Here is a 71,915-nt window from a genome sequence, read left to right on the forward strand (position 1 = left end):
GTACTGCAGAGGCTTCTTTATTTATGTATTTATTTTACAATATCATATTTTTTTAAATTGAAGTACAGATGCTGTACAATATTATAGGTTACGGGTATACAATGTAGTAATTCACAACTTTTCGTTTATGATATATTGGCTGTAGTCCCCATGCTGCACAGCACATCCTTGTAGCTCGTTTTATACCTGAGAGTTTGTACCTCTTAATCCTCCACCTCCATCCTGCCCCTCCCTCTTCACTGGAGATTTTTAGTATATGGTTTCTGGGCCAGCCCACTAAGACTCCTTCATGAAGATTACCCCAGTGGCAAGTGTCTCTCCTGCCTTTTTCCAGTTGCTGCTTCCACCTGTCTGAGGTCAAAGTAGCCTGGGTAGGACATGGCTTTCCACCCACTGACCCTCTCCCTGCTGAGCCCGCGCAGATGCTCTCAAGGGTCCTGGCCGCCCATAAGGTGCCCTCTGTAAATCTTACCTTAATCACATCCGCAAAGTCCCTTTCACCGCGTCATGCAACACTCACAGATTTCAGGGTTTGGGAGCTGGGTATCTCTGGGGGTCATTATTCTGCCACATAGATTGAGATAATGAGGAGTCAGGAATCGGGCCAGACAGCCTGGGCTCCACCTACTAATTGTGCAAGCTACTCACATTCTGTTTGCCTCAGTTTTCCTCATTTGTTGAATGAGGATGGTAATGGTACCTCCCTCGTAGAGTTGTGAGGATTAAGTGAGTTAATATATGTGAAAAATCTTAGGACTTGTACACCAAAAATGTCTTAGAACAGGGCCTCGAACATATCCTACTAAACACCTGTCTGTGTGTCCTCTTGGCAGGCGGGCAGGCAGGCAGACTGACACACACACACCAGCATCACTTTCTCTTGCCTTCAGAGCCTCACCTTAGTTCCAGGCTCAAAGCCAGTGGGCTCTGGCTCTGAGCCCACACCGGCTAAGGCACCACATCTAAGATGCTCAGGGTCCCTCACTTCTCCCCATGGCAACGCATCCACAGAGCGTCGGGGAACTTGGTTCAGCTCTCGTCACATTAAACAAAAGGTCCTGCTGCCCTGGCCGTGGGCAACTGAGAGTGAGATCTTGGCCTGATTCCCACCCCCGCTCGTACTCCTGTGTTTGGCTTCCGGCCCAGTAGGTTCATTCCTTCCTTCTCTGGCTGCCTCTTGTCTGATACTAAAATCACCCACCAGGGACACTCCCTGCTTCCTTCCGTCTCTCTCGGGGCAGAACCGGACCCACAGTCCCTGCCGGCTCCCCGGGTCGCTCACGCCTCCCGAGGAAGCTGACCTCACTGAATCTTTGTGTGACGTGACCCAGGGATAATTAAGCAGAAACCACAGAGCTGTTGACTCAAAGAAGCAAAAAAGCCTTTGCCTTTGTGTAAAACTTCCGAGGTTCTGGCACTTCTTAACACATTTAAAAATCTCTCTCCTCATCGCTTATTCCCGAGTGCCCCTCTCCTCACCCCACTTGAGCGAGGGTCCTCAGCCCCCTGGTCACCACCGCAAGTGACAGCCAAAAGGATATTGGTTTATTTCACTGCATTCCCTTCCGTTTTCATCCAGCTCTGCAGGCTTTCTGCAAAAGTGACCTTACGAAACCTAACATTGATCTTCCTCATTTCAGCACAATACAGCACAGAACCAGGCCAGTCTGTGGTCTACCTGAATGATGACCAATATATTAAATTCAAGAGTTGGGGCGGGCATTTTTCAGACCTCATAAGGGATTCCCAGGGCACAGCTAGACCTTTGCCACTTTCCTAAACTATTCAAAAGGAAACAAAAAGAAACAGGAAACAAGAAGGGGGGGTAAGTTTCCTATAAATTTCAGCTGCTTCATTGGAATACCTCATTTTCATAGGCAACTTGCAAATTGTCCCAAAGTCAAATTTCACACTAAATTACTCAGCCTCGCCAAGACTTTCATGGGTGTGACTGAAAGCAAACTCTGGCCCCCATCAGTGCGGTAAAACCCAGCGCGAAGCCGTGTAAGGAGGTGATCGGCTCACTATGAGTCTCCGGGATGTGCTCTCAGTCTGCTTTTCTTTCCGCAGGAGGCCTGTGTTATGTTTTGTGGGGCACCACGTACAGCAAGACTGTTAGGCTTTTATGCTACTCCACTTGGGGAACATTTTTGCGGTGTCTGCAAGGCCCTTCAAAGCGTGCTCACCTAACCTGGCAACGTGCAAAGGAACTGAAACCCGGTTCTCTGCTGTACACTGACTGCTTTCCTCAAAAATGTGAGAACTTCTCTCTCAGGAGAAAACTGCAAGAAATCCCTTAAATCTCTCCGGTCCCAAACCAGGCAAATATTTCCTCAGTATCTATCCCTGGGCTGCTTGGTGGGGGGTGCTCAAGAAAGAATTGTTGGGTTGGAAACCCTCCAGGTACACATGGTGGTCACATGCCAAGCTGAGAGCTTGGGGCACCGTGACTACGACTTCATCATCTTTGTGTCTGTGAAGCATCTCAATAGAAATCACTCCACGAAAATTTCTGCCCAGTAGGGGTTTCAGGCTGTTTAGGTGGCAGAGCATGTTAATTTTAATTTTCTAAAAAAATCATATGTAAGTCAGAAACAAGACTGAGCCTCCTGCTTTTCAACCTTTTAGAACCAGTTCAGAGTCCATCTGAAGCACCCTTTTCATGCCTCAATTGCTCATGGCCAAGTTAAGGAAATAAAAATTGAAGATGGTGACTGATTTGAAAAAGGAGAGTTAGACCAAAAACAAAAACAAAAAAAAAAACTTAAAGGCTCTGGGCACACATGGTCCATGACTGCTAAATTAATCTGTAATTTGAGGTGAGACAAATATTAGGAGAAGTGGGAAGCCAAAATTATTTTCAGCTGGACAGGCAATTATAATAAAACTAAACCTATGCAATATGTATTTTATGTGCCTTTATCTACTATTAATTCCTAAGGAGGCACGTAGCACATTAGTTGGCACATAAACTTCATTACTGTGAATTCAAGGGCAGAAGCGATTGCCCAGAATTATGAAAAACAGGCCTCAGCGAGAACATATTAAAATAGGGAACAGATTTACATACGCACCCAACACTGATACAATGGGCTAGGAGCTCACTAAATACATTGATGAAGTGCTAATGGGACACGATCCAAGAAAATTAACTCTTTCATTCTTTTCTTCAATCAGCTTATACTCACTGAGTGTCTACTGTGGTTCAGGCACTGTGTTAGGCCTTATGAATACAGTTATAAAGATGACAGGCAGGTCCTAACTCTGATGGAGGTTGTGTGTGTGTGTGTGTGTGTGTAAGAGATGGGGGCAGGGAGAGGGAAGGAGTAGGGTGGGCCAAGGGAGAGTGACAGGCAATACAAATAAACAACTAAACCAGAAAGTTACAAACCATATAATTATAAGGGCTCTGGGATGGATTGAATGTTCGTCCGCCATGTCCATATCCTAACTTCCAGAACCTGTGAATGTGACCTCATTTCGAAAAAGGGTCTTTGCTGATGTAATCAAGTTAAATATCTTGAGATGACATCTTCCTGAAATACTGGGGAGGCAGGGGAGAGCCTAAATCCAATATCAAGTGTCACCATAAGAGACAGAAAAGTAGAGAAGAAGGTGATGTGAAGGTGGAGGCAGAGATTCGAGTTTTGCATCCAAAGAATAGCTTGAGAGAATAACTTTGTTATGTTACATCATGGTGTTTACTGTCATTTGTTCCAACAGCTTTAGGAAACTAATACAGGTTTTAAAGAAAACAAAAGGGGCAGATGGTGGCCATGCTGGAAGATCTCACGTGTTAAAAAACCTGCTCTTTGCAAGGAAGAAGTGATCAGGATCCAGGGGCATGCTCACAGGGACCATGCAGAGGTGTTCTTCCTTGGTTACCAGCTACAGTTTTGGCCATAAGTGGACATCTGCTTTTGTCGCCTACTAATATCTCTTCTCACTTCTTCTGATTAATAAAAATAACCCCTTTCCTCTGTGGACCCACATGTTGTTCATGTGGCTGACTCCATCCAGGTGTCCCACCAAATCTCATTCACATAAATAGACACAGAGCCACAGCCTCACCAATCAGAGAACCCCACCATCCAGACACAGTGATTGGCCCAGGAAGGGTCATGTGACCCAGGCCAGGCCAATCAGAGCCCTGTCTGGGAATTTTCCTCTGGAACTCTGAGAAGAGACTCCCTCTCTCCACTAGGGGGCTACACTGGTGGGATGCGATACTGAGACGGTGGTTTCCTGAAGCTGGCTTTTATTGAAATGACCCAGTAGCTTTCCTTCTTTCCTCTTTCTGTATAAGTTAGTTCTCAGTCTCTCTTGCTTATCAATGAAAGAGCTCTAACTAATTCGGTCCTGATGACTAAACCAGACCACGTGTAGCACAGAGGGTTCTTTTGTCTTCCCTGGACAAGAGTCTAGAGGCAGACCTGCTTCTCAGAAGGGACCCTGCCCCCGCTCTGTGCCTCCTTAGCTGACTAAAGGGGCGGGGGTAGGTCTCCTGACTACTGTGAGGGAGAAGAAAGAAGCAATGAAAAGGAAAAGAGTCAAAAGAATCAAAGCCAAAAGAACTTCAAAGAGATATTGAACCCTCAAATGACTGATTTTCAACATCTTTGTTTACCCCTTTGAAAATGCAATTCCCTAACAATGTGCCCCAATTTTGTACTTGGCCCTAACCTCTATCAGTGTTTCACACTGTATCAATCTCGGTTATTTGGTGCAAAAACAGAATTGATTGTAGCTGATTCAAGTTGAGAATGAATTTATCAGAAGGCTGGAAAACTGGCTCAGAAAATGCCAAAGAACAAAAGGAGGATGACTCACCACCGACACCAGGCCCCTGCACCCGTGTGGGCTGAGGTCTCCGAAGCCAAAGACTGACGTCACTTGGCCCTGGGAGGGCAGCCCGCATCCCCGACCCTAAAGAAGTTTTCCCGCATCAAAACTCCAGGGGAGGACATATGATTGGTCAAGTCTAGGCCTTGTGACCACGTCAGGGGGACGCGGGGATGGAAGGTGTTTCCAGTGGGCTCTGCCTTCCACCGAGACTCCTATGGGGAAATTTCCTGGACAGAATTGAACAATATCTACTTTGTGTTCATGGGTTGAAGCAGAGGGGAAAAGCCTGGAGGTGGCCCCATAGTGAGTCGATTGTGTCACAACAGTGCCCTCTAGTGACACATTGACAGTAGGCTGAAAAACAAGGTATGCATTTACACAGCCCACTACAAAGTCCTGCTGAAACTGCCATGCTTAATTTCGTGATTTAGACCACGGCGCAAAGCAAGAGAAAATGCCAAGATGCAAATGCTATATTCAAATGTGGAAGCCCTAACCCCGGCGTGGTGGTAGCTGGAGGCGGGAACTTCAGCAGGTAATTAGGTCACGAGGGCGCAGTCCTTGTGGATGGGGTTAGTGCCCTCATAAGAGATGAGAAAGTGTAAGTGGAGGGGTGTTTTTGCACAGCGCGGTGACTATGCTTAATAATACTCGACTGCATGTTTGAAAGTTGCTGAGAGCACATCTTAAAAGCCCTCGTCCCAAGAAAAAATGATATCATCATGTATGGTGACAAATGTTAACTAGACTTATTGTGGTGATCATTTTGCAATACATACGAATTGGGAATCATTATGTTGCACGCCTGAAACTAATACAGTGTTATATGTCGTTATACCTCAGTTTTTTTAAAAAATCAGGTATGAGAAGGTTTTCTCTCTCTCTCTCTCTCTCTCTCTCTCTCTCTCTGCCACGTGAGGACACAGCAGGAAAGTGTCCTGCTACAAGACTGGGCGAGAGCTCACATCAGAACCCAGCCAAGCTGGCAGCTTGAGCTCGGGTTTCCCAGACTCCAGAGCTGTGGGAAATAAATGTGCACTGTTCAAGCCCCCCAAGGTATGGTATTTTGTAATGGCAGCCCCAGGTGACTGGGACAATCTCTTATCTCTGGCTTCTAGAGAACAGAAGCCTGATCTGTGTTCCTACCTCTTGCTGTGCATTTGCTGAAAATATATGTAACCGCATCTACTCCGGTCCTGGCACAGCCAGAGGGGCTGGCGCCCTCTGGTCAGGTCCCTCTTAACAAGAGATTTAATCTGAGATCTAAAGGGCAAGACGGAGCCCAGAAGGGCAGGTCCGGGCTGTGCTTGAGGAGCAGCAGGGAAGCCAGGTCGGGGCACACAGTGTGGAGTCTAGCGGTGCTGCGTGGAAGTGGAGATCTCCCTTCTTCTTGCACCCCCTTTTGAGGGTCAGGACAGTAACATAGTTATGTTAGAGTAGGCAGATAGCTAGATATGAGCAGAGAAAGGCGGGGCATGGGCCAAATGGCAGGAAACCATACATCTGTTGAACAACAGGGGTCCTTGGACCAGACAGAGGAAAGCAGGAACCTCAGGACTGATATGACATCACACGTTTTGGGGTGACAAGTGTTCTGGAGGCAGGCAAAGAAAGGTGGGAAAAGGCAGGAATCTCCAGTGTCTGAGTGTAACCTTTTGCTCATTATGCCCTCATTTCAATAAAATTAACCTTGCAGATTAGAAGTACCCATGATGCACTGACATCATGACACCTGAAACAGACTAAATAAGGGCAAACATCCCCCTTCCCTTCGGGAAGGTGGAGCCGGGATGAAAATCAGGGACAATGACCCCAAGCCCTTCCCTCCACCATGACTATTCCGCCCATTCATGTTTACATCCTGTGTAATCAACTTGCCAGAGAAACTCAGCACAGCTGCTCACCCGAGCCTGCCCGCTCTCCCCCTGAGAATGTACTATCCGTCCCTTAATAATTCCTCAGTTACTTTCTGGGCCTCTGTGTCTCTTCTCTGAATTCTTTCTGCAACAAGAACCTAATCTCCAGCAACAGGGGTGCAGACTCCAGCCTGACAACCAGAATTCGAATCCCAGTCCAGCCACTTAGTCATTGCTCCATTTCAGATTAGGCTTTTGACCTCTCTGTGCCTTGGTTCTTTCCTCTGTATTATGGGGATCATTGTCGCTCCTGCCTCCACAGGATTGGTGTAAAGATGGAAATCCTAAAGTGTGAACCTCCTGGAGAGGAGGTTCTCCGGTCAGCCATCATCAGTTTGGATTTAGTATTACTTTACCTCTTTAGAACTATTGTTCTTAAAAGAAACACCTCAAAAACATCTCCAGCGAAAGTGGAATTTGCAAATACAATACACAGCTCATGCTAAGCAGAGACCCTGTTGTGTCTTCAGTAGCTCAGATAGATTCTCTGGAGTAACTCAACTTTTGAAATGATAGATCTGAAACACAGTTTAGCGGGATCGGGTTCTTCATGACATCAATCCTAATTATCTGCTCCCTAGGGCCATAAGCGCCTTTTGTTTTCCTGTCACAGATTACAGACAATATCTTCCATTGCGTATTGTGCGAAATGCTCGAAAACTTCAGAGAAAGGTTGCAGCAGAGTGAAAGGAGAGCGCCGTGGGTGGAGAGACCAGCTTGTTTCTAAGTGATGTGGGGTTCATTGGCCCAGAGCGGAATCCCAAGGATGAATTGGAAAGTAGGAAGAATTTCCTCAGAGAAGGAGCAGATCTTCTTTCTGATGCTCTCAGAGCTTAGCCAGGGGGCTCATTAGAAGTTGCAGGGACGGGTCAAACCCTTGAGGAATCTTGGGAGATGCTGCAAAGACAATGTGTTTTAAACAAAGTAAAGAATGAAGAGGGGTTCAAAATCAGACACACACACACACACACACACACACACACACACACACACACACGAGGAAAAGGGAGAAGGAAGAGAAAGGAAAAGGGAGAGAAAACCCCAAACATTCTGGACAGGAGAAAGGCAGCTGGTGTTAAGTTATTCCAGGAATTTCTGACTAGGTTTTGTAACGTGGAGATGAAATTTAGGAGTTTCCAAAGAGAAAATGGGTGTGTACTTGTGGCCCCATTCTCTTTCCATCTTTCTCTGGGAGGAAAGGAAGGCGTTTTCACCTCCTCCCACTCTTTCTTCCATCTTTCTGTGCAGTCAGCACCTGCTGTGTGAAACCGGTTTGTTGGCGAAGGGGTGGAAGGAGCAGGGTCACCTCCACAAAGTCCCACTGTCATAGGGAAGAACCCATTGTAATAGAGAACAAATCTGACTCCATATTGGATCTGTTTCTTTTACTTTAGCCTTTGCATTCCATTGCTTTTGCTACAAATACTTCTGTTCAGCCCACAGAAACCATCTTAACCAGGCCTACAGTGAATGGCCGCAGGAAAGAAGGAATTAACACATCCCCTCTGGAGTCCCGCCACCACCAGGAAATATTTGCAACAACGTTGCTTTTTCAGTTTATCTCTTCACCTCCCCCTCTTTGTTCTACAAAAGAAACTAGTATCCAAAACTCAGGCAAGATGGTTCTTTGGGACACCAGTCCACCATTGTCTTGGTCTGCTGGCTTTTTTAATAAAGTGGCTATTCCTTGCCCCAACAACTCGTCTCTCGATTTATTGGCCTGTTGTGCGGCAAGCAGTACCAGCTGGGACTCAGTAACACCGCCACATCCGAGGACAGATGGGGTGCAGTGGAGGCACCTGCTCCACCTCCCTTCATAAACCACGGTGTGTCCCTCTGCTTCCCTGTCTCCACAAACCCCACAGATCCCCTGATCTACTTCACTTAAACACATTTGCGAGTTTCCAAATGTTACCATTTCTATTAAAGTTTAGCAATTCTAAATAATGCTTGCAAAAAAAAAATGTGAAATACTATTAACGTTAAAAACAGCTTAAAAAAAGTTTCTGCTGTATAGCACAGGGAACTATGTTCAGTATTTTGCAATAACCTTTAATGAAAAAAATGTGAAAACAAATAAGTGTATGTAGATGCATGACTGGGACGTTGTGCTGTACACCAGAAATTGACACATTGTAATTAATGGTACTTCAATTAAAAAACATATTTTAAAACATTTATAAACCTATGACATGTTAACAGAAAAAAAAATAGCCAAACAACTGAAATGCAACGTTTTTAATATATCTATAAACATATAAAATTTCTGATCATTGGGAGTCCCTTGTGATACATTTTACATTTCAGTATAATTAAGAGTCTGGATAATTTGATAAATTGGATTAAACTAGTTCATAGTTTATTCATTATATATAATCTCTTTTGAACTTTAGGATGTATCTGATCCTTTCTATCCATAATTTTCCTCCTAAATATATAAACATTAATGACACACAGAGTAAAAATCTTAGGATTGGGTTTCTTTTTTTTTTTTTAATGGTATCATTGTTTTTATTAAAGGTTGTTTCAAAAAATGGTCTTTGTTGTCAAGACATTTTAAAAATGTGGGTAAGAAGGGCCATTTGTAATTAGAATAGCTAACATATTTACGTGCTTAACAACATCCAAACGCCTTCATATACATAATCTTGATTTTCCAAACAACCTTGGTACAGAAGATAAAGTAACAGATCAAAGAGTTCAAGGTCACATATAAATAGTAAATTTTAAAACTGAGACCAAAATCTGGGCTTCTGCCACCTAGCCCACTGATATTTCCATCCATCCCACCACTTTGTAAATTGGATTCCTCTAGTGAATAGGATAGAGGAGGTGACATTTTAAGAGTATAAGTCATTTCTGTAAGTTACTCATTCAAATTCCTCAATAGTCTTTGCGATTTCCACGTAGTTATATTCTTACCCATGTATTACGTTACAGGAATTTAGATAACCTCAAAAAATTGGGAAAGAAATTTCAGGACTTCTTGCTGTGGTTTTCAAGGCAGCTCAATAGTTCAACTTACATAAGATTTTCATTTTTTAAAAAAAGAACTCTTATTACAGGAACCATACCAAAAGTAAGTTCTTCAGCCTGGTTTCTAAGATCTAACTTTAATCTGAGGGAAAGAAAGCAAATGAGGGTAAGAATATATTGATGATGTAAGGACCCAAGCAATACACTGAGAACTCGCGCCTTTGTCCATTTGTAGCTCTTCTCCATTTCTATTCTTTGAGGGGGACAGAGCACCCAAACTCAGCCCAGTCTACCTGCCATTTAAGATTCATCCTTAAGCCTGAACTCATTCTTCTCTCCAACTGGATGAATTAAGTACTGGGGGTCTCAAAAATTTTCAGCTAAACCAGCATTTATAGTCATGTAACATCTGTTCTGGAAAGTGAAGTTTGTGAAGTCAAATAATCTTACAAATTAGCTGAAACACACAGACGACAGATTTGTTTTTTAAATGTATGTATAGATCCAATCAGACAATATATCATATGAGCAACTGAGAATTTGTCCATTATGATTATAATTGTCATTCATAATATGCCCAGTCTCCATCCACAGGTTGTGAATTCTTACTGCAGCCTTGTGCGTCAAGTGTGGGAATCACTGGTGGAAAAGTTTCCCAGAGGAGTAAATTTGAACTTCAACATGTTCTTGAGAGTTGATAGAATGGATTCGTCATACAGTAAAACCATAAACAAATTTGGAGTTTGATGGCCACAGAATGTATATACCATATGTCAATGTCTTATTCAAACACAGATGTTCAGTACAATGTATTGCATGAATGAATGTATAAATGAGTGAATGAATGAGCATCGCAAAGGAATTTAAGAATTCGAACATGGCCAGAAAAACCCAAGTCCTGCTCCAGGGACCCAACCAGTGTACTCTTCCCGCCACACTCAGTGGAGATCTTGAATCGTCCACTCCTCTCTGCTTAATTACATGAACCACTGGCCCCACCGGAGTAGAGCAGAAACAAATGAAAAATGAGGAGTAAGAAAACCCTAGAGCCCAGCTTTCATTTTGAACCTGATTTTTCGGCTTCCAGAGTTGCTGCTCATTAAACAGGAAAAAAAAAAGGGGGGTTGTAATTTTCAAAACACTTTGCATGTTAACTCATTCCAGATGCAAACAACTTTTAAGGCAAAAGTCACTAGAGGGTAGGTGGTGAACAAGACCTAGTTACCAAATGAGGTCACATAAAAATTAAAAAACACTAAACAGCCCATGCTGTCTGGAGGGATGAGCTACGCAACCCAAGAAAAAATTAAAACCAAATTACAGACACCAATCAGCATTGCGTAATGCACCTGACTCATTTGCATACAATGCAATTATCCTGAGAGGTGCTGAACTCAACACACCCAGCTGGGTTAGTGTGTCTCCAAGGACGTGAGGCGCTGGGCTTTTCCTCTGTGCGTTGGCTGTGTTCCCTCACGACCATGACGACAAATAAACAACTCATCACCAGCTCGCTAGACTTTGAACACTGGAAATAAAAATGATCTAGATCTGTGTGTGGCTAGCATTCAGGCCCTCTTTGATGAACAAGAAACAGGCTGATTCTGAGTCAGAGCTCCCTTTCTAGCTCCATTCTGGGTCAGTCCTCCGGAACATTATATTTGAGCCTGTGTTTTAGAAAACCACTGTTGTTTTATGCTATATAAAGAATTCTTCTTCTGCTGCTTTGTCTTCACCCTGGGCTGGCAGAGGAAGGGCACATTTTGAGATTATCTTCCTTGCACCAAGATCCCTCTGGCCAGCAAGTGACAAAGGATGGATCCTTTCCTTAAAGATTCTGCTGGTTTTGGAAGCAGCTGCCCCTGAGGAAGGGGCTGACGGGCAGGTCGGTGGTGGGCGGGTCTGCAGATCCCTGGGAAATCTACCCAGAAAAGATCGCCTGGGTTCAGAACTGACCACGGTGAATCCTGTGTCAACATTTGTCTCTGCCTCCAGGTTCTCAAAGGTGTTCTCCCAGCTGACAACCTTCATTCTGGCCGTGGGTTCGAGGTGGGGAGGAGGCAGGTGCAGCTGGGAGTCCATGGCTGGGCTGCTGGGTGGGGATGAACAGCCAGGGTTTTTCCACGACGTGTCCCTGGAGCTGTCGGATGCTGGTCTCCCACCAGGCTCAGGGAGATCCGCAGAGCCCACCTTCAACCTCCTACCCCGGCTCCTTCGGCTTCTCGGCTCAAGGGTCCCAACTGCATTGACAGGGGTCAACCTGGAGCCCTGGGCGAGCGTGTCTGCTTCCGAGGTGCCACTCAGAAAGGAACGCTCGCCATTCTTTACACCAAGTCCTGGATTCAATGGGACCTATGAGACAAGGAAAAGAGGAACAAATGTAACCAATATTCTCCATTTACTAAGTGCCAAGAACAGACCACGTCCTATTCACCCTCTGCTAGACAGTGCCCAAAGCAGACTTCCACTAAAGTCAGTTGAATTGAATGGAAGTTATAAGTACAGTCTTCAAAGGGATGAGCTTCCATCTTGCTTCCGGGAGAGTCATTTGACATTACATTCTACCTTTTGTATTTGAACCAATGGAGTCTTTTTCTTCTGGAAATGGAAACTGGCATGATTATTTCTATGTTTAGAAATCACTCAGGGTGGGTATGAGACTATCCAATATGGAGGAGGAAACCTGTAAGTTTTTTATTTTAATTCCTTTGGGTAAATACCAACAAGCACAATGGCTAGATCTTATGGTAAGAGTATGTTTACTTTTGTACAGAAGTGCCAAACTATCTCCTAAAGTGGCTGGACCATTTTGCATTCTGGCCTGCAATGAGTGAGTCCCTGTTGCTCTGTATCTTCACCAGCATTTGGTGTTGATGGCTAATTTTTAAGGTTCATTTTCTTGTTAATTATACTTAAATGTATGGTATGAAACATTAAAAACCCATGAACTTCTGAGACCTAATTTTCAACAACAAAGCAGTAATTATGTTCGAGAGATATAAAGAAAAACTACTCAGTCCTCTCATTTTTTTGTTTTTATTTTTCAGAAGTAAAAATGGGGAAATCCGTAAGTTGGAATCCTGGGGCCCTTATTTAATTTTCTAGCAACCATGAATGGAAAGAGAAGCCAGAATAGATTCTCCTCACCCCTTAAAGCTGTCTCAGATCTGAACAAAATTGGTCCCAAAGCCACAGCCAGAGCCGAGACGTCTCAGGGCAGTCAGGAGGTGCCTTCGCAAGCCAGGTCTACAGTCACTGGGCCCTGCTGAGCCAGCCCAGAGCCCCCCTCGACTCAACTCCACTCACCCAGTCCCAGGGCCCCTCCATTGGGCCATGTCCCCTTACAAAGCTCCATCTCTGAAACCAAGGGCATTTAAATCAAGCCCTCTCGGGCCCCCACCCACTCCTTCCAGCGCCAGCAGTCAGTTCTCTCACTACATCTGCTCTTCAGCATCAACACCTCCTTCCCTGCTTTCTCCTCGTCAGCCCCTCTGTCTTCACTGCCTTCCACAGTCACGGTCTTGAGTCCAAAGACCATCACTTCCACCATCTCCTCATACCTCCTATAGCTCCAGCTCCCCTGTACTATCCCCATTCTATCATCGCCTCCCTCAAAAATCTCCCAACCCTGGATCCATCTACCTATGCGTGTTTCCTGAACTCATACCCAGGCTGCTGAAGAAAGCACACGACTGTTGGGATTGGCACCACCATGAAGGTGTGGTTTCCCGTTTCGCGAGGCTACCTGCGGTCCTCCTGCTTTCCTTAGTCATCTCTCTCCATTCACAACAGGTGTCTCAGACCTTTCTGAACTGTCCTCAATGCTTCAGTGGCACAAATTCTCATTCAATCTCTCATCAGATGGCCTCACCAGTGACATTACAGAGAAAACAAAAGCCATTACTGGTTAGCAGCTCTCTTGGTGTCCGATCACCAAACTTACCTGCAACTTCAAACATTCTTTCCACAACAAAAGTGACCAGTCTCCATCAAGACTGTGAATTCCACCACCTTCTGCCTTCCTGGGGACCTCACCCTATCAGTTATAGATTTTCTCCCACTTTATTACCTCATTTCTTCAATCTCTCTCTCTCTCTTTCCCCCTCTACTCTTTTCTATCAGCAATTACACCTGCTTAAGTCTACATTGAAAAACATATTCCCCTCTGCCCCTCCAGCTCTCTCTCCTCTTTCACAGGCAAACCTCTTTACAGAATTTGTCCACACTCACCTTCCTACTAACCTTCCCTTACTTCCTGTACGCACGAGGTTGACTTTGCCTCCTGCCGCTCCACTGAAATTGCTTTTGCCGAGATCACCTGCAGTCAGCCTCCTTGTCATTTCTTTCTAGTTGAACTGCAGTAGAATTTTACAAGGTTGACCTTTCCCCTTTACATTTGAAGCCTTCTCCTTAAACTTCTATGTCAGCACTTTTTTTTTTCAATTTTCTCCTTCCTTTCCAGCCACCATCTCTCAGTTTCCACTGAAGGAGCCTCTCCCCACTTCAGTTCATTATAGGTCACATTTCAGTGTTAGCCTCGGCCATCTTCCCTTCTGACTCTACACATGCTCCCAGAGCAACCTTATCGAAGCCCATGCCTTCAATTATTATCTAAATGATGATGGCTTCTGAAAGTATAGTTACAGTTCAGATCTGTTTCTTAAGCATCATGCCTACCTATTCTACTGTCTCTTTTTTGGGGGGTGGGGGGTAATTAGATTTATTTATTTATTTATTTATTTATTTATTTATAAGAGGAGGTACTGGGGATTGAACCCAGGACCTCCTGCATGCTGAGCATGTGCTCTATACTGAGCTATCCCCCACCCCCCCGCCAATGCCTACTGTCTTCCAGGCACAAGCTCCTAAAACTCAACACGCCCAAAATCTGTCCCACTTACTCCCTTACTCTGGTGTCATTAGCCACATGTTCACCAAGCAAGAGTACCAGTTTCTCTTCTCCAGCCCCCATGTCATCCATTCGCTTGGATTCTGCTTCCCAAAGATCTCTCAGGTCGTCCTGTCTCTCCATGTCCACGGCCATTAATCCGAGGGCAGGCTGCTGTCATCTCTAGTCTGAATTACTGCAGCAGCCATCTGACGGGACTCCCTGTGAATCAGTTCTCCACTCCACTACCAGAGAAGCTTTGAAAACAGTTTTAATCAAGTCACCCTCCTGCTTCAGATGGCTTCCTACCCATCTTAGGGTGAATTCTAGGCCCTTTGACAGGGGCTAGCACCCCATTCAGTCTGACCCCTACTCCTTCCTGGTAACTCACCACTTCCCGTTCAACCCCCACTTACCAAAATCAAACTTCCTTCCGTGCCTTGGGCATCATCAGCTCTTCCCTAATACCAGGATTTGTGTCTATTATTTCCTCTGTCTGGGCTCTGTCATCTCTAACCCTTTTCCCTAAAAATGCCTACCTATTGTTAACTCCACGCTTACACACCATTTCCTCTCAGAAGCCTTCTCCATGTCACTGAATCGGAGTCAGGTGCCCCTAAATATTGGCCCTGCCACTTATTAGTTGTGGGACTGTAGACAAGTTACCTAATTTTTCTGTGCCTCGGTTTCCTCATCTATAAAAGGAGGTAATAATAAGTACCAAGGTCATAGAGTTGTTAGGACATAGAAGTGTTAAACATAGTTGGCTATTATCACCATCATTAATGTTACTCCCGGCTCTCCTAGCAACCTGCACTTGCCATATCGTACGTAGTAGTTACCACCCTCTTTTGCACTTGTTTGCTCAAATTCTCTGTATCTTCTCTAGACTTTGGCAGCTGGAAGAACAGGGGTTGTATACACTTTCTCCATCATTGTACCCCCGGCACCTAGCACAGTGCCTAACACACAGTAAGTGATCATTGGATGTTTGCTGGATACATAGATAAAGCTTAATGCCTAACAACATATAAGTTGTTTGCATGTAGACGTGTATGGATAAGTAGACTCTATAAATTAGGCCCCTAATTATTGGACGTTAGGTAAATATAAAGTCTTATCAAGAAACTGACAAATGGCTTCATATGGATGGCCATTTCTGCAATCTTTTTGAAGAGAGAGAATATCAACTTTTCTTTTTTTTAAGAGACGTCTAAGATCATTAGACCTTATGGCAAAAGCGAAAGATTATTAATGTAGAAATTCAGATGTGTGCAGTTGGAGTAAAGGATTTCCAGGAGAAACATAATGCTGAGTGACTGAGATAAATCACTTGAGAGAGGATAAAGTTCCTCTGGCCAAAAAAATCAATTGAAATGCATTTGTAGGAATTCTGATCGTTCAGAGCCCATCTTTCTAAGCAATATTTGTAAAATGTTACAAGTTGAGAGCTAGCTGTTTCCAAGCTTCAGGGAACATTGGCAACTATCTCTCAATGAACAGGAAGACCACTTGTCATTCATCTGAGTCTAAACACTCGAGAAACAAGAGAACATACATCGCTAAAAAAGAATCAAGCTATTAAGGGGCAGACTGACAGCATGAAGGGAAAATAACATTGTCCCTTACAAAAAGGGATTCCAAGAGACAACAAGAGAAGGTTTCTCCTACACTGGGGGGAAAAAGATTGCATGGGAGCAAATTATATAGACTATAAGAAAACCAAAAACAATGCCAAACTTGCTTCCTTAAGAGTTGAATCTAATCTCTTCCAATTAATTGATCTTCTGAAAGGTACTTATTGTATTTGATTAGCCAAAATAAATGATATTAACCTGCTATTTATAGCAGCAGCAACCTTCTGAGCAATAAAGGGCGGCATAAACCCAAGTATTGAGTGAGAGCGACAGTGTAGGGATGGAAGAGTGTGTGTGTGAGTGAGTGTGTGTGCAGGGTATGGAAAATGGGAAGGAAATAAGGAACAGAGAGAGAGTAATACATTCAGAGTCAGTACAGCTGAGAGACTCAGAAATGAGAAAGGAGCCCCCAAGAAATGGCTCAGAAGAAGCGCATGAGTTACTTGCTGCATGAGAGACTACCTTCTTCTATTTTTAAATGGCTAATAAAGAATATCAAGAGAACTCAGCTAAAGGTCTGTTGATAAAAAGAAAAGAGATATATGTTTGCCTATGCCCAACTAGCTTCTGGAATATTTACTTCTCTGAAGAGACAACTTATTTCCTGACAGCAAGCAATCAATCAACAAACATTTCAGAAGCAGCTGTCTGTCTGGTGCTCTGCTGGAAATAAACAGCTACGATAAAATACTGAAAAGATAGGGCGAGTCACATACTCCCAAATTACATGGTGCAAGAATGAGGAATTATGTCAAAAGTTATGTGTTACAAAATTTAGGTGTAAAATGTCCTAGTTAGGAATGAGCTTGCGGCAAGTTTCACAGAGGAGGTGCTGTTGGAGCAGAGCCTCAGAGGATGGACAAGTGAAGGGGAAGGGAAAGATGTCACCGGACAAGGGACAGCTCAGCCCATACACGGAGGCAGATATCTGTAAAGTGGAATATTATTCAACCTGTAAAATAATAAAATTCTGACACATGCTACGGATGAACCTTGAAAACATTATATGGAATGAAATAAGTCAGACACAGAAGGACAAATATTATATGATGTCACTTATTTGAGGTCCCTAGAAAAGACAACTTTACAGAATAGAGGTTACCAGGGACTGAGGGGAGGGCAGAATGGGGAGTTATTGTTTAATGGGTACAGTTCCTGTTTGCGGTGATAAACATTTCTGGAAATGGATAGTAGTGATGATGGCACAAGTGCAAATGTCCTTAATGGCACTGAATTCTACACTTAAAATGGTTAAAGTGATCAATTTTACGTTACATATATTTTACAACAATAAAAAAAAAAAGTACCTGAGTGCAAGAGTGAGCTTAGAGTTCTGAAAAGAAGGTTGGGATAACCAAAGAATGAGGCAGCAAAGGAAGCTAAGAAGTGGGACCCAATTATGAAGGCACCTCGATATTCAGACAAGTGAGTTTTAATTTTATTTGCTAACTTTTGCTCCTGAGCTAACAAGGAACGTAAATCCAGCCATTGTTTAAAAATGCTTTCAACGGTGCTGTGCAGATAAAGCAGAAGCCTGGAGCCAGAGTGAAGAGCTGGAATGTTGTAATAATAATGCACATTTGAAGTTATGTGGGTTTACAGAAGGAAAAGGCAAAAAAGAAATGCTGCAAAGGAGAGCAAGGACAGTGGGTGCTGACTGAATGTGGGGCTTCTGAAAAGAGAGGCGAGAATGACCGATGTTTCAAAACCTGTGCAGTAGGGGGATGCCCAGGGCCAGAGGAGTTGCAGGCAGGGCTGTGGATAATGGCTTTGGTTTTGTTTGGATTGAATTTGAGATGAGGGTGAGACATTGGGTTTAAATTGTCTTACAGGGAGTTCAAAAAGCCCCAAGCTCAAAAGACAGGGGAGATGCAATACAGGAGTAAGCTGAACAAAGATGATAACTAAATCCCCAGGGTGGACTTTATTTCTTAATCTTAGGGAGACCGTTAGCTTAGGACAGTGGTCCTCAACTGGGGGAAATTTCACCCCTCTACAGAGCATTTGGTAATGTCTGGAGACATTTTTGGTTGTCATAGCTGCAGGGAGGTGGGGTTGGTGCTACTAGCATCGAATTCTGGAGCCAGGAATGTGCTAAATATCCTACAATGCACAGGACATCTCCCCCACAGCAAAGCATCACCTAGTCTGAAATGTCAATAGTGCCGAGGTGGAGAAAACCTGATTTAGGGGCAAGAAGAGTTGAATCTTTGAAAAAAAATTGGCAAAATGATAGAGAGATAGAATAAACCCCTTAATTAAATGAACTGAGTTATTGAAGCCCACTGAAGAGAAAGTTTCAAGGCAGGAGTGGTCAGCATTTATCAACACTGCTGACCCTGACTTCAGACACCAGTGGACTTAGAGAGAGCAACCACTCTCCTAGCACCTGTATGACAGGTGAGGACACAGGGCAAACAGCAGCCCCCAAGGCGGGAGAGACAGATGGATGGATACAGGGAGTCACGGCTTCCCGGAGCAGATACTCAGGAGTGGAAACCACTGCAGGAACCAGCATGGGGCCAGGGAGACACAGGCTGTAACTGACAAATGGATGGAGGCTTCGTGTGAACAACCAGAGAGTCAAAAACTCCAGGGGACCCAGTCATGAGGGAGCCCCACAGTTTTGTGAGATTCACCTCTAGGAGATAGAACAGATTCTCTTAATAAATATCAGAGATATACCCCCTTGTGCTTCTGGAAGGGGAAGAAGAAAGGGACTATTGACTTAATTGAAGTTTAGTTAATTTATAATGTTGTGTTAGTTTCTGGTGTGCAGCATTGTGATTCAGATACATATATATACATGTATACGTGTGTGTGTGTGTATTCTTTTTCAGATTCTTTTCCATTATAGGTTATTACAAGATACTAAATATAGTTTCCTGTGCTATTCAGTATGTCCTTGTTGTTTACCTGTTTTATATATAATACTGTGTATCTGTTAATCCCAAACTCCTAATTTATCATTCCTCCCCTTTTCCCTTTGGTAACCATAAATTGTTTTTTATGTCTGTAAACCTGTTTCTGTTTTGTAAATAAGTTCATTTGTATCATTTTCTTAGGTTCCGCATTTAAGTGATATCATATGATATTTGTCTTTCTCTGTCTGACTTAATTCACCTAGCATGATAATTTCTAGGTGAAAAAGGACCATTTTTAAGTACGCCAAAGCACTCTGTTCTGAAAAGGCCTGCTCTCCTGGGAAACTTGATTAACCAGAGCCTAACCTGCTGGGGTATCATCAGAGCCAAACTGACCTGGGGGATGAGAAATACCTAACTCCAGCCTTCCACATGAGAGAAGGGAAGTACTCAGTCCCAGCCCCCTCCAGCCATTCTGTAAACACTTGTGACATTCACAGTTCAAGGTATAGACTCACTAAGACTGAGACCTAATTATGGAATGCTTCCCCTCCCCCAACTCCTTACCATCACATTGGTAAAGGCTTATTTACAGTGATTCCTTTACCTGCTACATTTTACCTGTCTATCAAGAAAAAATTACAAGGCATTGCAAAAGGTAAAAAACACAATTTGATAAGACAGCCAGCATCAGAGCCAGACGCGGCAGGGATGTTGGGATTATCTGAACAGTCATTTAAAACAACTCCGATTAATATGCTAAAGACTCTAATAGATAAAGTAGACAGCATGCAAGAACAGATGGCAATGTGAAAAGAGAGATGGTAATCCTAAAAAAAGAACCAAAAAGATAAAAATAATAACAATAATAACAGAAATAAAGAATGTCTTGGATGGGTTTATTGGTAGACAAAACACAGCTGAGAAAAGAATCGCTGAGCCAGAGAACATATCAATAGAATCCTTGAAAATGAAAAAGAAAGAGGGAAAAAAAAGACCAAAAAAAAAAAAAAAAACCCAAAAAACAAAACAGACTCTCCAATGACTGTGGGACAGTACACACAGAATGGGAATACCAGAAGAAGAAAGAGAGAAAGGAAGAGAAGAAACATCTGAAATCATAATGACTGAGAATTTCCCCCAATTCATGTCAGACACCAAGATGCATCCACCAAGGACTGAGACAGAATGATGAAAAAAGCCAAATGGAGAACAGGGTAGCCCAAGGTAGGCACTCAACAAATCCTTACTGAATTAATAAACATGGACATGATCGTGTATCCATACAGTCATTTATTGAATATCTACTACGTACCTTAAGATCACTCTCATCGAAACTACACATCCTAGGCTCTGAGAAGCATCAGACAGCCCGCACTGACAAGAGGGCAGGCGGGAAAAGGCACAGCAAGACAGAGACGATAATTGCACAGCTCTGCACGACCTCTACTGTTTCTACTTTACAAAGCACCTCCACGTATATTCTCTTTTGATCCTCATAATGCAAATTGTACATGTCAGTCCCATTCAGAGGCTCTACCAGTGACTGCTGACTACAGTCAAGTAAAATAGAACCTACTTGGCAAGGCTTTTGCTCATTCACACAGGAATGAATTTGCCTACCATGTGTCAGATGCTGTTCTAGATACTGGGAGTATATGGGTGGATCAGAAAAGGTCCCTGTCCTCATGGTGCTTACCTTCCACTGGCTGACCACGTCCCTGATGATGCGGCCTCTGCCCACCTGCCCACCCTCTTCCTCCAACCCCCTCCCTCCACTCCAGCCACATGGGACCACAGGCAGTTTTCTGAACATGCCTGCTAGGGAAATGCTACATCATACATTGTTACCCACCATCGCCTCTTTTTGGAATATCTTCTTCCCTTCTCCTTCTGGCTACTTCCTTCTGGGCCATCTAGCTCAAGCAGGTGCAGGCATCACCCTCCCCGGGTCTGGCATCCTCCCTCCCCTAGCCTGCGCACCACACATCCATCCCAGCCTTGAGGAAGGGCTCCATGTGGAGAGGCTAACTTGTGGTTATAGCTCTCCTTTCAATAGGCATTATTTCCTTTCTCTGGTGGACATCAGTCATTTGTGCCACCCAGTACTTGTCCCCCCTTCCCTGGGGACCCCTGCCTTCACCAGGAGAGTTTGAGTCCACAAAAAATCTAGGGGCACAGCATAGTAAAGAATTTACCTCACAACTAAGCTCATCCACACAAGCCCATTGCCCTGAATGCTGTTATTGGTTTAGAGGAGAATCTGACCCAAGGTGGTCCAACTGAAGTGAAGTCCAGTTTGTTGGACCATCATAGGGTGAGGAGCTCGCAAGGATGTGGTCCTCAGAGCTGCGAGCAGCCAGCCGGTGACCTCAGGGACCTGTCTGAGGAACTGGCAGAGCCATGAGTAGGATCCTAACTTAACTGCTTAGGACCCAGGCTACTTACTTACAAAAGTCAATGCAATTATAAACGCCCCTCCCTCTCCGCCCCAAGGGAGATAGGCTGGGTTTTCCTTCCTGACAAATTCACCCCACTATAGGAGGGAAGAGGCTGTCCTTCATGTGAATTGTAGCCAAGCCTTGCTATGCTTCCTTCAGGGACTTTTATATGACACCAGAAACAGAAGTTTCCAGAAGATAACCCCCCATTTGGTTTGCAAAAGCCTAGACACATTGACATTTTTCTCCAAAACACTATTCTGCACACCCCAAATTTGACTTCACTTTCCAAAATAATTAAGCTGTATAAGCCATGGTTCAGAATTGAAATGTCAGTTAGCCTTTAAAACCAAAATGATTAAAACTGTGTCCCCTGCTGCACACACATATTAAATTTTTGCTTGACAGTGAGGTTTAAATTCTGGAGATTAACTAAAGCTGAAGGGAAAAATTTAGATGCCTTGGAAATAAGTGAGTTACACAACAGATAACTAACAGGAACAGTGCTCGTCCACCTTATGTGAATAAGAAAGTAAATAATTTAGAGATCATTTGATATAGAATCAATAGGACTCATATTTTATTAATAACTCAAAGCTGATGACAACAGAATTAATCAAAGGAAAGGTAATTCATCTTCTAGCTTGTTTTTAGTTTATCCAATAGGCCTTAAAGGGGTTTCTGACAATTTCTCAAGGACAGAAGCCATCGAAATTTTGCTGTGAATATCACGTACACCTCCTGCCTACACACACTTCACACACACACACACACAAACACATACACACACACAGCACTGGACTGCAGGAGTTAAACAACATGGCTTTGGAGACAGGTGAACACTTCCTCTTGCGTCTTGGGCAAGTAACTGATCCCTCTACCCCTCAGTTCTCCCTTCTGCAAAACTGTCCAGGTTGTAAGAAGGACTAAATGAAGTAATCAATGTGAAATTCTTAATCTAGGGCATACTATGAACAATAACAGCTAAAACTGCCTTCTAGGCACTGTCTTAAGCACTTTGTAAGTGTTAGGTGATCTAGTAGAGATAACAACCTGTAGTCTAGGAAGATGCTAAGATTCCCCTCACCGTGTTAATGAAGAAACTGAGGCTCAAAATCACAGAGCTACTAAAGGGCAAGGCTCGGGTGTCGCATACGTCATAAAAAATGACGTGTGGTAGCGATCGTGACTGTGTTTGTTTTCAATAGGGTGCTTATAAAAGAAGGCTTTCATGCCAAGATTTTCTTTGGAAGGGTTCTAACCAGATACCTAACTTGGTTTGGGGTAAAATACGACAATGATGCAAGATGCTTAAAAATTAATGCTTAAAATTAATCAACAGGACCACAAACTTAACATCCCCAACCATTCATTACAGCTTCAATTTTCTTAGGAAGGAAAGATGGAAAGAACTGATATTTCTGAACCCAAAGGGTGGGCAAAGTATTTACATCCAGCTGGAGCGTGGGTAAAGGAAAATCTGAGAAATGAGGTGTTGTCTGATTCTGCAGCAAACAACCTGTGGAAGCTACCAGCTCACAGAGTCTGAAGTTCCTGATCTGTCAGATGAGAGGATTTTATTAAATCAGGGACTCTCAACCGCACTACAAGCTACGTATTAGAATCATCCAAGGAGCTTTTAAAAAATATCCAAACCTAGGTGCCCCCAAAGAATCTAATCTGCGGCCCTGGGATGCAGCCGCGGCATAAGAATGTTTGAAAACTCCCCCAGAGATTCTGATACACAACCAAGGTTGAAAACCACTGCCTTAAATCATCTCTCGGACATAAAACTACGCAGGTCCACGTGCATCTAAAGCTCACAGAGGCGGAAAGGAAATACCTGAAGCAGAATCGTGTTGCCATCGTAGTCCTGCGTTTGCCACCGGGTGCGGCTGATGGGGACGCACGGATGGGGCAGGAGAGGCACTAACTGGCCGATCTCTTGAACCTTGAACTGCAACACCGAAGCCTCTTTCGGGTCCACCGACGTCCCCAGGGGCAGCTGCTTCAGGGAGAGCTGCAGAGCAAAGCTCTCGGTGGCGTAGAGCACAAAGACACACACGTTGCTCTTCTGCGAGGTGGCTTCCCTCTGCAGAATCATCTCATAGAGCCTGACGGCGTCCTCGTAGTTATCAAAGCTGCAGTAGAGCGTCACTCTCAGGACCTCGGTGCCACCGTGCACCTGCCTCACACCCCACACGGGCATCTGGCTGTCCAGACTGTAGAACTCCTGGTTGGCAAGAAGGTAGGGGCACGGCCTTCCCTGCGCGCTCTGGGCGGAGTAGCACTGCCACGGCCAGTGCTGCAGGCAGTCAAGCACGCGAAGGAGCCGCTCCTCTCCGAGGCTTTCGTGCAGGAAGAGCAGAACAGACATCCCGGGGAAGCGTGACCGCTTGGAGTGGCACTTGGTGTAGTATTTCACCGGACTGACCCGCTCGGACACCAGAAAGAGACGGACCTCCGGGCAAATGCAGTCCAGGAGCTGGTCCAGAGTTTGCTGCAGAAGTGAGCCGTGCCCAGAGTTGGCCAGGAGGTGGACAGTCATGGCCAGCGTCTCCTGGGTCTCGCCCATCTTGTGGATGCTGAGGACCGCAGAGGATGCAAGCCGGGAGGGCTCGCTGGTCAAGCTTCTGAAATGACGGGAGGGGCGGGCAGTTCCCAAGCGCAGCCTTCAGCGACTTCAGAGCCAAGCCCTCCACGGGTGCTCCTGGCGGTCGCCGGCCACACGGTGAGAGAACCTCCCTCAGTGCGCACATCAGCCTCCACGACGCACGGCGGGCGCGGGGGCGAGGTCCCTCGGCGGGGGCACGATGTGACTGTGCGTGCAGGGCTGTTTCAGGCGCTCCCAGGGTTTCTGTTTGATCTAAAAGCCTATAATCCTGAGAAACACCCGAGTGGGTGGTTCTTACAGACACTCAGTAAAGGAAATGACCGGGCAAAAAGGAACAGGAGTCAGCTCTGTGAGGCTGATAACAATCTGTTTAGTTGAAAAGACATCCATTTTATGGACCACAGTGGGTTCTGATTTCCTCCCTACTTCCCTCTGCGTTTACAGTAGCCGCCAGGCCACCTGAACACAATGACTGCTTTAACAATTCTCAGAACTTGTCCTTTTGCCAGGATTTTCTTTCCCCTTTGTCTTTTTGTTTTATCTTTGAACAATTGATGCCAGGGCATGGAAGAGAAGATATTTTATTGAAATAATTTTGACTGCTTACGGATAATGGTTTGCTCAGCTGCCAAGTCAGAGGATACTTAAAAGACCATTAGTCGTGCCCATTCTTTAGAAACAGTGAGTGTTTTCCAACGTCAGTAATAATCATTGTTCACATCTATTGACGTCAGAAACTGTGCTAGAGCTTTACATTAATTGGTTTAATCCTCCAGTAAACCTCTGAAGAAGAGACAATTGTCCCCAAGCTACTGAGGAAGAAACTGAGTCACACAAAAGCCAAATCATTTGCCCAAGATCTTGCAGCCAAGAAGTGGCTGAGGGGAGATTTGAACCCAGAAACTGAATGGTCTCCCTGTGAGCCAGTTAGGAGGTGCCTCTCAGGGACCCAGATGTCCCAGACTGGATTTTCTTTCTAATTTTAAGGAAAGGGTGCCAAAGCCAGTTCTAGGTGGGGACATAAATTTCCCAGAGACTGTGTGCTGTTGTACTTTAAACTGAATAACCTTCAGTAAGAATATCCAAGCTCTAAACATATTCCGATAGCTGTGCTTCTAAACAGGTGTTGGCAAGCACGTATTTCTAAGCGTAATTCTTGAAATAAGTAGCTGATTAATGCTTATAATGGAACATGGTGTGGCTTGATTTTTTATAAAGTAAAAAGCACTTTTGTGACGAAAAACATAACTTACTCTAACTTTATTTTATATAGGTTGATGGCTTTTTTTTTTAACATTTTTATTGATTTATAATCATTTTACCATGTTGTGTCAAATTCCAGTGTCGAGCCCAATTTTTCAGTTATACATGAACATATATATATTCATTGTCACATTTTTTTTCTCTGTGAGCTACCACAAGATCTTGTGCTATACAGTATAATCTTGTTTATCTACTCTACAATTTTGAAATCCCATCTATCCCTTCCTACCCTCCGCCCCCTTGGCATATAGGTTGATGGCTTTGATAGTATAAGAACCAAATTTAACATCAAATATTGGTATCTGTGGAAGGGAACCATTTCTATTCAGACTTCCTTTCTAAATCTAACCTATGCTTCTCACCATTTGAGTTTCAGAAGTCCTCTACATTTTGCATTGGAAAAAAATCTATACATATAGTTTATAACAGATAAATTGTTTTTTAATTACCATCAGTGATTCAGTAATTACATTCATTTTATTTCAACTTTCCAAAAGTCATTATTTTTTTTTTTTAAGGCATTATCGTTCTGAAGCTGTTAATGTATGTTACACACTGGCATTTGCAGGCAGTAACTTTCTCATCCCTCGCTAAGACTTCCCTCTCCCTCCTCCTGTCCTTCCCTCACAGAGCTGACTTGAGCATCTTGGACTTCAGACATGGTTTTTGAAACACTCTTTGCTATTCTGGAAATAACTCTAAAGATTCGAGGAGAAAAATTATACCCCTGAGACAAAGATATTAATTCACAACATTTGTGCAAGGCAAGCATTTAAACCCTTACATAGAAAACACTTCGCTCCTTGATGTTTTAATCTTCCTTCCAGTGCGAAAACATTCTTTTTCCTTCGTGAGGTTGTCATTTCTGTCAAGACTGAAAAGATCTGGTTAATTTGATGGCCACTTAAGTGCAAAGAAACAGGGAGACGGGGGGAGGAGACAGGGGTACCACCAGTCTCCTTTCTGATGTGCTGTCTCCGCAATTATTTCTCCAGGGACAACCTGAAAGATTGACCCTCCGCACCGAGTAACTGGCCCCACTCCTCACACCCCCTTCCACCCACCACAATGGCCCAATTCTCAGTTGGGCTCCACACTCTGTTCATTTTTGCACACTGCTTCTGTTGAAAGCACGGATGAAAATATCAGGGGAAGCCATCAGCTTTGACGCTCAGTACCCGGACAGCTGACACTCTATTCTCTAGCTTCTTTTTCTTAAAATTGACAGAGGTGCCCAGGTGTCTGTCAGTCACCAGCTCCTGGACAGCCGCCAGCCGGTCAACCCCTTACAGCAAAGTGGGGAAGCTGGTGACAGGCAGTATCAGGAAATCTAAGAAATCAGCTAGTTAGGAGGCTCTGTTGGAACCTGTCCGTGTCCTTTGGGATTCGTCCCTGCGGCAAGCCTCATAAACACCCTGGGATACATTCAAATTCTGAGACCCCACCCTCCGCCCCAAGAAAACTTTGAGGAAGAGTTTCTTTCTCTCTTTACTGTATGAAATGAGCTTCTTTATCCCACATGTTGAGAGCCAGCCCCTGGGCCAGGGGCAGAGACTGGATCACCGCCACGTCCCACCTGGGAGCAGCACCTTCAGTTACATCTTCAGTGACAAAGGTCACTGCAGGATGCCATGGAAACCCCTAGGAGGCACCACCAACCTAGACCGGAGGGCCAGGGAAGCCTGGAGGAGGAGGAGGTGCTACTTGAAGTTCTGAAGAGTGAGGAGGAAGGAGCCAGGCAGGGAGGAGACTGGGTGTGGGGGAGGGGGAGGGACTCCAGGCAGAGGAAGCTGACGGGGATGAGCTCCACCCCGGGAAGAGGGCAGGAGCTGTGACCCACAGGCAGAAGTCAGCATGGCTGTGGGGTGAGGACAAAGAAGGGCGTGTGAGGCTGCAAAGGTTACCCTAGAGGCTTTGGGTTTTCTTCTAAAGGGAACCACAGAAGAGCTGGCTTGAAAAAGGAAGTTATGCTTACAGGAAAATGTGGACAGGAGTGAGATACGGAAAGTCAAAGCACACGGACAGGCGTGGTAGCCTGCTGGAGGAGGGCAGAAGCCTGCAGTGACAGGACCAGGGGTCTCCCAGCGTGTCACTTACAGGTGCCGAGGTGAGGCGACCAGTCACCCAGTAGGGGACACGGGAGAACGGAGGCAGCCGGGAGTGAGGCGGAGGCTTGCAGTTTAGACTTGGTGAGTGTGAATGCCTGTGGGACACCCAAGTCGATGTGTTCGGTGGCTGTTTAACGTGGAACTTAGAGAGAAGAATCTGGGTTGGGGAACAGTTGGTCGTTATGTGACCAGGGTTGCTCATGTGTTGATCCAGGTAGAGCATTCACAACAAAGATAGGAAAGGTGAGGAAGGGACAGGACCCTGGAGGACTCAGGTTAAGGGACATGGCATAAGTGGCATCTGGAGAGAAGTGAAGGGTGGGTGTGTCGCCCGAACCCAGCGTGGGTGTTTGTGTCTTAGGTCACGAAGATTTCAGGACTTGGCACTGGCTGGGCAGACGTCACTCTGCATATCAGAATAACATTTGTGACTCACTACCTTCTCAACTGAGCAAACTCAAAAGAAGCCCCAAGCAGCCCTCAGAGTCATTCAAGCCTATTTTCCTGGTTCCCCAATCTTAACTCTGATTCTTTGTCTGATACTTTAGGTGCTAACCAGGTGCTAGACATTACAGAATTTGAGGCAATAGCTGGAGAAAAGGTGCTGGGAAGGGATGAGGTCAGGCTTACTTTTAACCCCCCGACGGCAGCCTGCAGCCCTCCCCCTGCAGGGCAGGCTCAAGACGGATCTGCAGCGAAGAAGGAATCTTGGCATCTCCTAAAGGATAATCCCAGGGAAGTGAAGGGACTTTCCCAGAATCACGTGGCTGGTGAGTGGCAGAGCCTGGATTTCTGGTTTTTAAATCATGCTTCCCCACCGCCAGAGAAGCCGTGTGCAGCACCTGCCTCCATTCAGGTCAGAGCCATTCAAGTTCAGGACACACGCCAGCACATAGAAAGGAAAAAGGAAGATATGAGGGGTGGGCATCGTTTGTGTCCCATGTCCTAGACATGTCTGGTTAATGTCTTTCCCCGTCCTTAGGTCATAACTTCTGGCTTCTCAAGGGGGTTCTGGAAGAAACAGCAGCAGGCAAACAATGAAAACCTATGACTCCTGCCCTCTCTGGGCTCCTCCTAGGGCAGAGGTGGGAGGGAGGAAGTGGCCACAGCAAACGCTTTCTCCAGGCTGCTATGGCTCTTAGCTGAAAGCTTCTCTTCTGGTTCCCCAGAGGACACCCCCTGCTCGACCCCAAACAATGCTATCAGCTTCCTATTAACTAGCCATCTGTTTCCCCTTTCCCAGGACAGTGCAGCCCGGGAGCAGAGTCTGTGAGCTGATACCCTGCGTTTTCACAGGTGCCGCACAGGAGGCGTGTTTCCTCCTCCATCTTTGTGGCGGTCGTCTGCTGTGACATCGTTCCCTGTGCTCTGACCTGTTATCATTCTCGGCTGAACCCCTCAGGAGCTATTTTCAACTGAGCTAAAATCACACGATGTAAAAGTCATGGGTGAAGTTTTATTCAGGACCTTACTGAGGATAGAGCCTGGGGACTCAGCCTCTCAGATAGCTCTGAGGAAATGTTCCCAAGAGGTAAGGGAGGAGCCAGGATATATATGAAAATTTTTGCTGGGAAAAACATGTAGTCAAGCATAAAAAGATAATTGTTAGTCACAAAGAACAGACATCTCAAGTTGGTGATTTTAGTGCTTTTCTATGTATGGAAACACACAAGAATCTGAGGTCACTGAAATTTTTCCTTCAATATGTATTTTAACTATTTCGAGACTAGTAATTCCAGAGCACAGAATGCTGCCGTTTCTCCCCATCCTGCATTCCCCTCAGGGAGCACTGTTGGTGGGGACTGCGGTGGCTGATGGCTTGATCCTTGCAGAACCAGAATGGCAGGCAACGTTTTTTCTTTGCACTGCATAAGAAGGCGGAGAAGGAGAATGGGACAAGCTGTGAGCAGGGACGTGAGCCGCCCCACCCGGCTCTGCTGCTCAATCAGCAGGCCCCTGAGACTCCTGATTCCTCAGATTTGGCTTCATCATCCACTGAAGATGAAAAGCCACAATGGTAATAATTGAACTGACCCCCTCCATAGAGTAAATCAAATGAACTAAAGACCCCAGAGGGCCTTCCAAGTGCTCAAGGGCTCTGTAAGCATGGTCCTCCCCACATGAAAGACTGTATATGTAATACTGTTTTAACTCCCAAATAATATCCAACAAATGAGTGTTATTGGATATTGCAAGTGGATATCCAGCAAAAGGAATAGATAAATACATTCATGTGCATTATTTTCATGGAATACTATGCAGTGGTCAAAAAAGCAATGAAAGAACTTTGGAGAAGTAGATTGGCACTACCTAGTAAGGTTTCAGACATAATATATCCTGCACTTCAGCATTCCCCCCACCCCAGGTATAATCTCTGGAGAAATTCTCTCACATATGCACAAAGGAAGGCAAATTCAAGAATGTTTTATAACTGCATTGATTGAAATAGGAAAAAAGTAGGGGAGAGGGAACCACCTAAATGCACACTAATTGAAGAATAATGATTTATATCACATTCTTGCAGTAGAATACACTACATCAAGGGGAATGAATGAATCTGAACCACCCACTTCAGTTTTTTTTCTTCTTTTTTCTTTTTACTGAAGTATAGTTGATTTATAATATTGTGTTAGTTTCAGGGGTACAGCAAAGTGGCTCAGTTATACATTCCCATACATATATGTATTCTTTTTCAGATTCTTTTCCATTATAGGTTATTAGAAGATACCAAATATTGTACATACCCTGTGCTATACAGTAGGTCCTTGCTGTTTATCTATTTTATATATAGGAGTGTGTATATGTTAATCCCAAACTCCTAACTTATTCCTATCCTTACCCCCTTTCCCCTTTGGTACCCATGGTTTGTTTTCTATATCTGTAAGTCTATTTCTAGTTTGTAAATAAGTTTATTTGTATAATTTTTTTTAGATTCCACATATAAGTGATATCATAGGATATTTGTCTTTCTCTGTCTGACTTACTTCACTTAGTATGATCATCTTTAGATCCATCCATGTTGCTGCAAATGGCATTATTTCATTCTTTTTATGGCTGAGTAATATTCCATTGTATATGTATGTAAATATATACATATATATATATATATACATATACATATATATATGTATATATATATATATATATACCACATCTTTATCCAGTCATCTGTCAGTGAACATTTAGGTTGCTTCCATGTCTTGGCTGTTGTGAATAGTGCTGCTATGAACATTGTGAGTGCGTGTGTCTTTTCGAGTTAGCGTTTCCTCCAGATATATATGCCCAGGAGTGGGATTGCTGGATCATATGGTAACTCTATTTTTGTTTGCATACCAATAGAAGAACATTTATATCACATTCTTGCAGTAGAATACACTACATCGAGGGAAATGAATGAATGTGAACCACCCACTTCAGTCTGAATGAATCTCACAGACATAAATGTGAGTGACAAAAGCAAGTTGCAGACAATGTGTATAGAATTATACCATTTGTATAAAATCTGGAAATATGCAAAGAATCTCCAGTGGTTATAGATAAAAACCTAGGTAGGCAATGAATAAGAAATGCATGGGAATGAGAAACAACAAATTCAAGATCATGTTTGATTCAGCTACTGGGGAGATATGTTCAATGTTCTGGTAATCTTTATTTGTTAAGCTGGGTGGTAGGTACGTGTGTTCTCATTGTATTATTTTCAGACCTTTCTGAAGTATTTCATAATCATTTTAATGAGGGAGTTCTATTATGTACTGACCTAGAAAGATAGCTGCAGTATAGGGTTAAACCAAACAAAACACATGTTAGCATAGGATTCTGTTTTCATATAAGAACTATACGTGTGCGTGTGTGTGTGTGTGTATGATTGGTAAACACAGGAAAAAAGTCTAGCAGTTTGTATGAGAGTGTCAGTAGAGGACACTTCGGTGAGTTGGGATTAAAAGGTAAAGGAGACTTTCTTTGCTTTTTTCACTTCTTACTTCATATATTCTTCTATCACTCATGTTTATTACAAATACCATGTAATACCTTTGGAATTAAAAAATAAACAATACATGCATGAATTCAAATAATACGTGAACTACACACTTCTAACATATTCTTTCAACAAATGTTTGCTAAGCACTTACCATGTAATTCAGACTCTGGGCTAGATGCTGGGGATACCATCATTAATAACAATGAATACTGCCCTGGTTCTCATGGACCTTGTATTCTGGTCAGAGAGACAGACATTAATCAAATCATCACCCGGTGATATGTAAATGGTACCAGCATTAAATATTACAGACAAGTGGTGCAGAATATTCACTCTATTCAGGGAGGTCAAACAAGCCATCTCAGCGGTAGAAAGCTGTGATTTTTGAAAAGGAGGAGTTACCTGGGAGAAGTGGGAAATATATACTAAGACAAGGACCAGTACGTGCAAAGACCCTGTGGCAGGCAGGAGCACAGCAGAATGAAGGAAGGGCTCCTAGAGCTGGTGGTGTCATGTGCTAAGACAAGAAATTCTACAGGAAGAGCAGGTTTAGCTGGGGTGTGGCTGGGAGGTTTTGATATATGAGTTCCAGAAAAATGTCATATGATTCACAGTGCTCCTAGCAATCCAGGAAAGGAGAAAATCCAGATAATCATTGGACAAATGATAATAACTCATACTTACTGAGCACTTACTATGAGCCAGGCACTGTTCTAAACACTGAATGTATGAACTAGTTTAATCCTTACAACAACCTTATGAGGTAAATACTATGGTTATGCCCATTTTACAGATGAGAAAACTGAGAAGCAGATGGAAAGACATAAGAGCACAGACATTTTAGTCATATCTATACAACCTTCCATTGTGTTACTGTCACAATGCCTGTTATCTGTGGGGACCTCAAAAACATTCGGTCCAGAAAGCTGTGACCTGTTAGCTGAAGATATATGGCAAATTTTCTACTTGATATGCACACATGATTTCTCTTCCCCTGATGGAAAAACGTTAGCTATTTGTCAATAATTTGAATTATAGGTGCACTATAATTAATAAATAATAGCAAACTTTCCTCATTAGAAGTTTAAGAAATGACCCAAAAGAAACAAAACAAAGCAAAACAACAATAATAACAACAAAAAAATCCCTGCCCATCTGGGCAAAAAGGATCATAAATGCTGTCATAAACTCACCTGCATTTTAGACAGGTGCCTTTCCAACATGAGGACTTAACGTTCATGAAGTGACATGTCTATAAGTTAGGAAGGATGATGCCAGCCGACTTTGAACCATAAACAGTTTTCAAACATTTTACTAACACAGAATGTGCCCCCTTAAAAATAAGCAAAAATGGCCACATAATGCAACACCATGCCTCAAATTCTGCCAAAGACGGTGCTCCTTCAAAAAGTCTGGCCTTAATTACCATGTAGATTATAACTAGAGTTGGATAGTCTCATGGCAAGAAACATCGCTCCCCATGCCAACCTTTAAACCATTAAAGGCTCGCTCAGCATAAAGCTGACAAGTCAGTCCGACCGAAACCAACGTGCCCAGGCTGGTGGGGCGGGCTCGCGGAGCCTGGGGCTTGGCTGTGCCCTGTCAGCTGCTCTTCCCTCCCCAATGAGCCTTCATTCCCGCTTTATATTTATATCCCAGCTGCTGCAAAAGGGCATGGCTGTGCCACCCAGGCAGCAAAAATAGAATGGGGGGGAATAACCATCACATTACGAACCAATCGGTTTCTAAACCACAAAGCAGGAATTTTGGACTATTCAACTTCATGAAAGAACTTTTATAAGACACAAAATGAAGTCACGCTTTCTATGGCTGCCTGATACAAGTATTTTGTGGCTGGATTTTTTTTCCCCCAATATGAATCACTCTGAGAAGCTTTCTAAATTTGTCTGTGGTATCTATTCTGTAGCATAACACATGAGAGAAAATGAGGCCAGCTCTGAAATTACACACAATCCATGTACAAACCACAATATTGCTCGAATCTACAACTTTAAACGTTGAGCTGCAACTCGGGGAAGAGAATTGGTCTGAGGATGGGGAAGACTTGGGTTGGAATCTTTGCTCTATTACATTCAAAATTAAGTTTCTTTGCTGATTCCCAAAATGGGCTGGCTCTATCCTTGGTCACTGTGGGGATCAGAAGATAAGCCTGCATGTGCCTGGCAGTAATGCATTTTTTTGTTTTTAGTGCAGACACTACGTTCACTGCCTTTTCAGTGGGTGCTGTTCAGTACCTGCATATTTGCTTGGTCCATGTATTTTTTTAATCCAACCCATTCTAGGCCACCCATGATAACACACCTTTTAATGTAAATCATATTTGGATTTACTGGTCTTAATTAAAAAGGTGTGTCATTTCCTTATGTGGGAAACCTACAGCACATAAAACTAGGCAAGAAATGACCTGTTTAGCAAAGTCATACTTAAAGAGTAAGAACTGGGACCTCTTAACTCATGGCTCCCAAACCATTAGAGAGGCTCCCAACACACCCAAAGGCAAGTGCCTGTCGGAAGAGGTTATTTATGGGAGGAGGGAAGAGGCAAAATGGGAAAATTAAAGTTATTGTTAACATGATGAAGTCATCAAACTCAACAGCTGGATGGGAGCTTAGAAGCCTCATCTGATCTGAGTTTTTAGATTGCGAATCTGATGCTAAGGAAGGCAGGTGGGTTGCCTTGGTCACCTAGTGTAACATGGCTCAGCGGGAACTAGAACACAGTCCGATGGATGGACTTGGGTCCACAGATGCAAGAAAGGACCACCTTAAACCGATACTAGTAAAAGACCAGGTACCATTTTCTAAATAGTTCTTGGAGGAGCCATGTGTTTTAAGTGACAATGTCCTTTCGTCGTGAATAAAGGGCCCTTTCGCCACATCCCTGATACACGTGCGCTGGAAGATTGAAGGTTACCAGTTTTACTGGAGGGGATACTAGTACTGAATGCCATTCTGTCATGGGGCTTTCTCTTCCATGTGACAAACGGTAGAAAAGAATGTAAGATGTAACCAGGTGAGAGGGGAAAACAAATCAGTAAACATCTTTCCAGTTAATACAGTTCCCCTTACCAGGGAGATAGTTTATAGAGCTGCTAGGGGATTGCACACCTTCCGAAAGGCAGCCCGCAGGTAAAGGACATTGGCTGTCTGAAAACTAACCTGAGAATCCTGAAGGGTAGAAGGAAACCTCAGTGGGCGTTCACGGTAACTGGGCACCAAATCCGTGACAAACAGCCGTGGTCTCAGATTCACGGAACCGAATCACAGGGATTCTGCTGTGGAACTACTTGTCAAATTCCAGTCAGAGTCAGGGTTTGTTTTCGTTTTGTTTTGCTTCTCCTGTGCTCTTGAAGTTGACTATCAGGAAACTCCAGTTGAAAAATCTCAGTCATGGAAGGAAGAACCTGGTTGTATTAAGTTGCAAGATTAATTTGCCCATTGTGGTTGCCTTCTGGTTTAGCAATTAATAAAATGAGACTCACTTTTAGGAAATAGCTGGCCATTTCTTCATTAAGTCAACAAAGTGAGGGGAGCAGGAAGGGACTGTTCTAGATTAAAAGAGACTTAAAACACATAGCCAAGTGCAATGTGTGGACCTTGACTGATCCAAATAAACAACTCTAAATGGCATTTAGGGACACTTGGGCAAATTTGGGGGGAAAAAGATGAGTATTAGATACAACTGAGGAAATACTATTAATTTTGTTAGGTATTGTGGTTAGGTAGGGAAATGGCCTTACCTTCTAGAGAAGCATAGTCCGTATTTAAAAGAGAAATGTCATGATATTATCAGAACTTTAAAATAATTAAGTAAAAAGTAATAGATGATACAAATTAACTAGTTTCTACTATAATTACTGGCCACCCAAAGCAAAGAGACCTTGAGATTCCCATAGGAGAAAGAATGGCCAGCCTTTAGACAGCCCTTGACCTGGTTTATAATGTCCATCTAGTTCCATCTACTACCATGGGAGCTGTATTTCTTTTATATTCCTTAAAAGAAATGAAACATTTTACATTTGGGTATTAGGATCCTCTGAAAGGGGAAGATTACTAATTTTATAAGGATATAATTTTATGATATTGTTTTTAATTATAAAAATGTCTTTAACAGTCCTTGGTTTTGGCTGTGTGATGGTCTGGGGCAATGGAGTTCTGAGCAGCAAAAAGAGGGGACGGAAGAAAGCTAATTTATCCCCTGATAAATTGGAAAGTTTTTTTTTTTTTTTTAAGTGTTAAAGACATGATCAGAAATGTTAGCATCCTTTACTCCACTTATAGTTTGGTTAGGCCAGCTAAAGGATATCCAACGAGTGGGACAGAAAGTGTGGAAAGATGGTCTAATGTGGTTTCAAAAGGGTGGGCTTCGATCTTTCTTGATCTTATCAGTGAATATTTACTGAGTGCTTGTGATGTGGTGAGAGCCACGCCCGGAGTCAGCCCCTGCTGTTGGATGGGAGATGTATTTGAAACAGGCACCACCAGGGCTTCCTGCAGACTCCCTCCCTCCTGTGAGCACAGCTATGATGCATGCTCTCCCCGAAGTATTAGCTCTGGCAGTTGCTGCCTGGCATTTGCAAGAAAAAACCAAGGACACACCATGAGGTGTATTTTCAACTCTCTGTTATTTAAAAAGAAAGTCATCAGGTTCTGCAATGTTGGTGAAGACAACTGGTCACCAGGAGGGGAGCCATAGGTGATGAAAAGTTTGTCCTGCACCGTCCTCTCCTGTTCCCAGTTCTTCTCATGACGAAGAGCCCCAAGTGGAGACAGCTGGGGACCGTGAGAATTCTCTTTTGGCATCAATGGAATTATTTTTCTGATCTTCAGGGGATCACTCCCTCATTAGCACCACATCCTTACCAAAAGAGCTAGTAACATCACTGCACCTCTCCCCGTACCATCTCTTTTAATTTTTATCTCTTTGCTTTTACAGAGAGAGACTTAGAAACTGCTTGAAAAGATTACTATAAATAGCCTAATCACAGTATCAACAAACATGCTTTTAAAAAAAACCTCTTAGAAATAATTGTCCATTTGCCGAGTAATTAATTAACACCCTAGCACTCCTTCAAAGGAAAGCATGACACACTAGCACAGTAATTCGCATCTCTGTTAGCAGCCTAAGCTCTGGATCAACAGGAAATACAGAGTTCAAGGAATTTAGCTTCATCAGAACTGCTGCTTTGAAGACAGGAATGTTCATGCCAAGCTCAGCTGTTCTGGACTTACTGAGACCCCTCATTAGGCTCTGAAGAGGTCAAAGCAGAAACTGCCAACCTGCCTGGATATGTTGAATTTCCTGATCTACAAAATATTTAATTCTACATCAGTGCTCTCTCTCTCTGTGTACACACACACACACATTTTTTTTTTTACTTGTTAGTAATCTCCACAATCAAAACTGGAAAAAAAATCCTCTCTATGTTCATTCAACACAATTTTGAAGCTAAGTCCTGGAGACACAGATGGAAGAGCCAAAAATACTCATTTAACGCACAGAGCAGTCATATCCTACCTCATTAAGAAGAAAAATAACTAATTTCCAGAAAACTTGTCAACCTAGTGTCATTGCAACTGCTCATTTTCCTTCAGGTTCAAAAAAAAAGTTTACTCTTAAAAGTCAAATGCTCTCTTCCAAAGATGTTTACCCAGTGGCCCAAATCTGACAGGATACGCAGCTGTGAATGGGCTGGTGGAATTCAAAGGCTTGAAATCCTGTTTTCATTCTCCACACACTAGATTTTCTAGGTCTTTTGACACTGCTTCCTTTCAACTCTTTTAATCATGCCCTAAATTCTTCAGGCACCCGGGGACGGCTGAAATACAGGTATCTATTCAAATACTGTAACTTTTCACTGATGCAAAGGAATGCTCTGGGAATTTAAACTAACCCACTTCCTCTACTTTTCTCTCCAACTTAAAGCTCAGAAAACCAGACCCGAATACTAACATTTCTCCTTCGAATAATGGGGAACTAAATGTGCAGGAGCCTCGGGATAATACTGGCTTTGGGTATCCATGCATTGAGACCATTTCTTACGCAAGACTGCCCCAGAGTGCAGCCTTCTGGTACCTTAGTAATTCGCATCTCTTTGAGGTGATCCAACATGGGCTTGGGTCGTATCAGTCTTGGTCTAGAATTAAGCGTAATGCCACCACGGTTCTGTAATAAAGTAATAGCCACAGGAATGCAGTTTTTTGGGGTTTTTTGAAAAACAATCGGGTCACATATTATCGAGAGCTTTAAAAATGTGAATACCTTTGACTCAGTTATCCTCCTTCTAACAAGCTATTCTAAGCAAATATTAGAAACTCAGATGGACTTTTGTGGACAGAGATATTCATCACATTGAAAACTGGTGAATGTGGGAAGAAAACAGCCTAAATTTTGAATTGGATAAGAATATATTGTAGCACACAACACAATAGGAGCAAAATGAAGTAAAGCATGGCATTATCATTTGAAAAGCTTTTTTCAGAAAGTATCTACTGATGTAAAACTGTTCATGTGAACGTTAACATTTTAAAGCCAGGGTGTAATATTTCATATGCAGTACGTTTCTAATCTTGGTAAAGAAATATTCATAGAAAGAACAGTAAGAAAATCCAAGTGTGAACAATGGTGAGCTCTGGACAATGGGATAACTGTGATATTTTTTTTTCCATTTTTATCTTTCTGTAGTTTCCAAATTATCTGAAATGTGCATGTAGAACTTAAGTAAGAAGAAATATATATATATCTATATATCAATAAAGTAACTTAAATGGATCACCTCCCTCCTTTATCCTGCATAAAAATATCAAGTAAAATGAGTTAAAGTCAAACGTTTTGGGGGGAGATTTTAAATATCAGACGTCGCAGTAGTTTCCTGCAATTGGTTTTAAAATAGATACAAAATCTCACAGCAAATAAAACGTAAAATGTAATTGTACTTATTGACAATACACATTTGTATTTTGAAGATAGAATCTTAATTGTACATACACATACATCCATGGAATTGTTCAGGAGGTAGAAGAGGTGGAACCAACAAGGCCTGGAGTGAACTGGATACGGAGGATGAAGGAAGGGGAGAAATGGATGCACTCCAGGTTTCCGGCTTGAATAGCAGGTGCATAGTGATGTCATTTCCAGGAGGATGGAGCCTGGTTAAGGAGCAGGTTGGGTCAGGGCTGTGAGTTTGAGATGCAAGCAAGAGGACTTGGGGTGGAAGGACCCACATTTGAGCACAACAACGGTATTTAAAACCATTAAAAGGGAGAAAAAGGTATGGTTCAGTGGGAAGAGTAGTTGCTTAGCATGCACAAGATCCTGGGTTCAATCCCCAGCACCGCCATTAAAAATAAATAAATAAGCCTAATTACCCTCCAACAAATAATAAAAACTGCCAGTTTAAAAAGCAGAAATAAGCAAAACAAAAAATTTAAAAATAAATGAAATAAAATAAAATAAAACCATTAGAAGTCCTATGTGACAGTTGACTACTTTTTTTAAACCATAACACTGTACAATGTAATTTTACTTGTTATAATAAAATAAACTAATTTTACTTAAAAGAAGAAGCCCTGCGTGAGAGCACCAAGGCAGTGAGCATAGCGAGATGGTCTGGAGCAGAGAACTAAGCAACTCAGTGCCGTAAGTGGTTGTCACGTGTTCATTCTACGCAACCATTTCGCAGTCATTTCACTGGTAGTATCATCATCTCCTTAGAGAGACTGTAAACCTGCAGCGCAGGGACGCCGCCTTACCAGCCTGCTCTCCTCTGCACAATGTCTCGCATGGCTGAGCACACAGAGGACTGCGCAACAAGTTTGGTTCTAGGGGGAGGGTGTAGCTCAAATGGTAGAGCGCATGCCTAGCATGCATGTGGTTCTGGGTTCAATCCCCAGTGCCTCCACTTAAAAAAATATATAAAAATAACAAACAAATAAGTATACCTAATGACCACCCTCCACAAAAAATATTAACAATTTAAAAATTTTTAAAAAACTAAATTTGGTTCTGTTCAATAAACACTGACTAACCACTACCAGTCTGCCTGGTATGGTGATGAACAGGAGACCAAGAACACCGCTTAACTGAGTCAACAGTCACTCTCAAATCCCACCTATATTAAAATAGCGAAATGAATGGAATCCGAAGGACATTTTCCCCTCGAATAGTAACTGATGTGACTGTACAAAAGAGACGCCGATTTAAAACAAAGGTTCGTGTTTTTCTTCTCAAGATTAGCATCAGTCCCCTCTAACAATTTTTTTAAAAGGATATGAATTGCCTTGAATTATCATATGCCAAAGTAAAAATTGCTTATGAAATACTTTGGAGAAATTTTGGAAACTATTAAATACAGGTTATTTAGCTAGACTAAATTCCAAAAGGATAATGGGACAGCTTGTACATTAATCGAATGTCTCAATTGCCATCGAAACAGTTTCTAGTATGTGGGATTCAAGTACTACCATGGTGAGAAATCAACTAACGTATCAGAAAACACACAGGTTGTATTCCACATGATACCCTTTGGCTCTGTCATCTGTCATCATGACCATGTGCACAGCTGGGTGGCTAGCTCGAAACTCAATACCCAGCAAGGAGGTGTGAGGATGGTGTGAAGGCCTTTTGCTATGAACCTGCCAAAACTTTTGCTGCTGAGAAAATTCTCACTCTTCAGAAATTTCAGAAATTTTTTTCCCTTTTCAAAATATCTCTAATGGCATTTGCTTCTTTCTTCTTAACTTAAAAATCCACACCATCGTTCATTCATTTAGTGCCTCTTCACTGGGCTCCTTCTACAATCACCATGAATTGGGCTCCTACTCCGTGCCGGGCATTGTTCTAGGTGATGGCGACATGGATGTAAAAAACCAAAACAAAACAAAGAAGAAATTCTTCTCCTCTTTCCCCTACTCCAGTGAGGCACTCAGAAAATAAACAAAATGTATCTTATGAAGGAATTCAGGAATGAAATCAGAATGCAGAAAAGAAACAGTACAGTTATGATGGTGCTAAAGACCAGAGTCCAAACATAACCCCTGCTCGGTGAGATCCAACACTAAACCAGTTTGATGAGGGAGCCAGAGAAAGTCGTGGGGATCATGACCTGCTGCAATGATTCTTGATAAGTAATTTCTGTTGATTTCATTTTATGACAGTATTTGACTGGTAATGTATTAGAGCAACCAAGCCTGAATTGGAAAAAAAAAATCAGTGTGTTATTTACAGTTTGGATTAAATTCCCTGTTCTCTTCTATTTGTATTTATTTATCCCCCACTCTCATCCACACAGGTTTGGAGTGTCCTTACTATATAAGGCATAATCTGAAATGATGACAACATTGGAGTAAGAGGAGAAACCAAAATCATGAAAAGGAAGAAACACATTCCTAGGGGAAGAACTAACATAGGGATTGAGCAAAACTCAAGGCAACTGGAAACGCAGTGTACCATCTCAGGACCAATCTGGGGACACAGGTGCCCCTGGTGACCTGTGCAGGTCAGCAAGGACATGGCTAGCGGTCAGCAAATGAAAATTGTTCACCACAAACCCCACCCCCTCCAAAAGACGTCTGCAGTGACTATTTCCCACTTCCATTTAATTTAGCGTCCTGTTCATTGTAAGACATGAAAATTCTTCTCCTATTAATTTTCACAAATGAATGAATGAATGGAGTTCAGATCTACCCAATGCAGAATTTGAAAATATTACCTGTTTCCAGGTGCTCCAGGGCAGCAGGGAGCAGGCATCATAAAATTACACAAAGGGCACCAAAAATGTCTCTGACCCAAAGATTGCCACGGCCACTATTGTGAGGGTCCATGATGAATATGGAATCCCAGCCATTATCTCCATACTCATTTTGCAGCACGTCCAGCCTGCCCTCCTGAGCAAAGGGCCCACATAGCACGTTTCTCGTCAGCGCCCCGTCCCTGTCCCTCCCCTAACGTGGTCCTCTTCTGCTGGATGAGAGCAGGACTGTTTGGTGGACATGCTGGTCACCCCTGGTGATAGCACCAGGCTGGCCGGACCGCGAGCCCTGCCGGGCCTTGCTGCTCAGCTGCTCTCAGTCCAGCTGCCTTGGCCTGACTGTGCTGGAAGCTTCCATTGTTCCTCCTGCTCCACTTTCCGCCCTCTTCCATCCTGCTCTGTGTCCTGAGGCTGACCTCTTGCCCTTAGCATCTGGAGTCTTTGCCAATGGCGGGGTCTGAGTGCCGCAGGGCAGAATATTATCCCCCTGGCTCCCTGCAGGGTCATCTTCAGGCCACCTCTGAAGATCACAGCTCCTGTCTCCGGCCCCTGCTAAGATGCCCCGCCCCTACAGCCCCCACTGCCCTCTCCACTCCAGGCCTCCTGACTCCTTGCCTGGAGGTCCTGCACTGTTCTTTGTGGTTTCCCTAAACTCTGCCCACATCTTTAAAAATAGTCCTTTTACTAAACGCACCTCCAATTCCCCAGTTTGAAGATACAGTCTGTTTCCTGATGAAACCTTGAGCCACATGCTCGTGACAGCTGCACCCCAGGAGGCAGACACGCCAGGGGTCTTCACAGCCTTCATGGCCATTTACTAACATGTGACCGCGGGCAAGTGCTGTCATCCCTTTAAGACTGCATCTTCATTGGGGAAGCGTGGATGATGCTTGTACCCACTTCAGAGGTTTCTGTGAGGGGCTTAGCTGTTTATATCTTCCTCAACAAACTGCATTCTTTCTGCCTTTTCACAGGTAATGCCATCTGAAATGCCCTTCTTCAAACTTCACCTCCACTTTGTACCTGGTGAATTGCTGCTTTTTGTTAGAATTTCAGCATTAGGCCTTCTTCTTCCAAGAAGCCCTCCCTGACTTCCCCAGACCTCCCTGAGTTCATATCCATATGACAGTACTTGGCACATTGCTACTACTCCCCTTAAATGTCTGTCTCCAGAGGGGAAGGACTACAGCTCTGTTCATCTTTAGATTCCCAGTGCCCAACATATACTGGGTTTTTCAAATCTTGGTGAATAAATACATGAATCACTCAACAGGTAAAGGACCTTGTGAAGGGCAAACCCAAAGGAAACAACTGTGCAGCTATGAACAATGATTTGATGTAACAGTCATTATATATATGTATATAAATACATATATATTTATATAAATAAATTATATATATATATATATATAAAAACTACAGAAAGAATTCTACCTTCATAATTGCAGAATATCTCTACTTATCCCACTTTTCTGGTTATTCATCCGTAAACCATACTTGATTAGACAAATAATATCACTGTAGTGGGAGTGTCTTCTTTTTCAAATAAAAGTCAAATAACTCTTCTTCAAAGTTAAACTTTATCCAATCACATACAAATGTCACCCAGCCCTGAAACAATTGTTATAGTTTTAAATGCAAATCTTATCTTGTAGAGGGTATCAAGAGTCTGACGGTAAAACGTGTGACATAAAAGGTTGAACAGAAATCAAGTGCAAAAAAATAATGTGTCTGGACAGGCATGCCTATGTATTAGAATCATAGTCCAATAAAAGTTCACATCCCCTATTGTTCAGGCCTTCCTTTTAGGAAGGAGTGGGATTCCATGTTGGTGCAAACCAGTCCCATACTAATGACTGATTTCCTCTTGAAGAGTCAGATGAAACAAGAGTAAAATTCTCCATGATTTAACGACAAAGTGTTTCCCGTCATTCAGTTGTAAGTATCTGTTTACGTTTATAGGAAAATCTCCAAGTAGGTAGCATTCTTTGAAAAGAGGAGCTGCTTTTAATTTTAGCAGAAAGGGGAGAGTTCTACTAAGACTATCAAACTTTGTCAGCCAAGTCACTGTCTGGGAATTCCGTATTTAGCTCAGGCACTTGGTCTTGCTACACTACCTCAGAAAAAAAAATGTTCATAACAAAACCCAGGGATGTTCACTCGGGAGCCAGAACGCAGATGTGTTTCATGTACTATGGTTGCAAAGGCAGTAAATTAAATGAATACATTTCGATGATTTCCCAACAGGAGCTGAAATGACAAGCGCTCACTAGTCACTAACCAGAAAAACACAAGATCCAGGAGCCAGCCCCCTGCTCAGCATTCTGATGGCTCAAGCTCGGCCAGAGAGTTTCTCAGGACGCAGTGTATATTTTTCAAAACTGGTAAAGGCAGAACTCTATAAAATGTCTTTTCTGGATTATAGTTCATGAACCGAATCCAGGTAGAAAAAAGATCAATCATTGGAATGAGGCACATCTGAAAGGGTGGGCGATAAGAAGAAAAATAATCATTTGGTGGGATGAATGTCCCCACTTTATGGGAGACAGGTCCACGGAGAGAGAGGGTGTTCTAAAGGCTCTCACTGTGAGTCTTTGTGACATTCCCCTCCGTCCTGTGACCACCCCCGAACTGAACCATTTCACAGCAGAAAAGTGTGTCTGTCCTTTACCGCTGAGGCCTTCCATCTGAATCATCATCAGCCAATCCTCGAAAAGGAAAAAGAGTACCTTTCATACAGATTACCACCCCGGAACAGGCAGCCGATTTCACCTAAACAGAAAACATTTCTAATCAAAACAAAACTCCAGTGCTGACTGGGCTGTTAACTGAGAAATCTGAGGCAGTTCCAAGTATAAACTTGATGGTCATTCTCAGTTTCAAAGGCAGCGTTGCCATTTTCAGTGAGCTCACATCCTGCGGTAGACGGTCTGCAAAGACGACTGCCAATCTTCCTCCCATCCCTTCATGCACAAACGGCTTTGTCTCCCCTCTCCTGGAATCTGGGCTCCCTCTGCGACTTGTTCTGCCCAAGAGAATGCAGGGGAAATGATGCTATGTGACTCTCAGATGTCTCCCTTAGGAGGCTTTGCAGCCTCTGTGTTCGCCCTTTTGGAAGCCAGCCACTACGTGAACAGGGTTAGGCGAGACTACGGAAGGATGAGGGACATGGAGGAAGACACAGGGCCACCGCTCAGAGGGAAACCCAAGCGCCCCAGCCAAGAGCCAACACCAGGGCCCCAGTCATGTGACTGAGTCCACTGGCTTTTCCAGCCCCAGCTTAGTGGCCCCAATATCATAAATAAACAGATTCCCAGCCAGTCCCTACCAGTCCCAGCCAGTCTCAGCCATACCAGCCAGCCCAGTTGAGGGCCCTAACATCATAGAGCAGAGAAGTGCTGATCTACTGAGCCCTACTGAATCTCTGACCAGCCCCAAACCTGAACAAATAAAACAGTAATTAAGTCCACTTAGTTTTGGGGTGGTTTGTTCCATAGAAATAGCTGATTCATCTGTAAAGTGTGGCCAGTTATATCAGGAGTGCTTACCTCACCACACTGGTGAGGTGGAGGGAACACGTGTGATGCTAAGAGCAGGGAAAGTGCTCTGCGCTGTACCTTTTCCCGCAGGTAGGAACTCCCCATCAAAGCAGACTGTCCTTGCCTTGTCTTTTGTCATTTTCCAAAAGAGCCTGAAGATTCACCAGCAATGGTGTAAAGAGAGATTGTTCTTTAAAAGGGCCACATGTTCAGTTTGTGCTGAGACAAAAGTAACCTGGGCCGTCCTCCAGCCCTCATGCTCCTGATCTGAGCACACTCTCTGAGTGGAGGGCAGTGGATTTCTTGGGGAGGCCCCAGCCCCTTCTACCGAGGTACCTCCAACACATTGCAACCTTTGAGGGGCAAAGCGCCCCTCGTGGCCTCATGGAGACTCAGCTGGACCAGCTGGGTGTTGTTTCCAGGGAGGAGAGCCTGGGCAACAAAGAGACAGACAGTCGATGTCAAAGAGACTCTGGAGGAAAGTCAGATCACCTTGGAGCAGCAGTGATGGGGAGAGAGCACAAAAACCCCAAGTAATCAGGGGAGATAACAGAGGATTCGTGCAGGAGCCAAGGTCCTGGGTCCTTCCATGCTCTGCCCCAACCACGATCCTTTGATGTCTCCATGAGGGCTGCTGAGTCTCAGCGGGCGGTGACTAGGGCTCTAATTTCCTTAATATCTTTATAATAAAACCTCATTTTTTGTAATTACCTCTTTTTTTTTTTTTGCAATCAAAACAATCTAAATATTGCAGGTGATGGTTGGGAGGGGTAGAGCTTCAGGCACTCCTATCTTTTTAATCTCGGGCGACCCAGTCGGAATAAACACGCAATCTAAGTAAAATCAGGGTTTGCCCTGCAGAGAGCTTGCAAACACTCCCAAGTGTCCTGAAGGAGGCGGCTGCCCCAGTTCACCTCCTACACTGGAAATTCTGGAGCTGCCACCGAAGACACACCGATTTCTTTTTGAGCTTTGCTCTTCTTTTTCCCAAGTACTCTGGCATCACGCTGAAGTTCCTGTCCGGGGCTGTAAGCTTTAGTCGCAGCAGCTCATTCCTTGCCCCTGCTGCTCCCTTTTCATTTGTGAGCGAATTCCTATCCCCGGAGCAAATTCTCCTTTCTCCCACCTCTGCGCCAGCACTTGGAGTGACCGTCACCAGATAGAGAGACTCAAACACAGTGCAGCCTTCTCCATTGTCACACCTCGTGTAAAAGGCTTTTGTTCTTATACCCCAACCGGCTGCACCCACCCCCACTGCCACGCCCTCCCATCTAACAAACCCTTGGAGATTTACACCAAAAAGCATTTATTATATCACTGTTCACTTAGTTCTACGGGAAATTGGGATGCTTTATAAAGACCCTTTAGTTAGTCAAGGCAAGTCTTTACCAGTCTCTGCCTATTAGTGATAAAATACCCTAAGAGACTTCTTTATAATGTAAATTCTGCCTTTGTAATGTAAATCCTACTGTAGGGCCCCTGCCAGCAAAATGATGGTAATATTTACTTATTGTTTAATTATTCTTCCCTCTCGCCCACAGCCCCTGGGATGTAAGGATTCCAGCGGCAGAAAGAACGTCTTCCACTGACATTCCAAAGTGACTTTGCACCCTGGGAAAGCTAGATATTGACCTTGAGAATGACGGAGACAACTTGGGAAACACCCAAAATTAATATGGGTTTGGGCTGACAAGCTGTGACTCCATGCAGTCCTACGGTCCCCCTTTCTCATCCTTTCGTTTTGTTTAATCGATCATGAGTTTGATTAAAGAGTTGTACCAGCATTCTTTATACCACAGTCTGTACATTTTTCTATTGTTCTTAAACAGAACAAATCAAAACTAAGTCAATGCCAATAGTTTAGTTTGTGTAATATTGCCTTCAGGATAAAACAGGAAGTCTGTGAATAAACACAGACATAGACAGTATTACTTATGAATCAGGGGCATTCGTTTATTCTTCAAAAATATGTCCTGAGTGTCTATTAAAGCCACGGGATGATTTCTTCAAAAATAGTTTATTATAATGAATAGTAATTTTAGTAATGACAATTATATTTGTTAATAGCAGTTATTAGGTGTACAGAGGCACTCACCTAATTCTCACACAATCTTATTTAGCAGATGAACAAACAGGGGCTCTGAGAGGTCAGTAACTGCCCGCCCCCCCCCATTCCCTGGACCCCCCCAGGGGTAATGCAGCGTGGAAAGGCCAGAGTGGGGATTCAGATTGATTTTTCTTGACACTGCCATGTTCCCCTATATAAGGTTATATTGCAAAGAAGAGAGAGATGGGATTAAAATACCCTCAGTCTAGAAAATGTTTTGTACACTACATTATTAAAGCCCCAAACATTTCCTGTCTTGACCCTGCCATGTTCCCCTATATAAGGTTATATTGCAAAGAAGAGAGAGATGGGATTAAAATACCCTCAGTCTAGAAAATGTTTTGTACACTACATTATTAAAGCCCCAAACATTTCCTGTCTTTGGCTTGCAAGCAATTTTCCAATTCATTAAAGTGATCATTCTTGAACTGGGTTTACCCACAATCGCCTTTCCTCACTCTTTGGTTCAACTCTTTTTTTTTTTTTTAACATTTTTTATTGAGTTATAGTCATTTTACAATGTTGTGTCAAATTCCAGTGTAGAGCACAATTTTTCAGTTATACATGAACATACACATATTCATTGTCACATTTTCTTTCGCCATGAGCTACCATAAGATCTTGTGTATATTTCCCTGTGCTATACAGTATAATTTTGTTTATCTATTCTGCATATGCTTGTCAGTATCTAAATTTTGAACTCCCAGTCTGTCCCTTCCCACCCCCTCCCCCTTGGCAACCAGAAGTTTGGGTTCTATGTCTATGAGTCTGTTTCTGTTTTGTATTTATGTTGGTTTTTTTTTTTTTTTTTTTTTTTTTAGATTCCACATATGAGCGATCTCGTATGGTACTTTTCTTTTTCTTTCTGGCTTACTTCAGTCAGAATGAAATTCTCCAGGGACATCCATGTTGCTGCAAATGGCGTTATGTTGTCGTTTTTTATGGTTGAATAGGTTCAACTCTAGATGCTCTGGGGTTTTTCCCCCTTCTTTTTCTTTTGCCCAATCCTCTCCAGTTTACAGCTGTGACATAATGACCCTTGTGCATTTTGCTTGCTTGTCCGGGGCCTGCTCTATTGATTTCTCGTAGCTACTTAACCCACTCATTCGAATCTTGTTGATTAGTGTGGAGATTCAAACGGATAAGCTGTTTCTCCCTCCCACAGTTTACCTCCTATCCCCCCACACAAGGTTACTGAGGGTATCTGGGGACAGTAACCCCTCTAACCTGAGCCTCTATTCTCTAAGGTATGAATTTGGCAAGCAGATGGCAAAGTCACTTTTTGAATTTTTCTTTCCATTGGTTCAGCATTGTATAAGGAATCGGTAACAAGGTGTAGTTTATTTAGCAAAACCTGATCAACCAGTTAGAAAGGGGAGCGGAGCCTCAGGATCCTGGACATTGCGGTTACTCGAGGTCGCGTGTTCTGTTCAGCCCAGGTAGTGCACCTGCGCGCTGGCCTTCCATTCATATCCTCGCCGTCTCCATCCCAGCCATCCACCCTCGAGGCCCTTTAGCTTTTCCTCTAACAATAATGCTGGTATCACCACTCGCCATTTAATACAAAGGGAAGAAATAAGGAAACAGCTTTTCAGTATCCAGGAGAAAACAGTCAAAAGCACAAGGGGAAACAGTAGAGATGGTGGATTTCCACAAACCTCCATCCAAAGGAGATGGATGGGCCTAGTATGAGAACCCACTTGAGGATCTGACCTAACCCTGCTTCTGAATCTGTTCATGATGGACGTGGGAGGGCGGAGGGGGGTTCCTGAGCGGGACTTTGGGTCTGTGTCAGGCACAACGCGACCACTCCGTGCTGTTAAAGATGGGTTGCGGGTGGGGATGGGGGCTGAGTTCGGGGGATATGGAGGATTCAAAATGGAAAGCCAAAGAAAGGGCACTAAGCCAGGATTCAGGAACCATACTAACTGGGTGATGAGACAAAGCCAGAGACCCCAGACCCACAGCCAACCACAGAGAGGAAGGAGAAAGGAACTGACGCCCCGGGCGTCTCGCAGGACGCGGTCCAAGGCGAAGTCAGGCCAGGATCCGCCAACCGCACTTCAGCCCGCCTCTCCCGCGGGCCGAGTCCGGGATTGGTGTCCCATCGGTGCCCGGGCGAGTCTCACTGCAGACGAACAAGGACTTCGGCTTCCCGCCGGGCACAGGCCCCGCCCCTCCAAGGCCCCGCCCCGCCCCGCCCGCGCGGGCCACGTGGAAGCCGCCCCTGAACCCCGGGGACAGAAGGGCTGGCGGGATGCGCCCCTGGGCCGGATGCGCTGGGGTAGCCCCCGCCGTCGCTCTGCGCTTTCCTGGGTCCTCCCGGAGCTTTCGCGCGGTCCCCTCAGGACTGGAACTGGTGCCGCCCGCCGCGCCCAGGTGCCTGCGGTCATCGCCTGTGGCTCTCGGGACCCCAAGCCCGGCCGCGGGCACCAAGCCTCCTCGGCCTGCGCCCTTGCTCAAAGCGAAACCGAGAGCCAGGCCACACCGCGCGGAGGCCGGCGGGGACTTGTTCCATCCGGGCCCAGGTGGGGCTGCGGGGAGGCTGCACTATTCCGGAAGGCTTCCTGGCGGCGCGAGCCGGGAGGATGAAACCCTTACTCCCTCTAGACGGAGCTTAGTCTTGGCCCGCCTTTCCCCTTTTAGTGATGATTATTTTCTGACTAACCCGCACACAGCACCCCTTCCCCTTCTCATGCCACTTTGGCTGTGACCTTCCTCTGCTTTAAAACAACCTGTTTCATGAGGATAAGTCTTGGGACTCTTCCACATGTAAAACCGGCGGCCTGGCTCAGTGGGGGTTACTGATTTTCTTAGAGTGACATCATGCGGTAAAGGAAGGACCGCCCAGCGTGTCTTTCAAAGTGCTGATAGATTTTGAAGATTGTGCAGGAGGCCGGGAGTGGGAAGGGAGAAGCCAAAGTCTTTAACCGAAGTTGGAACATGGAATCTTAGAAGTCGAAAGGGACTTCGGAGTTTCTGACTTTACCTTCCACCGAGTCCCAGAAGCCCCCGGGAGGTCTTCCCCCAGCGCTCCCTCCAGACCTGTGCTTAGACTTGGAGGCTAGAGAACCTTATCCAACCTTGACTTTAAAGAGATGAGCCACCAACACCTGAACAGAAAGGGAAGCCGGACCCCTTAAGATCGGGCTGTCACTGCTGAGCCTCAAGAAACGAATCAGATGTTCTATTGCATACCAAACACTCGAAAGTTCAAAAGGAAGATATTTTGCAAAAGGTTGTACGATTTCTGGGTTGTTTAAGACTCCCTTCAACTAAACAGCTGAAAGAATTTTCTGAAGTGCCCCGTGTAGGAATCTGCAGGTCTTACAGGTGGATAAGAGCATACCATGTCCATTTGCTTAAACAAATCCTGGGCTAAAAAAAAAAAAAAATCAGCACTTTACAGTTTACTTCTTAGAGAAACTAATACGGCAATGCAGTTCTTTAATTTCCAACAGGGCACTTGGTTGTGGTAGCCAGCCCCGAGGGGGCCCCCAGCAGCCCTTGCCTCCTGCTATAATGCCCATGGTGTAGGGCAGAATCAGGGCAGGTGAGCATGACCAGGAGAAAACGGGGGTGTGACTTCTGAGGCCAGGTCAAAAAAGGCATCGTTAAGTTTCCACTTTGGCCTCTAAGATATATCTAATTCTGGATTCAATTTGCTGATATTTTAAATAGGATTTTTGCATTTAAATCACACGTGTAATTTGCCTGTGCCTTTCTTTTCTTGCTCTGTTCTTGTCCTGCCTTAGTGCCAAGGTTATATTAGCCTCATAAAATTAGCTGGATAATTTCCTTCTCTTTGTTAGAAATCGTTTAAGATAGAATAAATGCTCCTTGAAAGTTTGGTAAGACCACCCCTCCTTCCTGGGTAAAATCAGCTGGCCTGGTGGTGTTTGAAGGGGTGTGGAGGACAATGCCAAGAGAACACTTTGATTACAAATTTAATTTCTGTCATGGCTGTTGGTTTATTCAGAACGTCTTTGTCTTCATGGCCAGTTTCTGAAAATCATATATATTTTTAGAAAAATAATTATTTTATCAAAGTTTGTATTTTTTTGGTTTATCAAAGTTTATAATGTTCATGTAATTAAAAGTTTTTCCACTAGTTCTACAGCTGTTTCTTTTTTATTCCCAATATTGTTTGTGTGTATTTGCTTTTACTCTAATTGTTTTCTATTTTCTTATTTTAGCCAAAAAAACTAGCTTTTGACTTTGTTGATAGTCAGTTTCTTTTTATACTTTACTTTCTGCTCCTATTCGTTAAAATTTCTTCCTTCTACTCTCATTATATTTACTTTGTTCTATTGATAGTTTTTTAAATGCTTTATTCATTTGTTTTCAAAATTTTTTCAAAATGTTAATTTAAGTCTACAAAATGTGATTCTAATTATTTTTGCTGCATTTCACAAATTTTGGAATGTAACAAATTTATTATCATCCTAGTCTTAAATATGCTGCAGTTTCCATTGGTGATCTCTCTTTAAATTTATTCACAAATTATTCAGGAATGCATTGAAGAATTTCCAAAAGTGTGTATATTATTTATTATTTCCTTAGTACTTTTATTATTTATTTATTTTGCTATTTTTTATTCTTGAGTTCTCATCTAATTACAGTATAGCCAGAGAATGAATGTGATCCATGTCCTGTATATTTTTAAATTTGTTTAGACTTTATTACTGTGTTGTCAGTTTTTCAAGATATTTTTGAAAATTATCCATTACATCAAACTTGTAAATTTCATTTTTATTTCCATATCCTTGCACTTTTTAAAATTATGTAACCAATCAGTATCTCATAGAGATGTGTTAAAAATCTCCCAGTATGATTATAGGTTTGTCTGTTTTCTTTATGTAGGTTAATTTTTGCCTTCTAGATTTTAAGGCTTTTTTTTTTTTTTTTTTTTTTTTGGTGCATACAAGTTCCTGAGAACTATGTAGTCCTCTTATTACTAAGTTCTTTCTTTCTTTATCCATATAATGTTTTTGCCATAAACTGTATTTTATCTGAAATTGATATTGCTGTTCTTAGGGTTATTCTTTTTATTATTTGTATAGGGCAAATTTTTTATCCCTTTAGTTTCCGCTTATCTGAGTGGTTTCATTTTATGTGTATCTCTTATAAGAATACTGTACCTAGTTTTTAAAATTTAATTTAATCATATAATCTCTTTTTTTAATGAGTTTGCTCCATTTTCATTTTTTGTATTATTGATCAATATAAAAATTATTTCTACTCTCTTAGTTTGACTTTTCTGTTTACCATCATTTGTCTTTGTTTCTTTTCTTCCCCCTTTCCTGAATTCTATTGAACTGTAAATTTCTATATTTCCCTCCTTTATGGTTAGAAACCTGTTGATAGTGTTTTTATTTTTGGACTGTTTGCCTTTAGATTTTAAACAGGCATATTAGATCATACATTTTTCTAAATAATTGAAAATGCTCAGTAATTTTATTTTTGTCCTGAACGATAGCAAAAAAGCCTTTAGCACATTTTATCTGCCCATTGACATTACCTCTTCAATTTATTGTTATGTGGAGTTTTAGTTTTGTACTTCTGAAACAAAACAAAGTTGTTTTTTTTTTTTTGAAGTTAATAGTTTTTAAACATTTGCTTACACTTTACCAATGTCTGTGCTACCCCTGTTTTTTTTTTTTTTTAATTATTCCATATCTTTCCTCTAGGCTGGTTTTTCTTTCAGTGAAGTATATTCTTTGATAATTATTTTAATGACAGTCTTTGCGTGGCATTGGCTCTCTTCATAGCTTTGCATTTCTGATGCACTTCTGATCATAAATTTTGTTTTGGATCCAGAGTCTGTTTTAATTGTTTTCCCTTTTTATGACCTATCTGTCAGTGCTGTGGGTTTGGAGCAAGGGGGACGATTTGAAAGGATAACCTACACAGTCATCTTGACCATAAATCAGAATTATTGGCTATTGAGTTCTTGGTCCTCTGAGGGGAGGATCAATACAATACAAAGCAAGCAAGTATGGCAACTTATCTGAAAGGGACAGGAAAATAATTATGAGTATATGCATATTTCAAGAGTTATTTGGCTTTTCTAATCTTTATCATTTTTTTCTTGGTTCAACTCATACTGATATTAGAGTGATGATGCTTGGTGTGCTGACCCCTGGTGGATTCAGCAAGTGCCTATTTATTACAGTTTTTGGATTTGGAATAGATCTTATTCCTGGAGTTGCAGATTCAAATGCCAGATGGGTTACGTAATGCGTCAAGTGACCCTGTATCTGACAATAGGTCATGATGCCACGTCTGGTAGAACTGAAGCGTACAGTCTCCACCAAAGGCTGAACTCAGAGTTGACAAAACAGACACACAGGTGAGGCCCAGTGTGGGAGCCAGATTGGACCCATCGGTTTGGCCCAACCTTCCATCCACAAGGCTTAACGGAGAGCTTAAACCTCTGTCTGTCTTGAGGTCACACTAACACGTGGTTGGTAAATTAACAACAAATGCTCTTTCCATAATTCACTCTTATTTTCCAAAAATGTAGCAAAAACTCAACAATGCTATAGGGAGTGATTTTGGTCAATTAAAATTAAACATTTGTTGACAAGAGTCAATGGAGAAAAATATTAATCTTCAAGGAAATTCATGTATTATTTCTCTGCTTTAAGCAAAAAACCCATTTATGCTATGTATTGAGACATCGTACAGAGAAATTCGCTACTTTAAAGCATTCAAAGTTACACAAATTTAAATTTTTACATTTTTTTATGCAGGCAACTTGAAGTTTAAGAGTTTAAAATCAGAAACTAGTCCTGATATGCTATAGTTTTACCTGGAGAGCATAAGTAGAGAGGAGAGGAGTCAATCATGTAAGAGTGGAAAGAGCTGTGATTACCTAGAACCACGTGCTTTGGAAAAATCCAAATATCACTTCTGCAAAGGATATTTTGATTAATTTTAATTGCAGTTGTTAAAGGGTGTGTTTTTTTTTTTTTTCCTTAATTAATGTAAACTTACTAATCCGATTTTTCTCCCAGGATGAGTCTGACGTTTCACTCTGCAACTTCAGTGGCTTCTTTGCAGCAACATGGATGGACCTAGAGATCATCATTCTAAGTGAAGTAAACTAGAAAGAAGAAAGAAAAATACCATATGATATGACTCATATGTGGAATCTAAAAAAAGAAAAATGACACAAATGAACTTATCTACATAACAGAAACAGACTCACAGACATAGAAAACACACTTATGGTTACTGAGGGGAAAGGGGATGGGAAAGGATAAATTGGGAGTTTGAGATTTGTGGATACGACTATATACAAAATAGTTAAACAAGTTTCTACTGTATAGCGCAGGGAACTATATTCAATATCTTGTAGTAACCTGTAATGAAAAAGAACATATGTACGTATATGTATGACTGAAGCATTATGCTGTACTCCAGAAATTGACACATTGTAAACTGATTATACTTCAATGTAAAAAAATGAAACTTCAGTGGCTTCTTATTTTCAGCCTACCAGTCCCCCCATTGTTCCCTCTGTTTCAACCACCATATTTCTGGCATTCAAGAAAATCTGCCTGCTTCTCTCTTGTGAAGGGCTTTGCCATGTTTCACATGAATGTGAAAAAAATAGAGTGTGGCATCCCCGAGGCAAATCTCCAGTTCAGTCTTCTACAGCGGCCAGGATGCGGGTCTTGGTTCCTGTCCTTCCCTCACACTCTCTTGCCTTGATATGCCTGTTCTCTATTAGACAGGCTGACTCGTAGCCACTCAAGCTTCTGACAACTTCATGGCAGCAGAAGAAACTTGATGAATAGTTAATGTGTGTGTGTGTGTATACTTAAATATACACACATAAGTACATGTACACATACATATACACACATTTTTGATGGCTTGAAATAATTGCCAAGGAGGAATTATTAGATGTAAAATAAAATCCACAAATTTCTATACAGGACCATGACTCAAAGTTTCTTCATTTAAAAAAATTGCATGTACTTACAAATTCTAACATGCACAAATGCCAGCTACCTATGACAGTTACATACAAACTTTAATAGCTTTCTAAGACCAGATTTTCAAGTTGTAGTGTATGTAGAAAACTTTGTGGATATTGATAAATTTGAAAATTCCCAGGCCTGCCCATCAGAGGTTCTGATTCGGTCACATAGGGGGAAGTTCCAACAGCAGGGCCTTTTTTAGCCAGCGTCACAGGAGGTTCTGAGAGAGGCAGCTAACAGATGACACTTTGAGAAACTCTCCCATAAGGAATAACTATTTTTCCCAAATAAGGCAACCTCTTTCCTGTTTCTGTACTTATGAAAGATGTGGTTATTCTATAACCAAAATTGTGAACATATAAAATGTAAATTTCAAAATCTTCAGTCTTGCCAATTTGAGGATTATTTAAAATATAATGTTTGCATTTTTAAATTTTATTTTACATGCTCCTTGAAATTATCCTAAATAAATTTTCATTTACAGCACAGCTTTGTCATTTATTAAAATACCTAGGTGGTTTTCTTCCTCCATTAACCAATTTTTAGAAATATTTTCGTTTCCTGTTAGAATACCTTTTGAAAGTGTGCCAACAAGGAATACATCTGAACTTGTTTTAAAAAAAAGCTTGCTATTTTTTTTCCTTGGTATATTTCTACTGGACTTAGAATAGATAATCAAATGCTGAAATTGCCTTGATTCTGGGATTTCAATTGGACATGCTCCATTATTTTGAGGAGATCAGTATCATATGGACTTTAGGGGAATTCCTTGGGGGGAAGAAAACTTGTCTTTTTCCCTCAAACAATGGATGTCAGAATTTGTATGTAACCTTACCTTTTCATAGAACATCTAATCACAGAGGGCTGAGCGAGGCCAACTTTCTACTGGAAAAGTAGAGAAGTGAGATGCTGCGAATCACTTGGACTCCACTGTACCCCACAGAGCCCGACTGACTATGAGCAAGACTAATATAAACGTGGTTTCTTTATGCTGTAGTGATGCAAAAGTTCGATGGGTATATAGCGTCTATAAACATACTTAAGCTGTTGAAAAATATAACGTTATAGGGCCGTAAGACACTTTCAAAACTGAGTCATCCAAGTCCAATGCCTTCATTTTACAGATTGGGTGAGTGAAGCCCAGACTCGCAGGAACCTCAAGACCTCCTTGAGGGTGAGATTGACTCTCATTCATCATCACAAGCCTGTGCATACTCCTTCCAAAAATGTTTGCTTATTTTTTATATTATGCCGCTTCTAATATAATAAAAGTATCAAACACATGAAGTTTGTTGGATGAATAACGAATGAATTAAATGATCACTGGGTTTTTTAGATCCCCCATCCCATACCAGGCCCAGAATAAGACAAGGTGACACCAGAATGACCTTTGGTGCTTTCGGTAGATAAGGGTGGATCTGGTGTATTTTAGTTATTTCAAACAAATACACCCTGAGCTGTTTTCCTATATCTTTACCAACACTGAACAGTATCAATATACTTTTAACTTTTCCATTATAAAAATGGAAAATAGGCATTGCTGTTTTAATTTTCCTTTTTTTTTAACTACTTATATTGAGTAGCTTTTCTCCTGGTTATTGGAGAATTGTGTTTCATCTGTGAATCTGGAAAGCACTTCCTTATGGTGTTCTAGCTTTCAATTTGCTGTCAAGAAACAGAATGCATTCTGATGTTTGTGTGAAACATTTCTCCTTTCCTCTCTCTGGAAACTTGTGGGCTCTTTTCTTTGTTCCTAGTATTCTGCAGTTTCATTTCATGATGATATACTTTGGGTTGGATCTATGCTGAGCAGTTGGTTAAGCCTGTTCCATCTGAAAAGTTGCATCATTTGGTCCTAGGAGAGTGTCTTGGAATGTTTTCTCTGACGGTATTTGTGTCTGCTCTCCCACTCTGGAGATCCTCTTATTTGAGATACCCCACCTCCTGGACCATTCCTCCAACTGTTACCCTAAAGAGGGAAAAGAAAAAGACTCCAGTTCTTGTCTTATCTGAATGATAAGAATTCAGACAGGAGACGGAAGTGCTGTGTAGCGGAAGGTTTTAAAGGTTTTGTTAGCAAAAGGAACGTACACCTCCAAGAATGGGCTGATCCAAGGGAGGATGGCAGTGGTCTTTGTTTGCTTCCTTCTGTTACACCCTGGCTTAGAGGTGGTCTCTTGATTGATTGAAGGCTCTTGCCCCTGGAGTGCTTAATTATGTTCGTCCCCTCTTGCGCATGTCCTTACCCACGATGTACATAGAAAAACTCATGGGGGGTGCCTAAGCCCTAATGCTAATTATATTACAATGAACACTGGGTCATGTCCAGTTAGGTCCTTTTTGCTACCATGCAGTCTTGGCTGTCAAGTTCTAACCGGTTTCTTGCTGGCAAGCATTTAGAGAAAGTAAAGCCCATGTATGCAGAAGGTGGGCATACCACCATCTTCCGGACCATCTTCCTTCTCCTCCACTATATTTGCCCGGTGCCCCCACCTTTCTAACTACCTAACACAATAATCTTTTCTCTCCTATTTTCTCCCTGGTTTCCAGCAGATCTCCTCAACTGCATCTTTCAGTCCTTCTACTGAACCTGTCAGTTCCGTGATATTTTTAATTTCTAAGAATCCTTCCTTGCTCTCTCAATACTTTTTGTCTTAGAGCATCCTGTTCATACTCTGTTTCTACCATATCCTCTTTTAGCCCTCTGAAGATGTTGATAGTTCTTTTGAAATTGTCTTCTCCCTGGAAGGTCTCTCCATGACTTCCAAGTAACTTTTCCCTGTCTGTCTTGGTTTCTCATATTAAATGATTTCTTCTTTGGCTGTTGGAATATGAAACCAAAAAGCAGATTGGAAGCTCCAAATGCCAAGCCAGAGTCTTGCTATTTCTTTAGGTCACCCCTGACATCAGTATCTTTGTATCTCTCCCTTTAGTCTGCACATCTTCCTTCCTGGAGGAATCCAGTCCATTCTGCTTGGGGTGTGTCTGTCTGGCCACCAGCATTCTGAGAGCTCTGTCGGGGAAGAAGGTTGCAAGTTTCATGTTCAGTGTGTCAATTTTCATGGACCGCTCCTGTTTTCAGCAAAGTATCCTCACCCTCACCTTGTTCTGGTACATTCTGCATTGCTCTCTCCAGGAAAACAAACAACCCCAGTCCAGTTCTAGGGGTGGGAGAGAGCCAGTGAAAAGATTCGGTGGAGATGGTAGAGGGCATATTGAAATTCTAACTTCTTAAACAGATTGGGAACCCGTTCTGTCCAGTTTTTGGCTTCGCCTCTTCATCCACTTTCAAATGTTCTTGATACATCCAATTCCTACAACTTTGAAAGGTCTGTCGTGTAAGTCAGCTTGCTTCTTGATTTCTCTCTGCTCCAGGTTTAGGATTCAGCTTTCTAGGAACTGCTAAGTCAGCGGCCATTATCCACCTGCCTTGTGATCCTAACGTTCGTTATTGCTTCCTCCTGCCCTCTCTGGCCTTGAGAATTTATGCAAAAATCAGCAAAGAAAAACACCTTTATTCTCATTTTTATAGGATTTCAGGAGAGAGTGGAGGTTAAACGTATGTGCTCAACCTGTCATCTTTAACACGTGGTCTCCATTTATTCTTTCAGATAAATTTGAGAACCAGTTTGTTTCGCTAAAAATGCATCTATCGTTAATCCCCTCACTCCCACCAAAGGGCAAACTCTTAGTTTTATCCACTATTTCTTCTCTTGCTTGCTGATCGTTAATTTCTACTTTTATATTTATTATATCCTTTTCCTTTCTTTAGATTTGTTGTGGGGTAATTTTTTTTTAATGTCCTTAAATTAAAAGCTTAGTCTCTTATTTAATAATAAAAATGTTGACTCTTGAATTTTCTTTAGTGTATGACTATGGCCAAAGTCTGTAACTCCTGTTATCCAACATTCCCATTGTCATTCAGTTCTAATGAGTTTATCATTTCAATTTTGCTTTCCTGACAGGAGATATTTAGAAGAGCATTCTTAAGTTTCCAAATGGAATTAATTTTCCTATCTTTTTATTTATTAATGTCTCATCTTGCTTCACTGGCCATCAGAAAAAGTAGAACTGTAAACATTTTACTAACATTTTTGTTTACTTTTTATATTATGCCACTCTATTTTTAAAATTATTTTAATTTTTTTAAATTTTAATTTTAATTTAACCTGTAAAGCTCATAACTACCTTATAAAAAGTAGGTAGCTTAGCCTTGAAGTTTATGTATCATTATAGAGATAATGTTTTTAAAACTATTTCCATGCTTAAAAGTATTCTGTGCTTTTTCTACAGATGGAAGTCCAAACTGTTCATCTGCCACCAAGAGATGTTGGAAAATGAAAATTATTAAGCTTCATTTGTAGAGAAGAGATGTAATGATGAACAAAGAGTTTTCAGTTTCTGACATTTAAATGGCATTTTACAGGAAGACAATAGGCAAATATGCTTGAAAGTCAGTTGAAAACAAAGAAATGTCTAAATTCCTTTGATTCTGTTTAATATATCAAATGCTAGGCCTGAAGCACAAAGCAGAATTTTTCCCAAGGTTCACAGAAAATAATTCTGTCTGTCAGTAGGAATTAACCAAGAATGTGGAATCAGAAAGGTGGCAGGTATTAAACAGAGGAAGTAGAAGAGGAGTTAGTCCCCCGTGGCCCTGAGGAGGTGGTCGGAAAGCAAGATGAAGAGGCCAGGAGAGACTGTGACATGGGAGGAGGGGGTCAGACGTGTGGCCAGGTTTCTCTAGGGGCCTTGGCTTGTTGAGGGAAACGTGTGCTAAGATGATGATGGGGCTTCTATTCCCACGTGGGACCGTGGAAGGAGTCTGAGGTGCAGGGCAGCCCTGGTATAACAAGGGACGGCAGTGTAGACACAGCGGGAGAATCTAAATCTGTGGCCTGGATCCACGTTCACATCCTGAGAGGTGAAGGGTGCTGAGTTGACAGCCAGCAGGTCAGGACAAAGGCCGTGGGGCAGATTGCTTGAGCTAAAGCCCGGGTGGAGGATGTGAGTGAGGGTCTCAGCCTCAGTGAAAATTGCAGGGAGGCTGATGAGGCAAGAGGGAGGGGCAGTGGGCCCCAGTGGGTCCCAGAGAGAACAGACTGTGAATTCATCACTTCCAGAGGCCAGACCCAGGCACCAGCAGGAAGCCCAGGGAAGGATAGGACCATCCGCCTCTCAGCAGACCCAAGCGCACTACTTGAAACAGGAAAAAAAAGTGGGGCAAGACTAGAGCCATGTCCCAGGTCTCTGCTGAGTCCCTGGGACACACCCTGCCAAGTGTGGGTCTTGGCTTCATGCGAGAAAGATGTCAGGAGCGAGCCACAGTGAGTAAAGTACATTTATTCAGAGAGATACACACTCCATAGACAGAGCGCAGTCCACCTCACTCAGAAGGGAGAGCAGCCACGCGGTGCGGGGAGTGTTAGATTTTATGGGCTTGATAAGTCCGTATGCTAACAAGTGGGAGGGTTATTCCAGCTACTTTGGGGAAGGGGCTGGGACTCCCAGGAACTGAGCCGTCACTCACTTTTTGACCTTTTATGGTCAGCCTCAGAAACTTCATGGCACCTGTGGGAGTACCATTTAGCAGCCATCATATTACAGTGAGCATGTGCTGAAGCTCAAGGTCTACTGGGCTTTGACTCTCCCACCATCTTGGTGCTCATGGCTGTGTCATTCCTTTAATGGTTGTGCCCTGCCCCCTTCCCTTCTGTGTCAAACCAAGGACCAATTTGAGGGCTCTTTTTACCCTCAAATAACATGACTCTGTTATCCCCACCCCAAGTTCCAGATACCATGTTAGAAAAAGACAAAGAGGGGATGGGAAACCACAAGGCTGCAGTTAGCCCTCACCCCCTCTTCCCCAATGAACTGAGTTAAACCTAGGGATTGTTTAAATTATTGTTTTAAACCAAATTGGAATCAAACTTAATTGGACTAAAATTTAAATTTTCCCCACTCCTCAGCAGTGGGGCTTGTGAGGGAGATCAGAATTCTATTAAGAGTGCAGCTTCTTACCTGCGAATCTTGCTAAACTGAAAATTCTGATTCACTCGGTTTGGGGGTGGAGCCTGAGTTTAACTGCTCTCAAATATTGATTGGATGTTATGTGTTCCCTTCCTTGTGTTGTTAAAATTTGAATTCAGAATTGCATTTACCTTTGGCTGGAGAATTTTGAAGTAATTCTTTTTAGAAACTTCCATGGCTGGTCTGAAAATGTCTTTCTTTTGCCCACAGAGATGACCCATGGTTTGGTATGGAACTCTCAGGCAATGATTTTTCCCCAGAAATTTGCCAACACTGCTCTGCATTGCACTTGGAGCTTGGTTTTGCAAGTGATAATTCTGATTGATTATCAGTGTGATTCTCAAAGTCTATTTTGTATTTATTTTGGAAAATGCTTATTTTATTCTTAGAAGTCAAATGTCAGTTTTTCAATTTGTTTCAATTTTTTCAATAATCCTGCCAAACATTTGTGAGGCATTTTGAATCGGCCATGAGTATTTCCTCTCTTGAATTGTCAGCTCAATACTCAGCCGAAGTCCTCTCGACTCATCTGCCAGTGTCTGGGGCTCTCTCTTGGTACGGCCCTCTCCTCTCTGGACAATGACCCACAAATTCCAGCCAATATTTTACCTCCCTAAGCGCTGATCTTGCACTCTTCAAACCTTGGGGTTTGTCCCCTTTTCTCAAGGGTCACAGTTCTGAGTTTAGGACCAGGGTGTAAATCCCATCCCTGTTACTCCATCATGGCTGAAACCAGAGATCCCTTAGCCTACCTTTTCACCTTACCTTTTACTTCTCTCCCAGATTTCATACCAAGCTTCAGTTATTTGTCTCCTCTTGTCCCTTGAATCTACAAACATCTTCTCTCAGATCCTTTCTATTTGTCACATGCTCCACCTAAAATGCTTTTTGCCGAGATTTTTTCTTCACCTCTCTCCATATTTAGGTCTTTGCTCAAATGCTGTTTGTCTGGAGAGAACTTTCCCAACCACTGATCGAATTCTAATGTAACTTCCTACTATTCCTATTCCTATCGCTCACTTTTTTTTTAATTGCACGCATGGCTCTGAAAACACTAGTTTATGCATTTGTTTACTAGCTTAGTACCTGTTTCTCCCACCAACATGTAAGTTTTATGATCGAGAGCATTTTGCTTCCCTGTTTGGCTGCCACATCCCGGTCCTAGACCAATACCTGCGACACAAAAGCCGCTCAGTAAATATTAACTAAATTAATACATAAGGAGAAGTGTTAGAAGACTTATCTCAATATTCTTTGCCTTCTGTGCTTACAATAACTGATGCTTCTAATTATTTTCAAATCAAATAAAGCCCTAAACTTCTTAAATACAATAACGTAACTAAATAATGATATTCCAAGCAAATCTGGGTGTTTACATGTGGGTGAAAGCTCTGTCAAGGGTGCTGTGGGTAGGTGGTTGGTAGATGAACTCTATGTTCTTTCTAAGTTTTCTGCTTTTTTGTGAAAGTTACTGATGCTCCCCATGTTGCTACATCCTGCGTTTAATTTTCAGTTCTTCTTATACATGAATAACCAAGAGTTTTTAACGTAGTTCATTACTTCCTTTAAAAATTTTTTTATTGACGTATATATGCTATACAATATTATATATGTTACAGGCATACAATATAGTGATTCACAATTTTCAAAGGTTATATTCCATTTATAGTTACTATAAAATACTGGCTATATTCCCCATGTTGTACAACAGATCCTTGCATCTTATTTTATACCTAAGAGTTTGTACCTTTAATCCCCTTCTCCTAATCACCCCCTCCCCTTCCCTCTGTCCGCTGGTAACTACTAGTTTGTTCTCTGTATCTCTGAGTCTGCTTCTTTCTTGTTATAGCCACTAGTTTGTTGTATTTTTTAGACTCCACATATGTGATATCATACAGTACTTGTCTTTCTCTGTCTGATTTATTTTACTTGGGACAACGCTCTCCACGTCCATCCATGTTGCTACAGCATTCCATTCATTTTCATGGCTGAGTAGTATTCCACTGTGTATAATACCCCCATGATTACTTCCTGTTTTACAAACATGCTCTTTCCTTGGCTTCTATGACACAACTGCCATATTCTTCTGGTTTTCCTCCTTCCCTGGCCACTTGCTAACACTCTCATTTCCCAGCCCTCTTGACGGTGAGCTGACACAGAGCTCAAATCCTTAAACCTCTTCTCTCTCTACTCAACTTTGGTTGAATCAGTCCAGGACCAATCAGGTGACAGATACCACACAGTAACTTAACAGGGAAAGTTTAAAATAAGAAATTATTAAGCCATTTGGAGAAAGCAACTGTGAAGATTTGCAGAAGAACGGTGGTGGGCACCTCAGGGCCAAGGGAGGGACCTGGAAAGAACAGCCTTGGAAGGGGGCCCAGACCTCAGTGATTAAGGTGTGGCTGCAGCCTGTGGGAAGGAGGAGGATGCTCCTGGCCCAACATCACCCGGCAGGAGCAGCCCCTGGGATGCTGGTGAGCCAAGGCTGACAGGCAGGCGTGCAGAGGGAGAGGTGGTGCCGCAGCAGGTGTGAGGCCCGGGATACACGGTGTCCGCGGTGGGAAGGTGGTGGGGAACTGACCCCCGAGGCTACCGTGGGTCAACAGAGGGGATGGGTGTAGAGGGGACTGGGCATGCACAGGGGCTGGGGCACCACCGTGGGCATGGCTGGAACCAGGGGCTCAAGAGACCTAGTGAACCTCTGTGCCCAGGTCGGTCCAGACGGCTAGAACGCTGCGAGGGCTGACAGTCAGACAGTGGTTTGCTAAGGCCTCCCAGCGCCCGTGGTGGGAACGGCAGGCTGAGGAGAGAGGGAAGGAGCAGAGATCTTGGCCGGGGTGCAGGTCCACAGTCTGAGGTTCCCAGCCAAGCTGCCAAGCCTGAATCAAGGGCTTAATGAAGCACGGGGGTGGTGGCCAAATGCTGGAGAGAGCTATGCCCTGCATGCACCTAGCACTGGAAAGACAGTGGAAGCAGAGCAGTGGCCTGGGGAAAAGGGCTTCTCCTAGATGCTGGTGGGTGATCCACCAGACCCAGGACACAAAACTGTCCCCCTGCAATGTCCCTTCAGTCCCTTCTACTGCCAGAGCTTAGCATGGTGTCAGCTGGCAGAGGAGAACTAGTTAATCACATCATGATTTATTATATTTGACAGTTCTCCCCACTGTGCTTTTCTTGAGGGCAGGGCTTTTTTTAATTCACTGCAGAATCTTCAGTGCTTGGCATATAGGAGATATATATATATAAAAGATACATATCAAATACGGTTGACTATTTAAAGATATATAACACAGTTAAGCAAATGAATTCTATAAAAATCTAAATATTACTCAATGTAACGTAGCTGGATTTGTTTACATTCACATTCTTTAAACATAGTAGGCTATGTATTATACACAAACTAGTAAAAGATTAGGAATGTTCATTTAACACCATCACCCAAATTCCACCTGTGGACAAATGGAAGTTTCCATCACCATCATTGGTAATATCTGAAAGTATGCATATCTTTTATACTCTCTGCACACACCCAGTCTCGACTGTCCTGGTTCTGGGAATGAATCCCTTTATGGGATTTGGTATTGTCACCCTATCCTCCATGGTCTCCTTTCAACTTCTTCACTCCTTTTTCAAGATGTTTCTATTGCTTGTTTCATTTTGAGTAAACCTGGACTGACTGAAACTTAAAGAATTAGAAGTTGACGTAGAGGCAGTTTTACATTACGCAGCCTCACGTCATTATTCCAGAGATCAGACTTCTCCTGCACTTCAGAATCCAAACCCAAATTGCCTTGCAAACTCTCACAGAGCCAGGCCCTTTACTTCTCCCTTTCCGGTGTCTTAGCTTCATTTACTTCTGAATAGCACTTGTGCCGCTGCAGTTATTTTGTTCTGCACAGGAGAAGGAGGGTGTTAGAGGCAAGTGCACTGAAAAAAGGAGCCAACTTGCAGCCAGACTTGGAGGGATGCCATAGAGAAGCCTCAGACAAAAGGCATAAAACTTTACTACTGTTGATGCCCACTGACACAGAATCATTGGAGACAGATCAGATTATATTTCCATTCACTTCTTTTCAAAAAGGTGTAGACGTGTGTATCACAGTTGCAGAAAACTGACACCAGAAGTTGAGCTCTAAAAAATAAAGGCTATTAATAAAAAATAGTAAGTCAAAAGCCTAAAAAAAAAAAAAACTAAAAAGAATATAAATCATGTAAATCTTCACCTGTGCTAGATAAATGCAGCATTTTCGTATATATGTAGACATTTTAATATGTTTATGTGTTTCTAGTATGTACATTTTTTACAAGGAAGAAAGTTATTTACATCAAAATATCCGATAATATACACTTAACCATGGGAAATTAACCTATGAATACAACTTCAGTATTTCTTAGACAACAAATTTCCAAAAGGGTTCCTTCTAGAAACATATCTCAACATAATAAAAGCTATTTATGATAAACCTACATCCAGCATAATATTCAATGGTGAAAAGTTGAAAGTTTTCCCACTTAAATCTGGAACAAGATGAGGATGTCCACTCTCACCACTTCTATTTGTATAGTATTGGAAGGCCTAGCTATAGTGATTACATAAGAAAAAAATAAATAAATAAAAGGGATCCAAATTGGAAGAGAAGAGGAAAAATTGCCACTGTCTGCAGATGACATGATACTATATATAGGCAACCCTAAAGGCTCCACACAAAAACTACTAGAGCTGACAAAAGAATTCAGCAAGGTAGCAGGTTACAAGATTAACATATGGAAATAAGTTGCATTTCTTTACACTAACAATGAAATATCAGAAAAGGAAAGTAAAGAAATAATCCCTTTTAAAATTACATCCAAAAAAATAAAATACTTGGGGATAAATATGACCAAGGAAATGAAAAACTTAAACACTGAGAACTAGAAAACATTGACTAAGGAAATTAAAGATGATTTAAAGAAATGGAAAGATATCCCATGTTCTTGGATTGGAAGAATTAATATTGTTAAAATGGCCATACTACCCAAAGCAATCTACAGAGTTAATGTGATCTCTATCAAATTACCCAGGACATTTTTCACAGAATTAGAACAAGTAATCCTAAAACTTATATAGAATCACAAAATACCCAGAATCGCCAAAGAATTATTGAAGAAAAAGAAAGAGGCTGGAGGAATAACCCTCCCAGACTTCAGACAATACTACGGAGCTACAGTAATCAAAACAGCATGGTATTGGTACAAAAACAGACATATGGATCAATGGAACAGAATACAGAGCCCAGAAATGAACCCACAGACTCTTGGTCAATTAATGTTTGACAAAGGAGGCAAAAACATACAATGGAGAAAAGACAGTCTCTTCAGCAAATGGTGTTGGTAAAACTGAACAGCTGTATGTAAATCATTAAAGTTAGAATATTCCCTCACACTATACACAAAAATAAACTCAAAATGGCTTAAAGACTTACACATAAGACAAGACACTATAAACCTCTTAGAAGAAAACATAGGCAAAATATTATCTCACATAAATCTTAGCAATGTTCTCCTAGGGCAGTCTATCCAGGCAAGAGGGGGAAAAAAATGCAAAAAGAAACAACTGGGACCTAAGTAAACTTAAAAGCTTTTGCACAGTAAAGGAAACCATAAGCAAAACAAAAAGACAATCTACAGAATGGGAGAAAATATTTGCAAAAGATGAGACTGACAAGGGCTTAATTTCCAGAATATAAAAACAGCTCACACAACTTAATAAGAAAAAACCAAACAACCCAATCCAAAAAATGAGCAGAAGACCTACATAAGCAATTCTCCAATGAAGACATACAAATGGGCAATAGGCACATGAAAAAATGCTTAATATTGCTAATTATCAGAGAAATGCAAATCAAAACTACAATGAGGTATCACCTCACACCAGTCAGAATGGCCATCATTAAGTCCATAAATGATATACGCTGGAAAGGGTGTCGAGAAAAGGGAACCCTCCTACACTGTTGGTGGAAATGTAGCTTGGTGGAGCCATTATGGAAAATAGTATGGAGATTCCTCAAAAAAAATAAAATTAGACTTACCATATGATCCAGCAATTCCATTCCTGGGCATTTATCCAGAGGGAACTTTAACTCAAAAAGATACATACACCCCAATGTTCACAGCAGCACTATTTACAGTATCCAAGACATGGAAACAACTTAAATGTCCATTGACAGATGATTGGATAAAGAAGTTGTGGTATATTTATACAATGGAATATGACTCAATCATAAAAAAAATAAAATAATGCCATTTGCAGCAACATGGATGGACCTGGAGAATGTCATTCTAAGTGAAGTTAAGCCAGAAAGAGAAAGAAAAATACCATATGATATCACTTATATGTGGAATCTTAAAAAAAGACAAATGAACTTCTTTACAAAACAGGAAAAGACTCACAGACATAGATAACAAACTTATGGTTATGCGGGGTGGTGGGGAGGCAGTGGGAAGGGATAAATTGGGAGTTCAAGATTTGCAGATATTAACTAATATATAGAAAATAAACAAGTTTATACTGTATAGCACAGGGAACTATATTATCTTGTCATAACCGATAATGAAAAAGAATATGAAAAGGAATGTATGTATGACTGAACTATTATGCTGCACCAGAAATTGACACAACATTGTAAACTGACTATACTTCAATTAAAAAGATTTCCCTCTGAGTAGGCTTGTATGTGTACACTTTTTGCCTAACATAGAATTTTACTGATATTTAATAATACACTGTTTCTTAGCAAAAGTAGTGAAGTAAAATTGGTTTCAACTCATTTTATTACTTTGTGATTTGCCATTTGACAAATTAATATATCTCATAATTTATAACAAATAACCATCTATACATCAGATACCTACTAATGATAAGATCTCATGTCACTCATCATGCACACACAAATGGGCACACCCATATCCATCTGCATGCGCATATATACACACGCACACACACACACACACACACACATGTACATACATACACATACAGTTGACCCTTGAACATGGGTTTAAACTGCACAGGTCCACTTAAATGCAGATTTTTTCCCAATAAATCTGTATAGCAGTATGTGATCCTTAGTTGGTTGAATCATCCAATGCAGAACTGTGGATACAGAGGGCCAACTGTTAAGTTATACACTGTTTCTTGACTGGGAAGGGGAATAGGGTCTCAGCACTGCTGACCCCCGAGTTGTTCCAGGGTGTACTGTACATGCATACATACATGAGCAAAAACATTTATACAACACTGGATTTCAACAATTTGATTGTATTGTACATAACTGTTTTCAGTAGCTTACTTTTTGCTCATACTGATTGCAAAAAAAGGTAGGAAAAATGGGACTTCTAAGGAGTGCAGGAATTTCATAATAGATCATTAATTTAAACCTTATTATTTCAAGATATACTGGTTCAAAGGCAAGGGAAGGATAGTATGAACTGGCTTAGCACATAAATCGAAGTTTCTTGATAATGTTGACTACAGCATGGTGTAACGAGACTAATGCAACTGCTTGGGTTCGTATGCAGGGCTGTTAACTACACAGAATGGGGAGGACCCAAACCATTGTCTTCTAAGTGAATGCTGTTATTAATGAGTGGAATGAAGTTAGCATTTATCAAGAACTAATTGACAGGTACCATGCTAAGAGCTGCTACAGTGAGAGCATGCCACCAGCTGCTCCCTAGATAAATTCAAGCTCCTAATCTTCTAAGTGGAGCTACAGAGGGAAAAATCTCCCTCAAGGGCAGAAATGCCATTTGTCATCCAGTTCTACCACCAGATTTACAGCTGAGGCCAATGGAAAAGTAAACATTATAAGGATAAATAAACATTAATAGGCCGTGTATCCATACTCAGGTTGAAGCAGCTATTACTGTGGCCAGAGTCTTGAGAACAGCAATAATTAGCAAGAAATCTCCAAAGTGCACTTGTAGGGGCCGAAATACTGGCTGGAAGGTCCCTCCCTGCTTCGCTAATCTTGAGAATTCTAATTTGCCTGTCAAGGAGTTCGTGGGTTTCCTTACACATTTAGATCTCACTCCATCTATGCATCAGTCTGATGAGGGAGCTATTTTTATGAGTCTCAATTTGTTTTCAAGGATTAAAAAAAAAATTTGCTTTAGTACAAGAAAATATGGATGATTCTATGCAAGTTCATCACTGAGAAATAATCCAGAAGTCAGGTTTGAGTGTTAGGGAGTTAGGAGTATCCTGTTCTTATGGGAGTTACCTCATGTCAGATTAAGTGGATGATCAGCAAACCAAAGACTGCTCTCCCTGGGAACACTTTGCACCATTTGGATTACACTGATCAATAGTCAAAACTATGGTTTACACTTGTTTATGATCTTACAAGGCTGGCAACACAAACATACCACTTTTGTCACCCAAATCTCACTAAATTGATTCACAACCATGGTTCTTATAGGAGAAAAAAATCCAAATCAGTTCAGTGGGCACTTTTTTCCTTGAATCACTCTTTTATGTTGCAATCTCAAGTCACATTAATGGGATAGACGGCCACTTGGCAATCAAACCTCTCGACTTGGCCAACGTGTTACCATAATCTGCGGAGGCTTCATAACTGCATGCAAGACGTGCAAGGAAATCTCACAGCTCACATACGCATCAAATGGATGTTCTCTTCTAATCAGTAAAACTGGGCATTTATATGCTTCATTGTAACACATATAATCTAAAACAATGGTTCTTAAATTTAGCTGCACAAAAGAGTCACCTCTGACCTACTGAAATCATAACTCACAAGGGGCAGTTTCTGTTATTTTCAAGCTTCCCTAGGAAATGCTGGTCGCTGCTAAGCCTTTAAACACCAAATCTCTTGTCACCCCTCTTTTGGAATAGCTTTTAAAAGCTACTGCAACCCTTCACTTCTTTGAGAATTGACTGCATTATTTTTAATCAGCTTAAGTCAGTTTGATGAATACAGATGCCTTATTACAAACTTGGATAATACCAATTTTGGTCAAAAAATAGTAAGAACGCTTTTCTTAGGAGTACTGCAAAACACCTTCACAGGCAAGCCTGAGGGGGAATTTTTTAAAACTGATACTATAAACATACTATGCACAGACTTTTTGTATCAGTTTTGACAGAATCTGACTGTTTTATAGTGACACACACCAGTTGCCCATTGCTAGGGCTACTCTGGCACAAAATGCAGATTTTATCATTTTCCTCACTTGATTCCACGCTCTTTAGGTAAGTTTTCTGTCTCTTTCAGCTTACAACTCCATTCCATTAAAAAAAAATCAGTCTAGTGGTTATTTTTTCGTAATACGGAAGACAGCATCATGTAGGAAATAAAATTCTACAGATACTGACATCTGACATCAGTTCTATAAACTTTTCAGAAAAATAATGCACATACACCACACACACTGATATGTAAAGCCATATTGCCAATTTTTCTCATGTAGAATCTATACAATCTCCTAACATCAAATTCCCCAAGGAACACTTTCTAAAAAAGTCAGCACCATCTTTCACCAAAATACTCACCAAGAAAATCAACTTCCAAAAGATCTAAATTCAGTTCATAAATTTCTGTCCAGTGTCTCCCAAAATGAGTTACTGGGACATACTAGCAGCTCATTAGAAGCACAGGTTTTGGGATCAGAGAGACTTGGGCCCAAATTCTTGCATCCTATTAACTGCAAGTGGGCTCATGGATGAGTTTCTTTTTATCATTGGTCTGAATCTTTTCCGTAAGATGTTGTGAGTCAAGAGGGCTTTAACATCAGCATTTAGTATCACCTGGAACAACCCAGCATTTGGGTCTACATTTTCCACTTTTTGTCTAGTTGAAAACCAAACAGCAAGTGATTTGCATTTATAAAAGTAAAAAATTATAATCCTCACACCATGAATAGCAGTCACACCCTCAACAATGCAGTACAAATTTCATGAAGTTCAATTCTTTTCAGACTTTCTTCCAAGACACTTGAATCATTAAGCACATTCATTTGAAATTTACTGAGTGCTTACACCCACACGCCAGACATTGTGCTGAGGCATTTATTCAAAAATCACAACTGCAGAATTTTAAGACTTAGAATTTTAATTTTCCTACACTGCAAAAAAAAAAAAAATCCTTGTTTTATGTATTAATTGAGTTATGCTTCACCTGACTACTGAAATTCAACAACTTCACTGCACTAAAAATTACATAAGGTTCCTCTGAGCTCCTCGTATGTGGTTATTTTGGTGTGGCTCACTGGAGGTTCAACAGGACCCTGACAGGGAGGGTCAAATCACTTCAATGGCCCAGTTACAAATTTGCTATTTCTAAAACTATTAAATGAATGGGCTTTCAAGCTATTCATGCTTCCTGAGAGTTAGCTTCATGACCAATCTCTGCATCCTTACTTATTAAACTGTCATTCTTATGTCTCCTCTTACTTTTGGATAAATAAATGATGTGGTATAGGAAAGGCAAGTAGTAAGTAGAATTTTTTTTTTCAATTCAAGATTTTAATTTACATAAAACATCTATTCATGTTACCCACTGAAGTATGTAAAACATTCACTAAGATTCCAGAATAGTTGCCATTATCTGCCCTGTTTCTCTACTTACTAAAAACTATCAGCAAATAATATAAAGACAATAAAAATATCTTAAGTTCCACACTGAGATGCTTCATGGGTTATCTTTAGCTTGCCATAACTTTCCTTCACATGAATGAGGTAGAAAGCAAAATGGTAACTTCGTAAACAAAAATGCTGTCAATTTGCAACATGGAAGGTAAACACAGGAGCCACAAACAGGATCAAACTCAGGTCCAACTCCTAGTTCTGCCATTTCCTACTAGTAGCCTTGGGCAATGCTGGTCTAACAACAGTTCTCATCTCAGACCCCACGTGATGACTAAATTAACTAACCCACAAAAAGCACTC

At 42.2% G+C, this 71,915-nt stretch overlaps 1 protein-coding gene across 1 annotated transcript; it reads right to left on the reverse strand.

Moving 5' to 3' along the window:
- Positions 1-9,034: 9,034 nt before the first annotated feature.
- FAM124B (family with sequence similarity 124 member B) lies at positions 9,035-24,353 on the reverse strand. The gene is made up of 2 exons (XM_010979103.3): positions 23,411-24,353; positions 9,035-12,089 (listed from the first exon to the last, which is right to left on the reverse strand). Exons 1-2 carry the CDS (start codon positions 24,140-24,142, stop codon positions 11,436-11,438), a joined length of 1,386 nt encoding a protein of 461 aa, XP_010977405.2. The 5' UTR covers positions 24,143-24,353; the 3' UTR covers positions 9,035-11,435.
- Positions 24,354-71,915: the final 47,562 nt, after the last annotated feature.

The sequence above is a fragment of the Camelus dromedarius genome, chromosome 4 (genome assembly GCF_036321535.1).
Source record: "Camelus dromedarius isolate mCamDro1 chromosome 4, mCamDro1.pat, whole genome shotgun sequence".
Classification (NCBI taxonomy): domain Eukaryota; kingdom Metazoa; phylum Chordata; class Mammalia; order Artiodactyla; family Camelidae; genus Camelus; species Camelus dromedarius.

Coding starts and splice junctions, on each gene's coding strand:
- FAM124B (XM_010979103.3), bottom strand. CDS start 24,142: ATGGGCGAGACCCAGGAGACGCTGGCCATGACTGTCCACCTCCTGGCC. Junction 12,090..23,410: donor GCAACACGATTCTGCTTCAG/GTATTTCCTTTC, acceptor CTTGTCTCATAG/GTCCCATTGAATCCAGGACT.